This window comes from Amblyomma maculatum, chromosome 2 (assembly GCF_055883805.1).
Source record: "Amblyomma maculatum isolate TAMU_Amacu chromosome 2, ASM5588380v1, whole genome shotgun sequence".
NCBI classification, from domain to species: Eukaryota; Metazoa; Arthropoda; class Arachnida; order Ixodida; family Ixodidae; genus Amblyomma; species Amblyomma maculatum.
In genome coordinates, this window is record NC_139345.1 from 104699589 (window position 1) to 104771677 (window position 72089).

The 72089-nt window shown below is 47.3% G+C and overlaps 1 protein-coding gene across 1 annotated transcript; it reads right to left on the reverse strand.

Moving 5' to 3' along the window:
* Window positions 1-1709: 1709 nt before the first annotated feature.
* LOC146199467 (progranulin-like) lies at window positions 1710-10977 on the reverse strand. Its single transcript, XM_084594954.1, has 2 exons — window positions 10623-10977; window positions 1710-2244 (listed from the first exon to the last, which is right to left on the reverse strand). The coding sequence occupies exons 1-2, from the start codon at window positions 10714-10716 to the stop codon at window positions 1736-1738; spliced, it is 603 nt and encodes a 200-aa protein (XP_084451080.1). The 5' UTR covers window positions 10717-10977; the 3' UTR covers window positions 1710-1735.
* Window positions 10978-72089: the final 61112 nt, after the last annotated feature.

A 72089-nucleotide genomic window follows, 5' to 3' on the forward strand; every position in this document is an offset into this window, starting at 1 on the left:
AACGACGTATACTTCCTATAGTAAATTGCGACAACAAAAAAAGAACAGCAATTGGTAACTATGGGCCATGGTACGCATAGTTGCACTGATCAATAGAAATCAGCATTTTTGTATTTTACTATAACAAACAATCCAGAGGCATTAGAACTCTCGAGTCTATAATTCGGTCCAATGGTTAGCTTTTTACAGGCAACAACAAATACATTAACAGTGGACTGCTTTCTGCCACGTAGCCCTGTGAGGCTGAGATTGCTGCACACTTGGGTTGTAACTCGTCCGGCTGTAGTTACCCTCCCGATAACGGGATTTTCCACTACGCTTGGCACAGGCGTCGTTGATTCTGCCTCCATTCCAACCTGTTGTGCGGGGCTGATACGTCTGCACACAACTAAGCGCAGCTACCAATGCCGTCCATACCGCTACTGCGCTCGGTCACGACACGTCACCAGCGCGCCTGCAAACTCTGCCATCTCTCAGAGTGACATGACGTCGAACACCGGCGACCAACGTTTATATAAACGTTGCTGGCAACCAATCAGCGATCGGCCATGTTACCTGCCGCTATGCTATGTCACGTGGTCTCATGACGTCATACACTCCTTTTGACCGGAACAGCGCGCACTAAGACACAGACAAGAAGAGAGACACGACACACACGACACACACTCTCTTCTTGTCTGTGTCTTAGTGCGCGCTGTTCCGGTCAAAATGAGTTACCAACTTGCCCAAGCATCTGTTTTAACGAATGTCATACACTCCGTCAGTCAGCGCTCAGCCGTGTCACATTACCCTGTGATGTCAGTCTTCACCCATCAACGATTTTTATGACCAACCATGCAGTTTTATAGGTTGATTTTAACGCTATCTTATCAAAATCAGAGGCATCCATACATGTGTAGTTATAGACCACTCTCTTTCCTCACACATATTCGCTCTTCAGCTAGCACTCGATCCTCTTTTCATCGTACCATGCAGGCAGCTCGTTTATTAGTGGTCAGGGTAGACGGAAAGTGCCCCATTCGTTCGCTCTATTCTGGATTAACGGACGCTAACAGCCGCGCTGTAAATTTCTAATCCGCGACTGCACACAAGGGAAACTGGAAAATGTGCGAGCCACTGTGCAGCTATTCCGTGCATCTGCAGAAAGGCACGCTCTCAATCGCAAGCGAAAGTCAGCGCACGTGCAGAAAAAATCCCGGTGGCTTAGCTGTAGTTAAGCGTAGGAGATTGCGAAAGAAAGAGAGACGAGGTGTCTCCAATGCCGTGCTCCAATGGAAGACACCCCCTGTTAGGGTGCCTAAGGCTCCTCCATTTTTAGAAGAGCCTTAAGGGTAACTCGATGCGCGCGCCACCTGTTAGACCACAGCGCACCTAGTGGGAGAAGCGCGAAACGCCCGGCGTGGCTACAAGCCACGCTACGCTGAAGAGCCGACTTGGTAGCCCAGCTCTCGCGCTGTTGTGACGTCAGTAGTCACGTGGTGTAAAGCGTAATTACCGGACCACGCTACGCTGAAGGCTCGAAACCTGGTGTAGTATTGCTTTCGCAATAAAAGGGGTACAAACAGGCCGAAATACCATACGTCGGTTGCCTCTTGTAATTTGCTATTCGCAACACAGGCGATGACCTTATCTCAGGGACAGCTTCAATATGTCCTGAGGCGCATCAGCTATGGGTTCGATAAAACACACACTGCCCCCCCCCCCCCCCTTTTTCCTCCATTCTCTCCCGGATCAGTCAGGGCAGCACGTGACCGCGTTCAATCTTCATAGCTGGAACAGCCAACTGTTCGGTCTGCGCCAGAAGGCCAGCGTGTAGTACGTGGCCGCCGCCGACGGCACTCTTGCCCACGGGTGCGGTCTGGACGCAGTTGCCCGTGCCGCGTATGCAGGCGAACCCGCGGGGGCAGCAGTTGATCAGGTCGGTGCAGCACACGGCGTCCCTATCTGGACAGCAGCCGTAGATGTCCGAGCCCTGGCGGCAGCAGGTGCTGTTGCCTTGGAAACAGTACGTGTCCCCCGCGGGACACTTGACCATGAGCGCCTCGCCGCCGGACTCCGTCGGCGCTGGCGCGGTCGTCTTGTGCTCGGCTTTCGTGTTTACCGTTTTCGCCGGCGCACACAGGTTGGAAGCGTTGTCGCAGACGTAGTGCTCCGGGCAGCAGCTGTTCCGCTGGGAACAGCACACGGCGTTGGTCATGGTGCAGCAAGAATAGCGGCCGACGGGTAGCCGGCAGCACGTACCGTCTGAAAAAAAAAAAATAATAATAATTGCTTAGCCGAGGTTTTCAAGTCCCCACTGGTGTTTTTTATGGCATGATAAAATATCAGGCCCAGAAGGGAATGTGGCCCGCTCAGGAAAAGCCAGCCGCGTTATGTGGGCAAAACCAGTGGTAGAAAATGGGATGCCTCGCTCACGGATAAAGATAAAGCGAGGGATTCCACAAACCGGTGCTTTGCTACCTGACGTGCAGCAGTCTGCATTTTACCGCGCTAGCTCTATGGTTTCCATTCCGCCAAAAAAATTAGTTGGCGGAACTCTGATTAACTCTTGCTGGATTGCGATAGCAACGGTGGAAGCTTCTTTGGCTGCTACATTATTCCCCTATCACGCCCTATCAGTGTGAGGTGCTACATTATTGAGGACACTTAAGCTCATCCTTTAAGAGTATCACACATATTCATCTTTCTCGCGCAGGCACATAAGAGCAGCACATCACGAATCATCTCGTACTGACCATGCACATACAATTCAAACAGTTTTTGCCCGCACAAACAAGCATCAGAATTCCCCATTAGCCTTGGCTATAAAGGAGCGGAATGCTTTACTTGGCAGCATTGTGTCCATTAACGTAACATCATCTTTCCGCTCATCGTTACTAACATATCTTGAATCTAGAGCAGCATTGCAGTGTTTGAATTTGCCGACTTTGTATCAGTGTTTTACCTTATACATGTACATATTTATTGGTTTTTAGCATACTTTACCACGCCCACAATGCACAATATTGAGCTTATTTTGTAACTCACACTGTATTCTTTCATTATTGTTTTTCCTGTATTTGCATTATGTATGACATGAACTCATATGCATTTTATGTAGCCATTTTTCTTTATATGATCCCCCACCTACGTAATGCCCAGCTGGGCCCTTAGGGTACTTAAATAAATAAAATAAATGAGAAGGGTTCAATGCTGCTGAACCGAATGTGGAGCGAAAGCATTAGCTGCCGGTGACCGAGCGTTCTTCTTCTTCGCGGCTGTTCAAGGTCAAACGTTGCCCTTCCCGGGACGACGCGACGGGCCGAAACCTGGCGCAGTATATTGCTACCGCAATAAAAGCCGTTGTCTGTGCGGTCCTTGGTCCCGCTGGCAGGCAGTTGGAACCAGTATGCATTCGCCGATTTCGCTAGTTGGAAGGTGGCATGGCAGGGAACTGAATTCAACTGATTGGCGACAGGGTTGTGTGACGTCACGAGATGGAAAGTTATGGCCAAATTGGCAGGAGCTGCAAAGTTGGGCAGGCTTGAGGATATGGGAGTCGAAACTACAAGGACCCTTAGAACCCTGCAAGCCCGTTTGTGCAGCTAAGTTAAAGCAGGGCGGTCTATCTTTGTTGGGTGGTCTTTCACATAATGCCGTCGCCTTCGTAAACTCCCATCCGTATGCGCACTGGATCCAAAACCCACCGCTATCGCAATGCCCTTTTGAGGTCTGTTAAGCGCCTTTTATATTGAGCTAATACCGCTAAGGTCCCCAGTCACATCAAGCTCAAATTAAACAAAATCATGGAAGTTGTAGGGCTCGTGGCGCGCCGCGCATTTGAAGGCCGCGCCACTTCCCAATGCTCCCTGCGCGCGTGCCTGTTTCCCTCTCCCCGCTCGCGCGGGGATAACCGGTCCCGCGCGAGGGGGCTATAAAAGAAGGCACGCGCCGCCGTCGCGGTCTCTTCTTGGTCCCTGGCGCTTCCTGGTCCCTGGCTCGTCGCTCCCGCTTCCCTCCCGGCTCTCCACGGAAACGACCCGCAGCCACCCGGACGACAAGATCCCTGTGAGATAAAGAATGTTCGTTACACGGCCCACTGTGTGTTCTGTCGTGCGCATGCCTCGGGCAGAGGAATCGCCCACAACTGGCACCCAACTGGGGCTGAATTAGCACCCATGTGGACGATTTTTCTGCCAACGTGGCAGCGCACGACAACACGACGGGCCGGTCCTTTGTATGTTAGGCGCGACGCCATTTTGAGTTTAGGGCTATCGTGCGTACAGATGACACGGAGTGTAGTATAGTAGTGTTTGTACAGTGTTTTATTTTGTTTTGGGTCATGTGCGTGTTTGTTAGTGTCGGGCGGTTTGTGTTTTAATTTTTTTTGTGCATATGTTAGTTTTATGAAGTGTTTAGCCTTTGTGACTAGCCTCTTGATGCGGGCTAGGTGGTAGTCGTGCGCGTTTAGGCTCCCGACCGGCCTTAGTTGTTGAGTGAAATGCCTCCGAGAAAAGACGTGCCAGATAGGGCCGCCGCTTCGGACGCCAGTGCGTCCGGAAGTGAGGTAAAGGACGCGGTAGAGTCTGTGCAGTTTACCGATGCGGCCGCCTTGATGAGGCAGATGAACGAGGTGTTGTCTGTGTTCGCCCTTCAGCTCGGTTCGGTGGCTAGCGCCAACCAAGCCACAGCTGCGGCGGCAGTCCCGCGTCCACGGATAAATGTAGAGGTTCCCTCCTTCTCCGGTTATACGGACGTAAAGTCAGTCCACGAGTTCCTGCAAGAACTCGAGGATTATCAGACGGCACTGGGTTCCCCAGACGACGTGGTGCTAGCGCAGGTAATCCCCGTGGCACTTGTTGAGAGCGCGGCGCGGTGGAGACGCTGCCAGCCGGCCTTCCAGTCGATGGCAGACTTCACAGATCGCTTCCGCGCCGAGTTCTTGCCGCCCGATTACGAACGCCGGATGCTTGAGGAGCTAGCGTTGCGCACACAGCACCCAGAGGAGAGCCTCCTCGAGTATGTACGCGCAATGCAGGAGCTCTACAAGAGGGCAGATCCCACGGCAACCGATCTTGAACAGGTCGCGCGCGTGATGAGGCAATGCCATCCGCGCTTCAAGCCGTATTTGCGGGGACGTGGTTTTGCAAACCTCGAGGCCCTAGCACAGGAAGCGAAGGTAGTACAGGCGGATTTACTCGCTGAATTGCGCTACCAGCCACCCCCCAGGCCAGCCGAATCGCTAGAGCCGCAATGCGCCTGGGCCGGAGGCCATCACTCCGCGCCGCGCGCCAGGGGCGCAGACGTAATGATGGTAGGGCAGGAAAGGCCAGCGGAAGGCTCCGATATTCCTCGCGCTCTTGACCCGTACGCGTTCGAGCAGCGGCGTCGAGCTGGGCTCGCCAGCGACGTACGCACAGGCGCGGAGAGAGGGGAAAGACGTCCCCAACAGCTTCGTGGAACGCGGCATCCCCCGTCCGCGCGGCAGGTGAACGACCGGCTTTGCTGGAATTGCAACCAGCCGGGCCACGTGGCACGAGAGTGTCAAGCAAGGCGTATGCAGGGAAACGCGGACCGCCGGCGGCCATAATTGGTAACACCAGCCTGTCGCCGTCGGCGGGAGAATTTCGTGGTAGCCACGGCGGAAAATGGGAAATGTACTCCCACGCCGCGTCACCGGGCGCTGAGGCTTTTGTCCCCCTCGCCTGTAGAGCGCAAGGAATGTTGTCGCGCTCGAGCCCTTTTATGCTAGTGCGGTTAGCTGGTCAAAGCTACTCGGCACTCATTGACACGGGCTCAACTCTGTCACTGGTCGGTGATGATGTGTTCGAGGCCTGCCGTAGATGTAACATCCGTGTCAGGCCAGCAGAAACCCCTTTGAGCTTAGCAGCAGGGACGACAAAAGCGGAAGGAGCGGTGCGTCTGGTCCTGCGTTTTGACGGCAGGAAGCGGAGGCATCGCTTCGTCTATCTGCCCGGCTTAACCATACCAGTTATTCTGGGAAGAGATTTTCTTTCGAGCGAAGGCATTGTGCTTGACATGGGGGAGAACGGCTATCGCTACAGCCCCTTCACCCCCCTCATTCCCTTTGTTAGCGCACCCAAGCAGGAATGCGTCGCTGAGCGAGCGAGCGTTCACGCTTTTGTCGCAGAGGGCTCCCCCGCGACACTGAATGGTAGCCCATTAGAAGCAATTATCGCGTCCTTCTCGGGAACCGGTAGTCAGCGCCGAAGGCTCGTAGAAACTTTACTCCCGTTTTCGGATTGTTTCACAGAGAAACCAGGCAGGACCGACTTGCTTCAGCACGAGATCGAAACGGGTGATGCGCGCCCTTTCAGATGTAACCCGCGGCCGTTAAGCGCGCATAAGAGACAGCTTCTCGACAGCGCCCTTGACGAGATGATAGATACCGGCGCGGTGAGACCCTCACAAAGTCCCTGGGCGTCCCCAGTGGTTCTAGCGCCAAAGAAAGATGGTTCGGTCAGGCTGTGTGTTGATTATCGAAAGCTCAACTCACTGACGCCTACGGTTGCGTACCCTTTCCAGTCGATCGAGGCTGTGATGTACGCGTTAGGGAACGCAAGGTTCTTCACAGTCCTGGATGCAAGCAGAGGGTACCTGCAGATTGAGGTGGCGGAAGGTGACATTCAGAAAACCGCATTCACCTGTCACCGCGGGCTCTTCGAATTTACTCGACTCCCGTTTGGCTTGTCTAATGCACCGAGCACGTTCATGCGATTGATGGACATCGTGCTGGGCGATGCAAGGTTCAACTACGCGATGGCGTACCTCGACGACGTCGTGATATTCTCACAGTCGTTCGAAGAGCATCTCATTCACTTGAATTCCGTTCTTGAAAGAATGAGACGTGCGGGTATAACGATCAACCCAAAGAAAGTGCAGTTGGCATCGAAGAGAGTTAACCTCTTGGGATTTGTGGTTGATGATGGCACTTTGAGACCGAACGATGACAAACTGCAGGCAATTCTGAACTACCCCTGCCCGACGGACGTGAAAAGCTTGCAGAGGTTTTTGGGAATGGTTGCCTTCTACAGACAATTCATCCCTAGTTGTTCAGAGCTCGCTAGGCCGTTGAACCAGCTGTTGCGAAAAGGCTCGAAGTGGGTCTGGGGCAAGGAACAGAACGACGCTTTTGTTGCCTTGGCTCGCGCGATAGCGAACACCGCTAGTCTGCGCCTCCCCGACCTGAACAAGCCGTTTGTCTTGCAGACAGATGCTAGTGATGCCGGTGTAGGAGCTGTTTTGTTGCAGGAACACGAGGGCAAGCTGCGCCCTGTCGCGTTCGCTAGCCGCACGCTCACATCAGCGGAGCGGAATTACTCCGTGACCGAAAAGGAATGCCTGGCGATAATGTTCGCATTGTCAAAGTTCGACATGTACCTAGACGGAGCGGTTTTCACCGTGCAGACAGATCACCAGGCACTTTCGTGGTTAAAGAGGCTGAAAAACCCCGCAGGCAGACTCGCGAGATGGGCGCTGACGTTGCAACGTTACGCGTACGCCATTGAGTACCGCCGGGGCAGCATGAATAAGGTGGCCGATGCGTTATCGCGCGCACCGTTGAAGGCTGGCAGAAGCGCAGAAGAGGCGCAGACCAGCATTACTGGAAGCGGCGTCGCCGCTAGTGGAGAGGAGGAGAGGGCGGACGCGAGTGTCGCGCCCTGCGTAGTTAAAGAGAGAAAGGAGGTGGACAGAGTTGCCGCGCTGTGCTGCGAGAGAGAGAAGGCGCAGCAGCTGGTGGCGGCGACTACTCGCCTGCCAAGAAGCGAGGCAGAGAGAAATCTGTCATGGGGAGTAGCGGTCAGTAGGGAAGAGCTAATTGAGGCCCAGAAAGCAGACGGTCTATGCCAGCGGGTGCTGAAAGAGCTAGCGAGTAGTGCAGCTTGCACCGGGAACGCTGAGGGCAAGTACGACGCGTATCTGCTGGGCGATGACGGCTTACTGCTCCGCTACATCCCCCAATTTGACGAGGAAGAGGCGATTGCATCCCCCTTCCGAGTCGTGGTCCCGAGGAAGTTGCGGAAACGATTCCTCCAGTACTTCCATGACTCAGCGCTGGCAGGCCATGGCAGCGGCAGTAAGACTTACGATAAGTTATGCCGTGTCGCGACCTGGCCAGGTATGAGAAAGGATGTGCTGGGTTACGCCCGTACATGTCCTGTTTGCCAGGTAGCCAAGCCTCGGGCGGGGAAACCCGCTGGCATGATGAAGCCGGTAGTTAGCAACTATCCGTGGCAAGTGGTCGCGTGCGATATCATGGGACCCCTCCCTCGCTCCGCGCGCGGACACCAATACATCCTGGTAATAACGGACCACTATTCCAAGTGGGTTGAGGTTTTCCCCCTTAGGAAGCTTGTGTCAGAACGGATTTGGGAGAAACTGTTGGAGACATTCACTCGTTTCGGTTTCCCTTCCGACCTGATTACAGACAATGCCTCGTATTTCACAAGCAAAGTCTTTGTTGATTCCTGTCGGGCGCTTCAAATCCGCCACAGGAAAACGAGTCCCTACCACGCTCAGAGCAACATAACCGAGAGAGTGAATCGGAATGTTAAGAGTATGCTGGTCGCGACGACCGAGCAGCACAGAGATTGGGACGCACGGCTGTCCGAACTGGCTTTCGCCACTAGAACAACCGTGAACAGGTCGGTAGGTATGACACCTGCTTACTTGAATTTTGGGAAAGAGATCGCTTTTCCGCTAGAGAACGCCCTACTTGACGCGGCGGGGCCCGCGCCCCCTCCGCTTACACAGTACGCGGCAAAGCTCCGCGAGCGCCTTGAGGCAGCGCAGCGCGCGGCTCGTGAAAACCTCGATGTCGCGCGCATGGAGCAAGCGGATCAGTACAACAAAGGTCGTCGTCACGTCGTTTTCAACACGGGCGACTTGGTACTGAAAAGAACGCACCCGCTTAGTAACGCAGCGCGTGGTTTCGCCGCGTCGCTAGCGCACAAGTGGGTTGGACCGTTCGAAGTTACGGCACGGACTACGCCACTCACCTACCAACTGCGGTTGTTGGCGAGCGGTGAAACCGCTGGTCCGGTGCACGTCGCAGACTTGAAAGCTTACCACCTTCGCAAGGACGATAACTGCGAAGCGGGGGAAGCTCAAAACGATGCAGGTAGCAACCCGGTTCGCAACCGACGCTATAACCTAAGGCCAAGGTAGTGCACTACTTTGTCTAACGTCTTTGCTTCTTTCAGAATGCATTCTGATAAGATTTTGCAGCAGCCAGATGAACCACCGTCGCTGGGGCGGGAAACCGCACCCAGCGCATGGTTCAAGGAGGGGCCACTTAAACAGGGGGTACCCCCCTAGTTTGTAGTGGTTTGTGGCCCATCATTGTGACCAGCGCGGCCATGCTGGCCGTCTTCAACAAGTCTGGGTTGGAGCCCGCTGCCCAGGCCTGGAGTACGGTCCTCAGGAAGCCAGGTGTGCCTGGGGCGGAAACGCCTGCTGCAATGTGCATCCAGCACGGCGCCATGTGGAAAGGGGTCTCCAATGTAGAGCAGCAGCTCAGGGCCGCTGCCAGGCGTATCCGTGGCCGAGCCCAGCTGCGCTGTGACCCCGAGGATGTGGCCGCTGCCGGAGAGGGACCAGCTGAGATGGCATGGCATCCCGCCAGAGCCTGGCGACAAGGCTTCATATTTTACGCCGACCCGGGCTCGGACATGGACATGGCCCGGCTGTTGGCGGAGCCCGGGTCGGACGCTGAGGGGGGGGGAAGATGTAGGGCTCGTGGCGCGCCGCGCATTTGAAGGCCGCGCCACTTCCCAATGCTCCCTGCGCGCGTGCCTGTTTCCCTCTCCCCGCTCGCGCGGGGATAACCGGTCCCGCGCGAGGGGGCTATAAAAGAAGGCACGCGCCGCCGTCGCGGTCTCTTCTTGGTCCCTGGCGCTTCCTGGTCCCTGGCTCGTCGCTCCCGCTTCCCTCCCGGCTCTCCACGGAAACGACCCGCAGCCACCCGGACGACAAGATCCCTGTGAGATAAAGAATGTTCGTTACACGGCCCACTGTGTGTTCTGTCGTGCGCATGCCTCGGGCAGAGGAATCGCCCACAAAGTACAAGATGAACTAGGCAAAACCAGGGCTAGCTTTGCTAACGCGCGTTAATTCGTGATTATATCTAAGCTAAACCGCCCGTGATATTTGTTTCCCCTCGCTATTTACACCAGCACGAAAACCAAATTATTCGCGGCAAGAACCATTTAAAACCACCCTGCTTACTTTCAGGTCTTTGCCATAACACGGGAAAAAATTGTTCGTCACGAAAAGGTAGTTGAAAGGGGGATAACACGGGGAGAATAAACAATAACTGCAATTATATGGCGCAGCGTATAGTCACAAGTGTACCGGTACGAGCGGGATTCCTCTTTTATCGTCCGCTATGCACTCTAAACAACCACGCATTGTTAAAGTCACGTAGTGGCATCGCACAGTGAAAACCATGTAGGCGCCGTTTAAGGTGACAGCCACAAGTGCAACTCGATCCTTTGTAATTTGCGTAACTTCACTGAAAATCACGGTCAGCGCCACAACGGCTTTATAGAGTTCCAAACCCTGGTAGAGCTCACGTATTCGGCTGCCCTAGGTCTTAATTTTTAAGAAAAAACGAAACTTACTTTCGACGCAAAGGCTTCCGTCGGGGCATCTCTTATAACGAGCGGCCAGCGTTCCTGCACCGAAGATCAGCAAAACACCGAGGTGAAGCAGCATTTCTACTCTCAGAAAGCAAACAGCAGCAGTTTCGAACGGCAACCGTCAGCAGCGTCGCGTGGTTCACGTGCATACACGATGCTCATCTTTCTCTTTCTCGTGGTGCTCTGATGGATGAGGGGCAGTACGCGCTAAGTCTGGAAGCTGCTCCGTTGGACTCCTTGAGGCATGGTACACGCTGTCTAGCAAATGAGACGCCATCGATAGTCGTCGTGCCAGCTAGACACTTTTTAATGTGTAAGCATTGTATGGCCGGCTTTGTAGGCGGGCTTCGCTTGGGCATAACCTTGTCGGCGCTGTAAAAGAGGAAATAGTCGATATACAAAAAAAATAATAATGGTACCATCGAATAGAGCGCCAAGGAAAGGTGTGCAACTGACAAAATGGTACATGTGGATTATTTAGTTAAATAATTACCGCCAATTAGGTCAATCAGATGTCGAAATAGCCGGGAGGGGTAATGCCGACGTCCAAAAGGGGTCACGTGGCACTCAACTTCTGGTGACGTAATTTGATGGCGGAAAATTTGAAATGTTTGAACGTGAACGACCGGGAAAGGTCATCATTTGCGTGCGCAAATGGGTGGGAATGGTTAGAAAGTGTGTAAAGAGAGGTAGTCAACCAACTGCAGTCTGAAAAATTTCGAGAGCACTGCAGAACCTACAGCGCAGAAATACAAAAGCCTGAGCACTGCTGCTGCACACGGCACATCGCGCGCCCCTTGTCGAGCACAACCAGAGGTCCGTTGAACGCATCAAAGTTAACCGATGTTCTATATTTGGTTTACAGTAAAGGGATTGACGATCTTTTATGCGGCATGTCTGATTGGGGCCCACAATATCTTTAATTACGGTTTGCAACCTTGCAGCAAGGATTTTCATTAATATTTTATAACCTGCATAATAATGCACTAAGGCCGTCAGGGCCTGGCGACTTTCCATTGTTCAAGTCGTCAATAACCTTTGCGACTTCGCTTACAGTAATAGAGTGCTCAAGGCGCAGCTTAGTCTCTTCATTTACTTACGGTAATTGGAAAAGAAATTCTTTCTTAACCTTCTTCAAGCCAACCATATGGGCTGAAAAAGGTTTCTGTTAAAAGCAGTAATGGTTGTTAATATTTCCGCATAATCGCAAGTATTTTTCATATTATAATCGATCTTAAAGATGTTATTTTGACAAGCATATCTTTTCTCTTTGCTAAGAGCCCTTTTTGTGCGTGCTTCACCAATAAAGATTTTCTCCGCTCTCGATCGTACAATAGCACCCTAAAAACGGTCTTTGTCCAACGTTTTTAACTGGGATTTTACGGCACATATGTCTTCGCTGTATGAGCCAGGGGCTTGGCATTCCTCTTTCATTCGCGCTGGGAGATTATTTTGTTGTTGTTGCGACTGTAGGAAGAAGGAAAAGAAAATGCACGGACCTGCTACTAGCTCTGTAACTGAGCCACCTCTGTTGCCTCGTGAGAAGAGAGGAGAAAATAGAGAATACAGAAAGAAAAAGAAAAAGCCTGAGGCAGAGAGAAAGATGCGCGTATAGCAACAGCTGTCGTCCGCCACTGAAGCGGTGGCGGGTGCAATTTGACGGCCTACTACAGGTACAACCACCGGTGGCAGGCGAGCTCCCACCGCAAATGGCGGGGGCCTACAAGTACTCTTTAGCTGTAGGCAATTTCATCAGCTCTTTAAATTGCTTTGATCCTTATACCTTCTTTAAACCTTCCCCAATTCTGTTTCGGCATGTGATTATTTTTCAAAGCACCATTTACTAAGCTTGTAAAAACTTCATCGTCCAACAGCTGGTCTTTAATTTCCAATGATACCAACTAGAATCTATTTGTTTTTGCTTTTTCTTCCCAATCGCGACTGAAACAAAGCAGTGATCACTAAAAGACACGGGAGTCACATCAGGAATCATGAAACGCAAGTCATAATTATTCTTGTCTACCATGAGAATGATAGTAGCGATGACAATGACGCTACAATTAATGATGAGAATGATGACATTAGCAATGATAATGACGATGCATTTAGTTGATAATGATATGAGAGCAAACGTGAAGCACCGTGTGCACCAGCAACGCTCAGGCTTTCGCATTTCTGCAGCGTAGATTCCACAGCGCTATCGAAATTTTTATAATTATTATTAGGTTCAAGCATTGCTTAAACCCCCCAATATTATTTACTTTTCTAATTGCGACGTCGCGTGACGTCTTGCAACGCAACCTCATTATGCACATATTCAAAATTTGGCCGACCAATCGTGGAGAGGGTGATGATATAGAATCGTTTTCTGATTGAATAGAATCATTTTATTATTCCATCCCTGGTCATACTTTCTGGTCCCACGAAGCATGAGGAAATAAGTGCTATCACATTAAAACAACGCCATGGTTTGAGTCCTCTAAGGTCGTGGGTGCTTTCAGATTTCTAAGCGCAACCCTGTAATTTTTTTTATGCAAACGACTAAGAACGCAACTTAAAGCTCTCATTCGCGTCGTTTCTGTGGCACAATATAGTATAGTATAGTATAGTATAGTATAGTATAGTATAGTATAGTATAGTATATTATGGTATAGTATAGTATAGTATACTATAGTATAGTATAGCATAGTATAGCATAGTATAGTATAGTATAGTATAGTATAGTATAGTATAGTATAGTATAGTATAGTATAGTAAAGTATAGTATATTATGGTATAGTATAGTATACTATAGTATAGTATAGCATAGTATAGTATAGTATAGTATAGCATAGTATAGTATAGTATAGTATAGTATAGTATAGTATAGTATAGTATAGTATAGTATAGTATAGTTTAGTATAGTATAGTATAGTATAGTAAAGTATAGTATATTATGGTATAGTATAGTATAGTATAGTATAGTATAGTATAGTAAAGTATAGTATATTATGGTATAGTATAGTATAGTATAGTATAGTATAGTATAGTAAAGTATAGTATAGTATAGTATAGTACAGTATAGTATAGTAAAGTATAGTATAGTATAGTATAGTACAGTATAGTATAGTACAGTATAGTATAGTATAGTATAGTATAGTATAGTATAGTATAGTACAGTATAGTATAGTATAGTATAGTATAGTGTAGTATAGTATAGTATAGTATAGTATAGTATAGCATATAGTATAGAGCAGAATAGATGCATATTTTTTTCTGTCATAGGTTGACCATTTGCGCACAGGTCGTAAAATGCAGGGATGAAGACCCAGCAGTGTTGAGTAAGCGTTATGATCAGAGTGTTGCTTTATTTATAGATTTAGCGTCTGGGTACAGCATTATTGATGTTGGACAAGATAAGGATGCCACTATTCATTTTACTCATTTTCATTGTTCCTGAAGCGCTCGGCTTGTCAGGATTTACGTTTCACTAGACGGGTTAGGCACTATTCTTGGTTACTGGGCATGGCTCATATTCTTCAGCGATCACTGCATGATGTCTGTCCAGATAGAAAAGTACAATCGGCACGTATAATTCACCCTCGTTGGGAGATGTGGAAAATGATAGCTGTCTTCTGTCAGATGGAATCTTTCAGCGTACTGTATCTGCTTGCTTGAGAGGCACATGGTCACGCATTGATCTCTCCGCTTTTCAAAAGGGGGATTTATTTAAACAAGCGACAATGAATTTGACCGTTGAAGCTTCAGCAAGGACTGCATTCCTGAACAGGCATCACCTTCTTGAGATAGGGGCGTACGTTATTTGAGTCGAGATAATTCGCCCTGGTGCATAATACAGAAGAAATCAATAACGTTAACGTCAACAGTTTGCAAATGAGCGCGATAAGGGGCCCCTAACAAGATCTAGATCTAATAGGTTTCTTCAGACGAACAACCCTCTCGACGGGCCCTGAATGATGAAAAGGAGATTACTCTTGCCAAGGAAATATCTAATATTCAATATGGTGGTTTCACCTATAGTGACGTACCGGAAATTATAGATTCTTTCTTCGGCTATTATCGAAAACTCTTTGGGAGTTGTGCTTGCCAAAACGGGGGACGAGATTTCAGTCGCTTGCTCGAAGCTTTTACTAAACTTGGCGATGAGCAGCGTGCCGTAGTAGAGGGACCTATTATTTTGAACGAGGTCAAATCTGCAATTTCTGAGTTGCAGGATCAGAAATCTCAGGCCGGATAACATAACTAGCGAGTTTTGCAAAACATTTAAGTCTTTCCTTGCATCTATGTTGCTGGAAATTTTTCAAGCATCTTATGATGCTAGCTTTTTGCCTGCCGCTTTCTACTCTGGACATATCCATGCCAAAAAGGAAAAGCAGTAATCGCTTGAAGACTCTTGAAGGATATCGTCTAATTACCCTCTGCAACGCAGATTACAAACTTTTCGCTAATATTCTTTGTGGCCGTATTTAGCTGGTAGTTACAGACTTAATATAGGAATGCACCAGGTCTGCGGCGTTAGAGGCTGCAGTATAGAAACACATGTCATATTGCACGTTCGGTACTGGAGACAGTATCAGATGAGACTGTCCAACTACCTTACAAATGCGTTTGATAAAGTCCGTCGTGATTTCTTGTTCGCGATCTTGCAGTGTGCAAATATTGAATATATTTTGCTGTACTATAAGGTGTCCTATACAAGGCTAATTGTTAACCAAGAGCTAACCAGATCGATTTCTCTGAAATCATCTGCTCGCAAAGGGTGCCCATTGTCTCCTTTTCTGTTCGCCCTATATCTTGAACCACGTTGTCTCAGAATTATTAACATTGCTACTATTCGAGGTTTCTCGCTGGCTATAATTTAAATTAAGGTTTTGGTTTATACTGATGACGTCACTTTTTTTTGTTCTGACAAAAAAAAAAAAAGTGTACTCGAGGCTTTGCATTTACCTGAACCGTTTTGCGCGGTATCAGGTGCGGCTCTCAATTTAGACAAATCCAAAAGCTTCTGGTTGGGTATAAAGGGGTACGAAGCATAGTCTTTAGGGGGGCAGAAGCTGGAATTGTGGCCCCCTACACTACCTAGGCGTTACTCTGCACCAGGTTCGCAATAGTGGGGCATATTGGGATTCAGAAATCGTAGCTATTAGACTACAAACTCAGACGTGGATGGGTCGAGAACTTTAGGTGTTTGCTGGCGCGCAAATATGCAAAACATTCTTGTTTGCAAATATAGTCTAAGTCCTGCAAGCTCTACATTGTGCGATAAAAAAAGGTGCAGATAATACAGAGAATATTCGCAACTTTCGTATGGTGTTCTCAGTGAGAACCCATGCGTCATGATAAACTGTTTCTTCCAACAGCGTTAAGCGGATTAGGCCTTATTCACTTGTTCGTACACAAGCTAGTTCCGCGTTTTTTTCTTTTTCAAATTTATTTAAATTTATTTGAAAAACCATCCCTTTTTAGTATATGTGCTTATTAAGCGTGTTAGTTCTCACTTGCCTTACCTATTTGCACTGACTGGACAGGTGCATGAAATGACTCTGTGGGGAGTCCTACACCTTCAATTTTCTCACTGCGCGCTTTTCTTTACCTGTATAGCCTACCCAGAAGGCAGATGCCGAGGTTTTTGCTGAGTCTTTGTTCCTCATGCCTTTATATCGGCAACCTTATCAGGAGTTTCTTGACACTAGCGTTTTAAAGTGTGTTAAGCGCGAGCGCATTCAGTCTACAAAAACGTTCTTTTTTTAAATTGCGCACATCAACGCTCCCCCAAGCAGATGTTTGTGCCATGGCTGGTGAATTGCCGCCGGTGCAACACGCCAGAGACCATTGTTCACTGCTGTATTCAGTGCAGTCATGCTGTGTTTTTCTCGGACATATTGCAGCGGACGCTATAGTATTCATTTTTCTTTTTTACTCGTTCGTGGTGTGCCTTATGATTTGTTTATGTTGATGAGGCTATTTAGTTTATGGAAAAGCCGAATAATGGACTATCATGCTGAACCACCTCGATTATCGAAGTCTTTGTTCCGAGAGCAGTGCGCTTTGGCGTGAGGAGTATGTGCTGCCCTGGAAGAGCCGCAGTTGTCTGCCGCATTTCGATGCTTGTGTGTGTTATTGTGGGGAATTACTAGATTATAGCGGGCTTGCATTATGCAGCCCAGGTATTTGAAGCATGACTTGTTTATATTCCTCAGAAGTTATTTCATGCAATAAAGAAAAAAGTCTGATGCGCAGTGGATTAGCGCAGAATTTTTGATCACGAAAGGGAGCAGTTTCGAGCAGTTTAGCAGTTCTGCTAAATTTTTTTCTCACTCTTATTTCTTATCCTAAAGCACGCAACGATTTACAGCATTCCCTGGCTATGCGTTAGCTTTGACATTGCATTCTAAGATTGTTTGGTTCTAAGAAAGCCGTTAAATATACTGTGCGATGGCTCGCGAGGCATGTTGCGGGGCTGTAGCGCTGAAAGAAGGCGTTTAACAGCATTAAAATATTTTATGCAGATACAGACAGCAGCCGCAATCGCCGTTTAAAGTGCTGCCAGACGAGGAGCTCTTGCGTGTATGCATCGAGCGTATATACAACAGCTCAGGGAGCAATACGCATTACCACACAGCTGAAGCGCTCATTGAATTCATAGATTCATATATGGCTGGGCAACTTGCCCGTGTTATACAAGTGTACAGTTATACAGAAATACGAGGAGTAGGGGAAAGGGCAAAAAAAAAAAATGACAGCGCGGATGAATAATTATTGCCATCGCACCGACCTGCACATGTGTCACCACGGCTATGTTTTGCAGGCATATGTTAAGCAAGATTTTACTGTATCAGCTCTCGCTTCCCCTATACAGACAACCAGCATCTTCTGCTGTACGTATAGAGTGATGATCCCGCAAACTTGAGGTTTTTTCGACACTGGCGTGTTGTGGCACACCTCGACAATTTTATCGCCACCGATTTTGTATGATGGTCTCCCCGTCGTGCCCATTTTGGGCTGGTTATGAATATATCGATCACTTTCTGTTGTCTTACCGCTCCTACCGCTCTTCTCGGGGGTGTCTGTTAGAAATCTACTTCCAACAGCTCGGCACATGTCGGTCTACCGATGCGCCGGCTTAACTACGAGCTTCTATGTACAGGCACAACTATGGAAAACAGGAACGTACACTATAACAAGATGAAGATTTAGCCACCGACAAAAACAAAACAAAAAACAAACAAAAGGAAATTAGGTTTCGAGTTAAAAAAAAAGGGGCTTATATGGCTTCTAGTATCCTTGCTAATCATTTTACGAACCTATGATGAGATGAAGTGCGCCTTGATTCCTGTTCAGTGTGTATGGCATTGTCTGGTTAAGTACGTCGCTTTAACCGAGAACTACCTTGTTGGACTTTTGCAATAGGGTCTAACGAATTCCTAATGCGCGTCGCAGTTTGCCAAATGGGAGCCAAAACTTTGTGTAAATAGCCAGACACTATACTCACTCCTTCTGATACGGAATGAGCTGTGAAAGAATCAATCGCTTCTCAAGAGCAAAGTTTCAGATTTGAAAGGAAATGTAACCGAAATCAAGAAGGAGCAAAAAGGTCTCCAGTCACTTGGCCAATATGGCGGAGACAGTGATGGAAGTACCGCAGCGGAGGCCAGAACAAGAAAGCTTTCTCGCGGCGCTTGTGCATGGCTCGGAGTTGACGGTGGTTTATATACGATTACATGCATTGCCAGAGTTCTTACATGCTGTGCGAAATATCCTTAAGCAAGTGATTTCCATCATTGCCATTTTTCATAACTAGATAAAAGCTATTCCAATTGAAGATGACCACAGTGAAGTGTCTGGCTTCACTTGGCTAAGCGACGGCAATGTATATGCGTGCATTCGGTTTCTTGCACAGCCTTGTGTTTAAAAGTAAACTTTCATTTACTTTCTGGCCTATACGGTCCTTTCACACCACTTTCACGCCGTTGGTTTATTTATTTATTTATTTATTTTGCGGCGATAGTACTTTATATTGCAACCATTACTTTGAACTCGACCATTTTACTTCACCAGAGACTATCCCCGCTAACAGACACGCAAATAAAAACAAACTATACCCGATTTTAGCGCACAAGGATGACAAATATGTAGGCAAACACTTTTGTGCTTTCTTCAATTTCGGCCAAATGTTCACCAGATAAAAAACCGAGATGCACAAACTATCACCACAGTCTATTTTAACTTTGCGTAGTGTTGTCTAGAAACACGTCAAGGTATAATGAAATGAGCTATAACATACCTTATATTTTTGAGTCATAACTCTCTATCTGCACCCTATTCTTTCTCTTTTCTTAATTCCCGGCACACGTTTTCTCGTATATTTGTTCGTCATTTGTGGTAGCTCGAAAGGCACATGCAGTGCACGTATAACTGTTCGTGTTCCGATGCTCTCGTCTATCGTAATCAACGCTATAAGTGCCTCTTCCGAGCATTGTTGCATCTTCTGCGACGTTTACTCTTCTTTTTTTTACAAAGAAGGATGAGCTGTGCATACAATTCATCCATATTTTTTATATCAGTGCAAGCTGCAGTTAACAACGGCAAATGAAAAAAGAAAAGTTTTGGAATGACCTAAGTGGCTGCGTCTTCTCGTGGTCATTGCACATAACATGCGGACTGGCTGTAATGGTGCAACTTCTCTCCTATAGCAACTTTTCCTGTGAGAAATACACTGCACGGCGACACTTTGTCAACAATTGTCATATCTGCCTTCACCATCAACTTTCAAAGCCTAGTTTCATCATTTCCCTCTCTTTTTCATTTCCTCTAGAGCAGACACAGCTGGGCTTCCACGCACGCCCTTGCGTATTAATTCTGCCTCGTATAATCTGTATCTTGTATTTTGCGTCAGGTACTAATCAACACTTCCCTTTCTTGCGAACGCGTGTGACTTTAGGAGCAAATGCACTCCCACATATGAACAGATCCTCGCGGCTGTACGGAGCTGGAAGGGCAGGGACAATTATAATAATAAAAATAAAACTGTGAGCCCGACACGGTTTTAGTTTTCATGCACGCGCTGCCTCTGCGGGCGCGCTAGCTTCAAGTAGCGACGCGTGGCGGTCGACCGATGCATTAATCACGGGATTTGCCGCTGCAGTCACGAGCTGCCGCCTCTGCATCGGCGCAGGAGGCGGCACGATAGGCGGGAGCAGACGACGCGGTCCAGCTTCTGCCTCTCCCCTTCCGCGCAACGGAGCGGCAGAAACACTGTGGCTGTGGCATTCGCGAGGTCGCTAACGGCGTTGACGGTCATACGTGTTTTGCTGCAAATTTCCATAGTTTACTAAAAAATGTGTGTGCCTATTAACGGGCGTTGCCAAGCATCGCGGAATGCGGTCATTTTCGCATCTAGTTCGTTTTTTTTTTTCTTACTAAAACTGACAGTGATGTTTGCAACTAGCAGTCGGGCTCAGAACATATCTGCTGATATTGGGTGCTGGGTTAAATTAGAGCGAAGCTGAGCTCAAGCAACTACCGAAGTGCAGTCGACCTCGTGCCCAAAGGGCTGATTTGCCGCGACTCATTTCACCTGCTCCTGCGACATCTAGGCTGATTATGAGTTGGTTGCAAATTAATATCGGTATTCGATCCCCACTGCTGTGAATAAACTTTGAACTTCTTACTCGCGGCAGTTGGAAACAGGAACATTGGGAACAGCGAACTGACATTTGGGAGTTTTCAAGTGTCTATATACTTGTGCAGCGCTGAATATAAGCCCAGACAAATGAGCGATGTAAATAACTATCGTAAAAAACTTGTTGCCGACTCCACTCCGCTAGTTTTTTAAGTCGGGACTCACGTTCGTACTCAACAGCCTAAACATTTAACTTCTTCGGCATTCTCCAGGGCCCAGGACCCGTGAGGGTTTTCTCCTGCCGCTCCAATTGAGCATTTAGCCCCGCGGATCCAAACCTCGTGGCGCCGCCGCAGATACCGCGGCTGGGTTCCCGCACTAATCCCCCTCTACTCAGCGCACAGTTCGTGGCCGGGGCCGGGCTTGCGATTAGGACCTAGATTAGAGAGGTGGGTTGCAAGATAAATTGTCCCTAAATTCTGGGGGAGAGCCAACCGCCAGTCAACGTGATGGCTTAATTCATTTGCCGCTTTTATTTCGTCGCGTGTTACGGATTACTGGCGCACGAGGGCGCCACTTCCAAAGAATGAGAGAGATTACGGCGCATTTTATTAGGGCCCCTTCGTTGCTCCGGACTCCCAGGTCAGCCTGCGCATGTGCTTTTGGATCGCCCCATAGTGGAAAACTGCCGTGTCCCATTTGCTTGCTTTCTGTTGCACGGCTTTAGAGAACGACGATATACAACAAATGGCTGCCCGCTGAACCCTTTGGGAATGGCTGTGCAGGGGCTAGCTTTTGCTACCCTCGTTACGTATTATAACCGTGGGAAAATTGTACACCGGAGAGTCGAGGCTATGAAAGCGATCGGGTCAAGTTGCACCGGCTGCCAGGGCGGTAATAAAATGAAGCTGCTCTGCAGACCTTACCACCACCAGGTCACAATGACGCGGCGTGGCTTGCTGCAGTTGAGACACGTATAAGCAATTAGAAGCATCGCACTCCATGTATGGTGCCATTGTTTTCGATTGCTGAACTACTGTGCACCGAGCGCCCCTTTGCTAGCGAAGAGTTGTCGTGGCAAGGGACTGGAGATGCGGCTGTTGGAACGAACAAGAGAGACGGCACGTACACAGTGAGCAGCGATGCTCCAGTGGAGGGACCTACTTTTTCCTACAGTGTAATGAATAATTTAAAGGTTCTTATGTGCTGCTGGTTCCAAATGGCAAAACAACTGTGAGGCTTACCATAGAGGTGGTCATCGATTAATTTCGGCCTCTGAAATTTCAATACGAACATGTGTGTGCATTTCGCCTTCACCGAAATGTAACCACTGCGGCTAGGATTGAACCCGCGTGACCTCATGTGTGGCGGCAGTACACCATATTGGCACGCAGCCGTCATTGATTTGTTTTCCGTGTGTTCTTTTTGGCTTTATTGCACTAACGGAGCAGAAATAAGCGCGTGCAAGCCGACTATTTGCTAGAACAAAGGAAACAATAGACTACACACATATTTTTTAGCCCTATCCGGTACGGCTATATTTTTATGATATAAACGTTTGCCGCTAAGCGCAGTCATACTTTGCTTCCAGGACAAACATTATCACCTGGGTGAACTTGCGCGAACAAAGGAGAGAATGTCACTTTGACCATGAACTAGGCACTTCTATAGGGCATTTTTTTTTTTAATTTTAAGGGAATAACTGAGATCACTAATTATAACCCTATATCTACAATTATTGACCACAGGTATAGGACCGCCAGAAATCGGCGGCAGGATAACTGCGCAGTTATACATTAAATTTTATATTGAAGTCTGTTCAACCTTCTGTTTGCTCATTAGTGGCTCGTTTTACGTTTGTAGAATATGTATATATTGCCTTTATGTCGTAGTGCGTTATCGAAGGAATAAACAGTATATCTCATGACCTGTATTCGCTGCTCAGTGAGAAATCGTAGATTCCATGATGCACCGCAGTGATCCTGCAATGGGGGCGACCGGTATCGAAATATCAAAACTGTGTGCCTTGGTGACTGTCGTCGCCGAAACATGAACCATGACGTCTTACCGGTGTAAAATTCGGCCCAAAGGTACACGCTTGAGAAATGTTTTTTTATACAGAACTTGCAAATATGCGCACTGTGTAAATATGTACTGTCAAGGCGCAAAAATGAAATATTTCATGAATAATGTGAAGGTGTAATTTCTGTCAACGTTAAGCGATGTCATCAGGCGTACGCCTCATGTCAGTGCCGTCAAATCAAATCAGTGAATCAGATTTAGTCCGATGCTTTGAGGCGCAGCCGACATTCCAAATCTTAGGCACCGAGAGGAGGCAAGCGACTCTCGGCCTGCTGTGTAGTATTCCCTGGCCCCCTTTTTTTTTTGTGAAACATTTGTGCATATGAAGTCCTTCGCATAGCTCTTGAAGTTCTTCACTGGCGCATACAAAGCTCGCGACGCCTTTCGACGTTCTAGAGTGTACTGCACACAGTAAATGAAAATCGTGAGTTAAAAAAAAAAAATTGAGCGAATGAGCACCATATTTTTTTTTGTAAACCTAACTATACAGGAAAATCACACGAAAGCTCTACTCAAGAGTCAACTTCTCCTTCTTCGACGCTTAATACAAGTTATTCGACGCTCACAAAGCGCAAAGATTCTCGTGAAAAAATATTTTTGGTAGGGTGCGCAATCAGTCATGTACTGCTTGTGTACTTCTTCATCCAATCGGAACTTATTTCCCCCCTCAGTCCTTCGTTGAAAGTGAAAGTGAAAGTTTGAAAGTGTGGCAGACACTAGAAGTCAGATCTTGCGACTGATGATGACGTGGTAACAGCTAGAAATGGAGGTCATCCTTGGTCGCAGCTGTTGACAGGGCAGTGTGAGGCCAAGCATTTTTATGTTGCAAAATGAAACCTATGCACAATAATCCACGCCGCTCTTTTTATTGGAGGTCTATAGCACGGCTCCTCGGCCGCTTTTAATAAGATGCACTATATGGTGACTGTGTTTTACTCGGATGTGCAGGGCTACGGAATATTGCCCATTTGGCCCCAAGTAAGGTTATGCACAACATTCCCTACAGGTGGCTGAGTTCGAAACATTTAGATTTCGAAAATGAAGAGACTCGTCATTTTACGCTCGTTTCTCTGTTTTCGATATGTGGAGACTAGAAAATATTGCCTGCCACTAACTGCTCTGTTATGGACAGCATAGCCTTCCATAGTCCAAAGCACTGCACAAATTCTTCACCGACGTCAATACATTTCTCTTTCAGCGCTATCTGCTGTAAACTGCCCACCTCGCTCGTTACTTTCTGAAACGGAGTACGTCATGCATAATAAATGTGCAGAATGATGTACAGCTTCGTCCATAGTCAGTAAGCAATTTTCCTTTATTTACGCTGTTAAAGATGCAACACTGTCTTGCGCACCACTTATTGTACTGTAACTGGAGTGGTGCATATATCGTTCACAGATGTCGCAGCGTTTGCTAATTTTTCTATTCTTCTCCTAGAGACGTTGCTACGCGAAAAATGCGTTACAATATATAGCTTTAATGCTACGATAAATGTCAATAGGCTCTGCACTCCCATTAGTTAAATATCAAATAGCAGAACTGTTTCCTTGGACATTTATACGGAGTGGAGCTGCCATCGCTACGTTTACAGTGACGGCATTTCTTAATGCGCTCTTCTGCCACCCCCGGACATTTCTTACTTTACTAACGACAACGCAGTCAGCATTACAAATTTACGGTTTTCATTTGACTGACTGACAGCAGGGATCAAGCCAGATCTTTTAAGTCTTACAGCCTGCAGTTTCCTCAACGTGTTGGGTTATCGCAGAAAACCGAATACATTTGATGGACATAACCACAGTAAAAATAAATAAATAAAAGTCTTACTCCTTACCCCGTCTTTTCCATCAATGACCGCAAGATGTCATTTCGATCGCTTCAGTGCATAATTATTCCGTGCTATTCGTACTCCCCTGCAAAGCCCCGACTTTTTGGCTTCGTGTATAACAAGAAAATGACTCGTGAAGTCCACATCGTGCATTTACTATGACTTCACCCCATACAAACCGGCAACTGGCACCGTCATATTTAGTCAATCCCCATCGTTACATTAGACGCACGCACGCACGCACGCACGCACTTCACCCCATACAAACCGGCAACTGGCACCGTCATCTTTAGTCAATCCCCATCGTTACATTAGACGCACGCACGCACGCACTTCACCCCATACAAACCGGCAACTGGCACCGTCATCTTTAGTCAACCCCCACCGTTACATTAGACGCACGCACGCACGCACTTCACCCCATACAAACCGGCAACTGGCACCGTCATCTTTAGTCAATCCCCATCGTTACATTAGACGCACGCACGCACGCACGCACTTCACCCCATACAAACCGGCAACTGGCACCGTCATCTTTAGTCAATCCCCATCGTTACATTAGACGCACGCACGCACTTCACCCCATACAAACCGGCAACTGGCACCGTCATCTTTAGTCAATCCCCATCGTTACATTAGACGCACGCACGCACTTCACTCCATACAAACCGGCAACTGGCACCGCCATCTTTAGTCAATCCCCATCGTTACATTAGACGCACGCACGCACGCACTTCACCCCATTCAAACCGGCAACTGGCACCGTCATCTTTAGTCAATCCCCATCGTTACATTAGACGCACGCACGCACGCACACACACACACACACACACACACGCACGCACATGCACACGCACACACACACACGCACGCACGCACACACACACACACACACACACACACACACACACACACACACACACACACACACACACACACACACACACACACACACACACACACACACACACACACACACACACACACACGAATTACCATAATGTAATGAATGCGTGCGTTAGTATTACGTCTTCTGCTTGTCTTCACTTACTTCTACTATTCTGTTCATATCTTCTTTTACACTTTGCCGCGTATTGCTGCTTTCATCAAAAGCTTCTTGGTCTGCTCTGCTTTTCTTTACGCTGAGTCATTCTTTGCCATTTTCCTTTTATTTGAGTCATACTAAGGTCATTTCAATTGCCGCGGTGTTATTAGTTCTTAGTCATTCCTTGCCGTTATCAAAACTAGAGTCAATTTTATTGTCATTTCCATGCCAGCCAGTTTTTCCCGTCTCAGCCTCTCCCTCTTCGCACTTACAAAACGGAGGGGGGGGGGGGGGGGGTCTAAGGCCTCGTTGGGCCTTTAGCCTTACGCAACCCGCATGATTTATTTGTGTTGCTTCCTGCAAATAAAGCTAATTTCAATTTTCACTTTGCCCCCACCGGCCGTGGCAGGTAGTGGCCACGACGTAAGGTGCGCCACCACCACCATTTTCTGTCGATGATTCTTGTTTACGACACCTTTACGACACCAGTTTTTTGTAACCACTGACCAAGACGAATTTCAGTGTGTTAGAATCGGGGTGTCATCACATCAAATTTTCAGCACCGTTAGAGACGAAATTTTCTAATTGGTTGAATCAGTGATACATCATAGAGGACACGTGACCACAAGGGACATATCGCAGAGCACCACCCGCCGAAGCCAAAAAATGCCCCCCCCCCCTTCCCCCGGTCCCTCCTTAATATTTGGGCCCTATATTCAAATACATATGGGTGTCGGGTGAGGGGCTGATGAATGCATCAACGAAACTGACACAAATACACAAAGAAAATGCAGCTTAAAATTCGAATGCTGTTTTATCCATCTTGGCCTTAATGGTTTTTCGTCTACTATGTAGTTTCTGCGGAAGCTGGATAGGTTTCTCTTTGTAGCCGCATGACAATGCTTAGGTGGCTGCTATCTTCTTTATTAGACGGTAATGCACCAATTAATCCCGGGACAAGAACCTCTTTCGAAGACGCTGCAGAAGTGTTCCCAGCTATCGTTTCAGAGGCGATGAAGTCAAAAGGTTTAGATATTTGCTGGCGAATCAAAAAGAGCTGGATTGTACGCAACCACTTGCGATAATTCAGGGCGTTGCTTATAGATTCTCTCTGTACAAAACGTTTATAGTATAGATCAGTAAACTAAATTCAGTCTGTGCATCTTGCGGCTAACCGCAGCGGCTTTGGAGTCTGGCCACCGAGGAAGGATAAAATTTGACCTGTACAATATAAACTGTATAAATTGCATACAGCACAACAGACTAGCAATCGCTCGAGGCACTGATAGCAAGCTAACAGAATAGGGTTCCTCTCTACGGGGATGTTCCACCTTTTCCTTTCGGGATTTGCACGCGCATAACATATCTGTTGCAGTACTGCATATTGTTTTATTTCCGAGCCACCTCAAATAGCTGGAATTCGCGGAAATCCGCCAGCATGACTCGGTCGAAAAAGCATTCAAGCTCATAATCACAATTGGGGAACTCATTCAAGTTGTTTCACCGCATCCACGTGCCTCTCGCATTCCTAGAGTGCAGCCGGTACGATAGAGACCAACGCGCACCCGCCGCGTCTCTCCCGTACTACGAACTCCAGACGAGGCGGCCAACCGGGCGATTCGCAAATCGTTGAACCAATTGTGAAAAGCCGAAAGAAGATAGAATGGAAAGAAAAGGAGGTTTGAGGAAGCGACAAAAGGAATTGGAGGCGCGAACACCCAGAAATACCCTTGCCATCTGGATATGTTTTACCGAAAAAAAAAAAAAAAAACTTCTATTTTTCTTTGCCTGACCTGGCCTCTCTTCGCGATTGTCGAGAGAGAGAGTGGATAGCGGATGGGGGTGAGAGAAAAAAAGGTCCCCTTTGTGCATTCCACTTGGTTCCCATTGTAAGCGCCCCTTTGTTGTCTTCGGGAGCAAAACGATGCGTTTACCTCGCCTCTCGGACTTTCATTCTCACAGAGTATCTTTTTTTTCTCTCCTTGTCTTATTTGTCATTTTCTTGCGATTCCTTCCGTCAGCTTTAACATCCCCACTCTCGCATGTTGCGCGTCTGCGTTTTGTCCACGCCGAGAGAGAGATAGCTTCCCGTTTTCGTCGCACGCAGAACCGCACCGTAACAAAAAAAAAAAAAAAAAAAAAAAAAAAAAGAAAAAGAAAGAAAAAAGTAAGATAAAGTACGAGCCACTTTCGCTCTTTACCTCAGCCGCTTCGTTTCAATTAGCGCGTCCGTGAACAGTCCGCAACCTTTCCCTTCCCATTTTCCCTCTTGTGCGTCGCGCTCAGTGCATTGAAACGCGCTTTTCTTTTCCCAGCCGATTCATCGCGCCTTGGCTGTTTTTGGCCCCTTTGTCAAAGTTTCCGGGAAGAGATTTGTTCCTTTTCTTCCCGCACTGTCCTCTTTTATGCCTGTTTCGCCCGTTCAACCGCGCGCTTTGAACGCGAACGTATATAAGCTTGCCTCAGAGGTGAGGAGCGAAGAGCAGCACGCAACCTGAACAGGGAGTATGAAAAAAAAGAGGGAAAAACCGCCGAATGCGGGAAAAGGGAGCAGACACACTGCAGCGTCTTCCTCGTTCTCCAGCGCACCACCAGCAGCAGCAGCAGCAGAGACAGCGCGCCGGCGCCGCTTCCCGAGCAGAACAGGCCGGGGCAAAGAGAAACGTGCGCACCGCGTGAATGGCCCAAGAGAATGGCGAAGAAGCCAAGATTGAATCGAGCACTCTGATAGCGACGAATGAACGAGGCCACCGCTGCCGCGACAAAATGGCGTTTATTCGCTTCTTGTCGGCTTGCACGCACACACCGACTCACCCTTGTATACCTTAGGGAAGAAAGGTTACAGCGCAAAAAGGCACGAACACAGTCTGGAGGACGCACATCGTAATAGCAAGGAAAAAAAAGGAGAGGTCAGGAAAGGAGAATAGGGGTGTGCTTTAGGCGGGGCAGTGCGCTTTGAGACAAAAATAGGGAAACGTATCTCGAGGGATCAAGAATAAGGAAGCGGTATCGGGAAAAGGGCACGAAGTTGGGCAGAGCCAAGAACAAGAAGGGTTGGCGCCGTGGGACGGCGGTATAGCGGGACGGGATGACGTCGCGCCACCGGGAGAGGGTTTCCCTTTTCTTTTTAATTCCTCCCCTTGCCTCGCTTCCGGATTCGTCTACTTTCTCTGTGTAACCCTTCTTGCGCTTTGCGGAACAAGCGAGAGTGGCAGGCGAATTGAAACAGCGAGATTCATTTTCATTCAATTTCGGCCCGAGAAAAGCCAAAAGACTCTTCCTTTCTCTGTTCCTTATCAGCTGCCCTTTCTCGCTGCTTTTCGTTCCCGGTTTTTTCTTCGATTCTTTGGTTTCTATTCCTGTTATTTTTCTCATTCCAAGCATTTCTTCTTGGGTGTCTGGTCACCGCTGGTGCTGAGCTTGTACACTTCCGCACCGAGCACCGTGAAGAGAGACACGACGGTGCACAAACAGAGAGTCCGCTCGCGTGCTTCAGCTGACAAAAGTAAAGGGGGGAAAAAGGGGGAGAAAGGAAATGTCAAACAGAGTGGAGGCTGACGATGAAAAAAAGATTTCTCTCTTTTAGGGGGACACAATAGGATCGCACAAAGGGCGGAAGAATGGCGCGCTTGCAAGGATCGAATGCTGCAAGAGGACGGAAAATGGGGCGAAATAAGCGAGGTGCGAGGGGGTTGCCATGCGATGCGAGTGTAGCAGCGAAAAGGGTTTCTTTTTTTTTTTCTACACAAAGTATGCACCGGCGGCTGAGCGGACGACAGGACACGGGAGAGAAATAGGTGCTGAACGCAAAAAGAAAAAAAAAAAGAAAGAGGAAGAGAATTCGTACACAAGATGAAGGCACCAAGGCCAAACGCAGGGGACGAACGCAGAAAGGGACACGAAAGCGGCTGCGTTTAGGCAGGTCTCATGCGGATGCAGTACATTCTTTTTATACTTCACTCCAGTTTATTATACGCCTTTTATAGTCGTCGGCATGAATCCGCTCCTTACCACCAGCAGCTATAGAACGATTGCTGCAAGGTGTGAAGCTGGCCAGGGAGGAAGGGTGTCCGTGTTTAGGGGGCAAGGGGAGAGAGGAATAGAGCAAAAATGACGGAACTGATGCCAAAAATGCAGCGGCCTGAAAGCGCGAAACAAACCAGCTGAAGAACAACGCAAATGGCGGCCTCAAGAAAAAAATGAAATACATCACAGAACCAAAATAACGATTGGACTCTATGTGGATAATGTGGTTATATATGTGTGTATATATATAATTCTGCACACACACCACTGTACAAGCTTCAAAAGAGAGGAAATTTGGTTGAGAAAAGAAAAGGACTGCATTTCTTTCAAAGCGGCGCGCGTGGCTCTCCGTTTTTCCTGGGGAGAGGGGTGTTCCTGCGCGCTTTCTTCTCCACTGCCCCGACAGCAGCCGGTGTGGAAATGAAGCGAATTCATCAGCTGCTGGCTGCCGCCCTCTAAGGGGACAAACTGGAAAGAAAGGCGAGTAAGGAAAGACGCGGGAGTTTCGTGTGCGCAGTCTATATGTCTCATTGACGATGCGGATTGCTCTGTGCGCGCTGGTTTATCTAGAGACAGCGAGGCGGGCCGCCGCCGTGTTATACTTTTTCCGCCCGCCAGTCTTCCTTTTCAAGACTAGGAGAGGGGGAGAGGCAAAGAGGTAGCGGTCGTGCGGCGCTGCCTTTTTCTTTTTTTTTCTTTGCCCCGTGCTATACCGGCTCTCGTGAAAGTATTTTCGCGACTGGAAATAAAAGGGGCGTTATGTCTGGTTGGAGAGCGCTTGGCGACCTTCCGTTGTCTCTTTGGAAGCTGATTTTCGCGAACAATGAGTGGTCTTCTTCGAAGAACCGGAGCCTTAACTCGCCGCTATAAGCTTTCGTTTTTTTTTTTTCTATCTATCCGATTTTCTCCCCTTATTGTTGTCGTCCCTGGTGCACAAATTCTCTTCTTCACAACGAACGCGCTGCCATCTGTATTGAGCGCGTGGACTTTCTTCCGTGGCTTCGCGCCGCCGGCTCTTTGGAAAAGGGGGGGGGGGGGGGGGGGGGGCATTGTCTCGAAAACGTAATCTCGTTTTGTTCCTTCCCAATAGAAAGTACGGACGAGGACGGACAAAGGACAAAAAAAAAAAAAAGGAAGATAAGAAGGTTTTCGAATAAATTGCCTGGTCCCCCCTTGAATTCTCCCCTTTTCTTTGTATTCGGACGCCTGCGTTGAACAGTTGACATTGTCGACATTGAAGCATACGCTAAAAGAAAGCAGTAAGTCAGTGAGCCCTACTGTTCCTCAGTGCTCTATTCTTTCGGATTAAGGACAATTACGTTGCTTGTATTTTTTGTTCAATACAGAAACGTCTGAAATGACAACTAGGTCGGGCAGTCCTCACTTGCTGGTTGCATCATCGAGATTGTGTGTTCCATGTCTTTAGTGCACAAAAAACTTCTTCATAGTGTTTTTTTTTTTTTTGAATGAAACTTAAATGTTTGCTGTTTTAACGATATGGCGTCAGACCTATCAGTTCTGCAGAAACATTGGCTCGGCTTTAGCTCTGCGATGCCACTGAAGAATTGAGTAAGAAAAGATGTCGGCACGGCCCGCTTTCAGAGGTGTCCGCAATCGTCGCTACAGAATTGGGTCGACTGGGATGTTTTGCAATCATTTCCGGCTTCAAGTTGTTATGAATTTTCGCAAATGTGTTGTTCGTTCTATAGGAAGTGCAAAGTGGCAACGTAGCGCGCTATTATGGGGTAGCGTCTGATAATTTTTTTTTTAAATCCCAGTATTTATAAACTAAAAGCAAATGAGCAAGGATTTGCAGATTTACCTAAAATATTAGAACATTATATGGGCGAGTTGGTTTAGGCTCAGGTTTGAAAAAGAAAAAAAAAGAACAGCGCATAAAGGACTTATATATAAGGACCAGAAGAAAGGTAGACAGGGCTCGTCCTGTGTCTACATGGGTGTAGGTAAAAACGTCCCCGGAAAAGACGTCCCCAGAAGAAACGACCCCTGAAGAAGCAGCAATTAAGAAAAATCGTCCCCAAGGCAAAAATTGGAACTAAAAATGATTTCTTCGGGAACTCACATTAAAAAGAAAAAAAAAAAAGTAAACATTTTATGCCATTCTTTCCTTGATTTGAGTTAAATTTAATCATTATTTGGAACCTGTGTCCTCTGGGCGCCCGAGTTGTTTATAAGAATCATGGTGAAAGGTCCATCTGGCTCTTTACCCATTGCGTGGTTCCGAGCTCCGCAGCTCGTTAAGTGATAATTAAGACAGGTCTAATCAGCTTGGTAATACTGCCCACTGAGAAAGGTACAAGCGGATCGGCGCGTGGTAGTTGAGTCTCCGGGAACCGCCCAAAGCAGACGTCACTACCCCCCAGACCTTCTGGTGACGAGGTTTAACCGTTCCTCTGATTATGGTGTATAATGGTGACGACGGTGTAAGCAGGGCAAGGATTAACCGGTCGTGCACCATGCCCACCTTAAAACATCGCTCCAAGCTTTTAGTCTGGTAAAGCCGGTGGTCAGCTCGCTTTTCCCCCGCAAAAAAGCGAAGACGAGGCGCTGTCACCATATTACCGCTGTTATCATTTTGCTCTGTTTTGTTATGAATGCCCGCATCAGTTCGATGTTCGCGGTCACCTCCAAGCCGACAACTAAAACCGCTGTAATAAAGTTTAAATACATCAGTCATCATTGCAGCTTGCCACGGGGAAACGCAGGACTTCATACCCCGTTCGGGGAGATTTTTTCCTACTTCGCAAAAAGGGACATTTTTTCCGGGGACGTTCCTTCTGGTGAAATTTTTTCAGGGGACATTTACTCCGGGGACTTTTTTTCCGGGGACATTTTTACCGGATCCCGTGTCTACCTTTCTTTTCATAGTTTTTTTGCGCTCTTTTTTTCTTCAACCATAAATCAATAACCTAAAGTATTCCGCTGGAGTTGTATCTGATGGCACATGTGCAAGTGAAGAAACTTGCATGTACTATAAAGACTGCTTACACAAATCGCAAAATCAGGCAAGTAGCCAGGAATTTTATTCAGGAGAGGTGAGGGGGTATTAGAAGGAGATTTCCAACAATAGCCTTTCCAGGGCCACGCAAACCGAAAGCTGAGGGGGTAGGGCAAGATTAGCTCGATTTTTAGAGAGATGTGCCTGACCTAAATACTAGTCTCTTGTGAACGAACATATCTGAGGTTAATCAGAAGAAGATGATACTAGCGCCCTTGAAAGTCGACACTGTTAGTATAAACGTTTAAAAGACGTGCAACGTATGCATGCATCCACTTTTAAAGGTCTGTTCTATAGCTATTTGAGCGTTGCCAAATCACTTTCAGCGGAAAGTTTAAAAGTGAAACGATAACTTCTTACACACGCATATTTGCCAGCGGGGGAGTTCATACGCTTGGAACCTGCAGCCAGGGAAAAAGGTCCACTATTCGCGCTTTCATGAACAAAGGAGCACCGACAACTTCATTTGTCTGCAAAGAGCATGACTGCAAGAGTAAGCCACTTTTCACAAAAGCAGAAAAAGTTCTTTCTCACAAAAGACGAGCTCCAGCCACCTCGTCTTTGCTTCTGGAAACCACGAGAAGGCGAAAATGCGTTAAATAAATAAATAAATAAATAAATAAATAAATAAATAAATAAATAAATAAATAAATAAATAAATAAATAAATAAATAAATAAATAAATAAATAAATAAATAAATAAATAAATAAAATTAGCGCTCTGTACACTTTGTCTTTTTTCTGTTAGGATTCTGTTTACTTCAAGAAGGTACTTTTTACTTCAAAGCATTCTTTTCAGGATCAGGTACAATGCTTGTCGTTTTTTTTTCTTTTTTTTTTATACCGTGCTCAGAATTCAGGCTGGTAGAGGTTCTGCTGTGGCAGACACGTCAAACCAGACCTTGTGCCCCCCCCCCCCCCCCCCCAAAAAAAAAAAAAAAAAAAAAAGAGAAAACACAGAGCCTGGGAAAGGGCCTCATGAGAATTTCCTTCTGTACAAGTTTGGCGCTGCTTGCGGCTTCTCGTTATCAATTCTGTCTTAAGTTTCTCAAGTTCCGCCAGGGGCCGTTCCTTGATGAAACATATCTTGTCTCAAACAAGACCCATCTTTGCATAGCCTTGCAAACTGACTGCTTTCCTCCTGAAAAGAATGTACAGAAAGAAAGAAAATCATATACTAGGCTGAGCGGAATCGTTGCGTAAAAAGTACCGAGTCCGTTAATTTATAGTTGGGGCCAAACCGCGCGAGTGCGAAGTGCTCCTCTTTGTTAAATCTAGGATGTTTCATTCAACACGAAGGAAGCAACGAGCTCCTTCTCAGCCTTTGTAAAACGTACAATAAACTTAGCGCTGAAACAACTCTAGGGAAATATGCATTCAACACAAAGCGAATGCGCGGAGCCATTATTCAACGGACGCATTTGCGTCGTCTGAGACAATGGATGAGCGAACGTTATTTTTTACTTAATCGCAGTTGTTATCACTTCCAGATCCTGATAACAATAATAAAACGCTTCAAAACACGCTATTGTTATAAAAAAAATAAAAGAAAACTTGAGACTAATAAACTTGAATAACAAATGGCACAGAGACCGGTGATTAAGTTCCTTGCTCGACGTCTTACCCTTTCCAAATAAAGCAAGTGGAGTTCTTTATTGTGCGTCGAAAGAAAAAAAAAACGGATTTTTTGCCCAGCTTCACAGATCTATCTAGAGCTGCACGAGTTTATATCTTTCCTGCGCCATCCCTCCAATATCCCCCCCCCCTCCCCCCGTTTCTTTTTTCGGTGATAAAATAGTGATAAAAAAAGACAACAGTATTTTGTTTTCTTCTCAAGGAAAATATTAAAAGTAAAAAAATTTGTGCCACACCCTAGGATCGTGTATGTCACGGCTGACTAATTTCCATTGTTGTCTTCCCTAATGATCTTCAGCAATGCTGTGACGCCGCCTTACTTCAACGAGATCATTAACGGACGATGATGCAGTTTTAAGAGAGTATATACGACAAGAATTTTTTTTTTTTCTGGCGCATACAACCACAAAGAACGGGTTGTTAAATAGTAGTTTGTGACAAATATTCGTTGCTTCGCCCATCAGGATTGCGTCGTCAAAAAAGGACAAAATAAGAGAGAGAGAGAGAGAGAGAGAGAGAGAGAGAGAGAGCATGAGTGTGCGCTTAGTCAGCGTCTTTAAATCTCAGAAAGAAACCACTTGTGCCGTTGTTATTATTGTTCGTCTTGTGGTGTCTACTCAAAAGAAAGGCCCATTTTGAAAATAGTTCGTTACACGCGCATGTGAAAAAAGTGTCCCTACACCTATTCCCGCACTGTTAGAAAAAGTAACCGATAAATTACACTATTTGATACGAAGACAAAGAGTTGGTGGGGACGACAGAGTGAGGCAAGAGTATTTCATTTTAGACAGGACAGAAAATTTCAAGCCCCAAATTTTCGGATACGATGATATGTCGAAAAAGCGAGTTGATATCGATCCAAAACTGTGTACAAAACGCAGTTTCTAAAAATAAAGGAACACGCATTACTGGCAATTGTGAATATGCCTTTTTCTTTTGTTTCTCGTGTCCCTTTTTCTTTCTTTTTTTCGCGCTGTTTTTATGATTGCGCGTTGCGTTAAACGGCGTTAACAATTTCGTTATTAGAAGGCTGTCTCGAAATTTTAACTTCACTGAACGGCGCGAGTCTCCTGCGTTTCCGGTCAGTGCTTCAGTTATACAGCAAAATGAACCACATACTGGCCTGAAAACTAGCCATGGCATATGGTGCTCTTTTTTAAGAGACTGGCAGTCATGAAAAGTACTTCAGAGCAGAAATTTGCTGCATGGAAGTAGTGTAAAATTCGGCACTACCTGAAAACTATCATCGTCCCTATTAATATTAATTATAGGGCTCCTTCATCACAATACTTGACAAGTTGCAGTACCATATGAATGGGACGTTACGGCGTCTTTTAACAAACGTCTTAGCATTAAGCACATGCATCCATGCAATACCAACGCCGGTAATGGCGCGGTAGCTCCGGCATCGATGGTGTCTCTCTATTCTCGTATATAGTGTGAAAGAAGGCCAGGTCGAGACGGCAAAGTCGTTACGGCAAGGCAAGGCATGCCGTGTCAGCGTTTAATCCGATGGAGAACCCAGGCGTGTGCCGGAGCTGACGCCGCGGGACGATGACGATGGTATGTACAAAAGAAAGATCATGATATGTACAAATGAAAGAAGATCCGTGGAGGGCTCACACAATCTGCCCGGGGGGTCGGAAGCGGCCGCCCTGGCCGCTCCTAACCAACCGGTGCACCGCGGCGCACAAACGGCTTCAAGCGAGACATAAACAATTTCAGTTCCACTGTGGCGTCGGTGGGCTGGGGGATCAACAGGTGTGACTTGGTAGTTCACTGGGGAAGTTTGGTTGATGACCTTGTAGGGACCAGGTTAGCGGCGCTGAAATTTATCACTAAGACCAGGGGTGCGCAGTGGTGTATAAAGCAGTACAATGTCACCAGGATGAAAAGAGACCACACGATGCGTCGAATCGTAGCGACTCTTGCGGTCTTCCTGGCCCGCTTCTGTGTTGAGGCGGGCAAGATAACGGCATCTGGCCACACGGGATAAGAACTGGGCTGGTACTGATGGGGAGTAGTCGGGCGTAGAGAAGAAGGAAGTGTCGAGAATTGTAGTGGGAGGACTGCCGAAAACGAGGAAAAATGGAGAGTAACCAGTAGTCCGCTGTACTGCAGTATTATAGGCGAATGTGACGAATGGTAGAATAGTGTCCCAATATAGATGATCAGGTGTGATGTACATGGAAATCATATCCGATAGAGTGCGATGAAATCGCTCAGAGACCGTTAGTCTGGGGATGGTAGCTTGAGGTTATCTTATGGAGTGTAGATGACGCATAAAGAACCTCGGCAACGACTGTCGATAAGAAGGCCGTTCCGCGGTCAGTTAGGAGCACCCGAGGGGCGCCATTACGTAATACAATTGATCGCAAAAAGAAATTAGCCACCTCTTCAGCGGAACCAGTCAGTACAGGGGTTGTCTCAGCGTAGCGTGTAGGTGGTCGACAGCTGTTATAATCCAATGGTTACCCCCATCGGAGATAGGTGACCATACAAGTCGATGCCGACTACGTCGAATGGCGTGGCGGGACAGGAAAGGGGCTGTAGGAGGCCAGCGGGGGAAGAAGTCGGCCGCTTGCGACGTTGGCACAGATGGCAGGAAGCAACGTATTTAGCTACGGTGGTAGATAGGCCAGGCCAAAAGAATCGTCTTTTCACGCGGTCGTATGTTTTGTCAAAAGCAAGATGACCTGCAGTAGCGCAATCGTGGAAAGCCGCTAGTATACGTGGGCGAAGCACACGCGGTACGACTGGGAGCCAGCGAGTTCCATCCGGGTAATTAATACACGTAGCGGCGTAGTATGCCATCTTCACGCTTGAAATTGCGAAGCTGTCGGTGAAGCCTAGGCATTGGGCGGGCTCGAAGCGCCGATAAGGCGGTCGATGATGGGCCGGCAGTAGGCATCAGCTAATTGCTGCGAGCGGAGAGCGTGTTTGTTCTCAGAGTCTTCAAAAGAAACTGTTGTAATATGCGTCGGGGGAAGCGATGGTCGGCTGTGGTCAGAGGTGGAAATGCATTGCGAAGAAAAACATCAGGCTAATTCCGAAAGTGGGCAGCGAGAAAGAGCGTCGGCGTCTTGGTGTTGGCGACCCGATTTATAAACGACGTCGAAATGGTATTCTTGCAGATGTAGAATCCAACGGCCAAGTCGGCCTGTCAAATTTTTCAGTGAAGACAACCAGCAAAGAGCATGGTGATTGGTCACATCTGTGAAGTGCCGACCATATAGTGTTACGTTTCTCCACCGAGAAGTGGGACAACTGACGCGGCCACCGCATAGCAACAGGCAGAACCGCGAGCGGATCGGCCATTTCGACGCCGTTCATCGGCCGCGCAACGCTTCCTCCCGCCGACCAGTCTCAGCGTGTTCCTGTGCGTGCGTGTGTGTGCACAAGCTGGCCAAGCCTGGAGATCGAGGGAAAGTGCGTCGCCCTCTCCTGTCTGCAGGAAGTGGAGGAGATGAGGTCGGAACACCTGCGATTGAGTCATTCGTCGTGAACCAACATGTTTGGCTCTCCCTTTCCTGTGAGGGTTTACCCTTTCCCTGTGAACTGGAAAAACTATAAAAAGCAGCGGCCGACTCCGCTGAGAGAGAGACTACTTTGACGCGCCGTTGGCACGACGCTAGACACCAGCTGTGTGAGAGTGTCTGTAATCTCTCCGGGTCAGCTTCACTGCCCGTTTCTTCATGATGTTGCAGTAAAGGTTGTTTCGTTAAAAGACGCCTCGTCTTTGCTGGCACCTTTGATGCCGTCCGCCGTCCACGGAGCCGCCAGGCCAACGCTACCGAGAGGCCGCGCGCCGCAGCGGTACGCTACCCCGGCGCTCGCGACACCCAAACCTAACAACTGGTAGGCATCGGTGGGATGACGACGACCAAGCCGTAACCGTGGTTGGAGGGACGAGCCAGGCGATACCATCGTCCAACAACTGGTGAACAGCGGAAAGCGGAGAGACGAGGACGACCAAGCAGTGACCGTGGTCGGTGAAACGAGCCAGGCCTGACCGAAGTGCAACATCTGGTGGGAAGAGCGGAGATGTCCGAGGCGTGACTCGTGAATCAAAGCAGCTCAGCGGAAAAGGCGGGAGCAGTGCAACGAGCCCTGTGTGATGACTGGTTGCCTGCAGCGGAACGACTGCGTTGGATTCTTGGCTGCGAGGTTTGGTGAGTGCGGGACTTTCTTCTACTGAGTTTTGCCAGGCTTTTGTTAAGTAGAGAACAGAGCTGGTAATTGTGTTGTCGTTGTTGCTGGGTTAATTGCAGCAAGGCAATAGTGGGCAGTAGAGAAGGCAGCACTCGGAACAGCCATGAATTTGGATTTGAAGTCGTTGCGCAAACCGAAATTGCTGGAGCTTGCGGAGGAGTTGGGTCTGAATTTGTCAGGCAAACTCAAAAAACCAGAAGTGTTAAAGGCTATTCTTGCGTTGGAAGCTGAAGATGACGAGCTTTTGGAATGCCTTGAGATCATTGACGAACGTCAAGAGATTCGTGAACGTAGAGAACGTCACGAGAAAGTGGAACGTGAACGTAGAGAACGTCACGAGAAAGAGATGCGTGAACGTAGGGAACGTTTCGAGAAAGAGGACGCCCGCGTAAGGAAACTGATGCAGCTGGAGATTTCAGCACATCGAATGAGCGTGGAAAAGCTTGACGCTTTCAGTGCCATTCAGCGTAACGGTTCAATACCGCGAGATGGTCCGCCACCGTTCCTCATTGCCGAGGATGTGGCCGAGTATTTGGCAGACTTCGAGAATGTCTGCAGAAGTAAACGTTTCGAGCGAGATAGTTGGGCGCAGGTGTTGGTAGCTCTTCTCTCCGCTGAAGCGTCGGAAGAAATCAAGCGATTGGTTGGCGACCGCTTGAAAAATTACGATGAACTAAAAGAGTCATTGCTGATACGATATCAGATAACGCCTCAGGATCTTCGGAAGAGATATGAGAGCGAGAAACATTGTAACGAGGCATACTTTGATTTGGCCTATCAGTTGAAAGCCGCTGTAAGCGAATGGCTAGACAGTGCGGAAGTTCCGGAGCAAATCGAACTTGCACCGGACTGTGAGAAACAGCTTGGGGAAGCGGCCGAGCAATGTGACCGCAGTAGCGAGCCGACCGAGCCTCTAACAGAAGAGCATCGTGTTACCTTGGTCGAGCCACTAGCTGAGACGGTTAGCACAGGCTTAATCGGCGAGAAGTCCGAAGTGACGCCGTTAAGCGAGGTGAACTGCATGCCGACCCAAGTAGCTGTAGGAGATACAGTTCCATCACATGAGAGTGGGGAACTGGTAATAGCTGAACCGCCTCTCAGTGCAGAAGCTTGTGTAGAGCGTGGCGGAGAAGGAAACCAGCTAGGAAATGACAGAATTTCGGTTTCCGAAATCAGCTTCATCGTAGAGCAGGGCACGCAGAAAAACGAAGTGCCGATCAGGGAAACTGCGCAGCCCGCGAGTTGTGATCAGCCAGGGCAGACCGACGAGGAGTGTGCGTCCGCTGTAGAGAGCGAGACTTGCGAAGGCGACAGCGAGCGACCAGAGCACAGTCAGAATCGTTCGTGCCCTGATACCACGCTAGGTTGTATTCGCGAAAGCAACCCCAGTGCGAACACGGACGTGGCATACATGACCCTCACGCAATCCGAAGCGCCCCAGCTGTCGAAGGAGCTTGATCGTGCGCCGGTTAACGCTGAGCGATGCGGCTCATCAGAGGACCCGTGTAACGTGAGTGGCGAGCCGCCAGAGGAAATGCCTAGCTTGAGGGCTGGCATGAGCGGTTGTTCGGATTTGAATGAAAGTGAGTCAAGCGATGCAGCCGCGGCGCCGCCAGAGGAAATGCCTAGCTTGGGGACTGGCATTAGCGGTTGTTGTTCGAACTTGACAGAAAGTGAGTCATGCGCTGCTGGCCGCGAATCAGACGCGGCGCCGCACTTTGACCACTTTGACGACACCGGTACCCTACTAGCTCCGGTTACCGCTAGAACGTTGACCGCTAGCTTGCCAGAGCTCGCGCCGAAAGAAAGTGGAACTAGAGTATTCAAGTGCTGCCACCGAAAAACGCGGAAAGGCAGACGCGAGAAAGAATGCTGCCATCGTAAGGAGAGCAAACTCAAACGATTGCAGAAAGAAAGCAGAAGGCTAGTATTCCCGCGCTGCCGACGAAAAACGCGGAAAGGCAGGCGCGAGAAAGAACGCTGCCATCGTAAGGAGAGCAAACTGAAACGATTGCAAAAAGAAAGCAGAAAGCATGTGTTTCAGTGCTGCCGTAGAAAAAAGCGGAAAGGCAGGCGCGAGAAAGAATGGAGCAAGTGTAAGCTATCGCGAAAGAGAAAGCGACTATCCCAAAGGCACAAATGCGCCCGTGCCCAGAAAATGCGTGACTGGTGCGCCAAGCGTAAGGAGAGGGATAGGTTGTTTAGCAAAGCTAGTGACTTATGCTCATGCGTTTCTTTGCACAGAAACAGGAAGGTACGGTTGTTCCGTGAAACGGACAGCCGAAGCTTTAGTGAAAAGGGTGATCTCAACGGTAATGCCGATGGCTTAAGTCGAAGCCCTTAACGTGAGAAGAAGCCTCAATTTTCACTTGGTGTTTTTTTTCCTGACATAGGATTTTGAACATATTGCATTGCATTATTTTTGTTTGAAGTGCTGTTTTGAAAATGCGATTTTCAAATTTGTGGACGCGTTCCAAGTGCTGCTAAGCTGCCCTTTAATGTAGATGGGGGCATAAGAGGGAAATAGTCTGGCAAAACTTAGTGAAGTTTGTGCCGTGCTTGCTGGCTGAACGGTTGAGTCTTTAGCGTGGTTGTGACGTTGTGGGTTGCCAGAAATCCCTCCTGAAGACAAGTTGCAGAGTGCCTTGGAAACCCGGACTTGCCAAGGACTTCTTCAGGCTGTTTGAGCTCAGGAGAAGCTGAGTTGGACGACCCCAGCTAGCAGCAACATCCCGATCCCTCCGGACAGCGGATGCAGTCCCCTGCCCTTCGGGATCTCCCTTCCCCGGCGGGGCAGTCTGTTACGTTTCTCCACCGAGAAGTGGGACAACTGACGCGGCCACCGCATAGCAACAGGCAGAACCGCGAGCGGATCGGCCATTTCGACGCCGTTCATCGGCCGCGCAACGCTTCCTCCCGCCGACCAGTCTCAGCGTGTTCCTGTGCGTGCGTGTGTGTGCACAAGCTGGCCAAGCCTGGAGATCGAGGGAAAGTGCGTCGCCCTCTCCTGTCTGCAGGAAGTGGAGGAGATGAGGTCGGAACACCTGCGATTGAGTCATTCGTCGTGAACCAACATGTTTGGCTCTCCCTTTCCTGTGAGGGTTTACCCTTTCCCTGTGAACTGGAAAAACTATAAAAAGCAGCGGCCGACTCCGCTGAGAGAGAGACTACTTTGACGCGCCGTTGGCACGACGCTAGACACCAGCTGTGTGAGAGTGTCTGTAATCTCTCCGGGTCAGCTTCACTGCCCGTTTCTTCATGATGTTGCAGTAAAGGTTGTTTCGTTAAAAGACGCCTCGTCTTTGCTGGCACCTTTGATGCCGTCCGCCGTCCACGGAGCCGCCAGGCCAACGCTACCGAGAGGCCGCGCGCCGCAGCGGTACGCTACCCCGGCGCTCGCGACACCCAAACCTAACAATAGGTAAGGGCGAAACTTTTGAACAGCCCAGACGACGGCAAGACATTCCTGCTCTGTAATGGTGTAGTTTTTCTCAGCTGGAGTCATGGGGCAATCACTTTGTCACGCGAAGTTGCATCGTACTGCAGAAGGACAGCGCCAAGACCGTGATCACTGGCATCAGTGTGCAGGATGGTAGGAGCACTGTCGCTGAAGTGGCCAAGAACGTGATCTGATGCACGGCCGCTCAATGGAAGCGCACTAGGTGCGGCCTGCTACGTCGCCCGAAACCGGCGGGAGGCGCCTACTTCCCGTCGCCACCGCCGCGGCGCTACCGTTCGGGGACAGCCGCGCTCGGAGAGCTGCGCCTGGCTGCGCTTTCAGGGAGGCGTCGGCGTGGTAGAAGCCTTTTATTTTAATGATATAAGAGCTCCGCTTCACACAATTTGGCAACACGAATTAGTAAATACAGTCATGTCTAGTGTGACCATGTCAGCACTTAGCGCTTGCTCGGCAACGATGTATACTGGAGTGTACACCGAAAAACCTAATGCGACGGTGGGTCAAGGCCACTCGATGGAGAGCTCGCATTACTGTGATGGTGCATTCGGATCAAGTTGTTTGTCACACGAAAATGTCACCCGGCTGTGAACAATTCGAAGCTGTTCAGCTGCCATGGTGGCCTAATGCATAAACACTTCACTATGTCGCGAATTCTGTGTGTAATTTTCATACCATTTACTCATTCCTGCATACAGCTTTTATACACAAATTGATGTCAACCTGTTCTAAGCTGACAGCGCTATCCGATAAAAATATATTGTCCTACTGTGAGCAACCTTTGTGAAAATGCGACATGTAACCAATCTTTCTAACTCATTCTGACAAATATTACATTGGAAATATGAAGATGTTTATTAAGTTAAATCTACATGATAACCTGGGATCTTCGACTCAGTTGAGACCTTAAGCTTTTTACGCCAGAAGGCTATCCGTCATGGCTTCCCGCATTTTGCATGACCGAACTAAGCGCGCTTCATAGAGCCGGTCTGCCTCAAGGTGCTACGTATATGCGCCGAAAGTTTTTATTACCATTTTTATTGGCTGCTCGCAAACCCGTACAATTTTTACTGCTAGGTAATTTTCAATGGAAGAACGCATATCGAGTGTTCCTGTTGTGAAACTCTTAGCTGCGATCATAACAATGTTCACGCTTCAGAGCGCAACTGCACGAGATTCAGCGAGCAGTCGAGTACGCTTATTAAATGGCCACACAAAAAAAGGAAGAAAATTACCAATCGCATATGGGAAACCTTTCATGAGAGAGGTTTATGCCATAGCCATAAATGTCGCTCGACTGTTGAGTTGACATTTTCAGCCCAGCTCGCTATCAGTGGGTGCCGCAACTTAACAATATCTTGCATAGCGCCTCAGCATGGCCACGATCATTGTTCTCATAGATTAGCTGCAGGTACTGGGTATAGTGAGAAAACAATGATGAAATCAAAAGTTTACACAGCTTGCTACTTCGCCGGACCTCTTCAGACTTCATCATCCTGTTAATGAAGGTGCTCGTAAGGTGACAAAGCTTGATTACTTCCTTTGCGGGGTACATCAAGCCTCCACTGTCTTTGGTTTTCATCAACCTGTAACTGGTCCAGTTGACTCACATTTCCTGCAACAGGCTTTTGCACGACTGACATGTCGCTTCAAAACCATACCAAATATCGCATAAATTAAGCAACAACCTGGTAGTGATAAACAAAACTTAGGGTTCTTAAATCTCCTTGCAAAGCCTCGTTAGAGTACCCGCTCTTTGCTCCCTGCTTATTCACCGTATCTCGTAATTGCTGCCTCTGTCGCATATCATTAGAATACATCCTTAAGCTGCCGCATTATATGAAATAACACCCTATAACACATAGCTATATAAAGCCCTTCTTTACCGAAGCCGTACGAACGTGCCCTATAGGAGTATAGTGTGCCTGACTTGGGATCTAATGGTCCCACTTTCAATAATTCCCATTTCACCCTTACCTCTTATTGACTCTGTCTGGTTTGGCAGCTCCTGCCACATTGAACATGTCATGTGTTCTCATTGCGCCAAAGGTTTCTGGCCATATCACCAACTAAAGTGCCTCTTACAAGGGAGGTATTTTTCCGACTTTCCGATGACACAGAGTGGGCGCCGGATTTTCATTGGAACGGGGCTTTTCACTTTATCGCGTCGGCCCCAGTCTCAAGAATATAAACAAATGTTGTATGCACAGGCTCCTTTGCTTGCAAGGCCACTCAGACTAGCGCGGCAAAATTTAGAACAAATTGTATGCTTATATAAAAAAAACGCTTCGTACCGTTTTTTTATATGTCCTCTCAACATAAGATGCGAGAAAAGCTTCTGGTACTACCTCATCGTGTTCATCTGCTTCACAACACATCGGTAAAAATGCTAGTTCACTGGCCAGCTCCCTGGTAACTAAATAGGTTAAACAGTGTGACGGGAACACAGGAAAAGAGGACGACACAACTAGCGCGGTTGTACCGTCCTCTTCTCCTGTGTTCCCGTCACGTTGTTTGCACTGTTAACCTATAATTAATCCCCAACAAGTCCAATCTGCTGTCCCTTGCAGCAAATTCAATGGCAGCTGATAGATCATTATGCTTCAGCATCTGGACCTTTTAACCTCAGCGCCGCTTTCATTTCAGAGGAAGCGAGTGCATTTCCACGCCTCGCTACTGCCTTTGTCTGAAGCGAGCTCAGCAGATAAAATTTGAGGGTCTCTTAGATGTCTCTTAAGCGGAGGACGACGAAAACCTACCCTTGTCCTATCATTTGCCTCTCATCGTTTGCTACAGTTCGTCATTTCAAGATAGCTTGATATATTGGTGGTTTCCCAGTCATGATGAGTCTGCCTGCGTAGTCACTGTAGCCCTTACCACTCATAACTAAGCAGGTTACTCATTGAGAATCAGCAGTGGTCATAACATGTCATCCTTTCACATATTGGTCATTTCGTAGTCATTAGCAGTAATGATGAGTTATGCCTAGCTATTATAGTCCTTACCACACATCGGTAAGCACTTGTACTCATTTCTAATCAGTTGCGGTGATTATATGTCATAGTTTGATATACTGGTCATTACAAATCAATTTAGTCATTATTACACATTATTAGTCATTAGCATTAGTAATTACCTCTATCAATGTCTATTTACAACTTTTATTGATTACCTATCACCATCAATCATTTTCATTCTTAATCTCCCTCCTTGCACGTCCTCTTTTGCGACTGACACACCAGTGCACAGGTGCGACGCACAGATTACAGCCACAGCTTCTGCGCACAGATTTTCGCTCCATGAGCCTAGAACAGCTTTCGCCTAAAAAACAAACGCATCCCGTCTCAACGTTAACGTGATTGCACACGCGCACACAAAACGTTTGCGTTTACCACGCAGACACGAGGCGAACGCGTCCAGAAAGGAAGCAAACCGCGCAATGAGAGCCGGCGACCCTGGTCATCGTTGACCCTGGCGGCGAGGTGTCCCCGAACAGTGGCGCCCTCATCAGAAATAGCGGGCGCAACTGTAAACTCCACAAGGACGCGCTTGCCCATTGACGGCGGCGCGATGCAGCAGGCCGCACCCAGTGCGCTTCCATCGAGCGGCCGTGTCTGATGTGAGGGCGCGCTTTAGGTCGTTAAAAGCAGTGTTGCACTGTTCAGTCACACGAAAGGGCTGCGCGCTTTTATGTAATTCATGAAGTGGAGCTGCAATAGTTGCAAAATGCCTTATAAATCGCCGGAAATAGGACGCCAGGCCGAGGAAACTGCGCAAATCTGCAGTCCGTTGCGAACGACGAAAGTTCAAGACCACGATTATTTTTTTCAGGGTCTGGACGAATGCCGTCATGGCTAACCAGATGTCCCAATATTTTAATTTCCTTCTCTGCAAAGTGGCACATCTTGGTGTTGAGCTGAAGGCCCGCTGTAGCAAGACACGTGAGGACTTCATCAGGCAAGTGAGATGATATGTAAAAGTTGACAAAAAGATAACAATGTCATGCAAGTAGCATAAACAGGTTCTCCATTTTAGGCCAATAAGTACAGTATCGATCATTCTTTCAAATGTTACCGGTGCGTTACAAAGGCCGAAGGGCATAACATTAAACTCGTAAAGTCCGTCGGGAGTTGCGAAAGCGGTTTTTTCTTTGTCGTCCTTGTACATAGGTATTTGCCAATAACCTGAGCGGAGGTCCAAGGTCGATAAATATTCGGCGTCTTGGAGAGAGTCAAGAGCGTCATCAATACGTGGCATCGGGTAGACATCCTTGCGGGTAATTTTGTTGAGTGCGCGATAATCAACACAAAATCGTACCGATCCGCTCTTTTTTTTTAACTAATACTACTGGGGAGGACCATGGGCTTGTTAATGGACGAATAATATCGCGACGGAGCATGCCATTGACATTTTCTTCAGTTACTTTTCGTTCCGAGAGAAAACCCGATAAGGTCGTCGGCGTACGATTGAGTTACCTTTAGTAAAGATGCGGTGGTGTGCAACACTATTCCGTCCCAGTGGTGGGGAAGTGGCATCTAAAATGGCTTGGTGGGCTTGAAGCAATTGCAGCAATTCTTGGCGTTGGTGCGGCATGCGGTTCGGATTGATTGTCTTCGACAGCATGGAAAGAGAGACGTCTGATGAATCACGTTGCTGACGTAGCGGGGCAGTGAGCACCATCATATACATAGCGTGAGCATCCACTATGCATGACAGGGAAGTTCCTTTAGTCACCACGAGGGATTCACGGGAAGTGTTCGTGGCAGCTACTATCGTTGAGCTGCTGCGGAATCATACAAGACTTGATGGAAATGCGATTCCATGAGCAAGATGACGATTAGATAGTGCGATGAGTACATCCCCGTCAGTGATGTGTTCAGAAACAACGGTAAGAAGTGTTTCGTACTGTGTAGGCAATGCAGTATCAGCTGCGGCAATGAGGGAATGATGTCGTTCAGAAATGTCAGATGAAAAATCACTGTCTGTCATATGGATGACACGGTCGCCACAAGAAATTAACGCTGAAGCGATTGACAAAAAATCCCATCCAAAAATCATCAGATGCGCACACGGTGAAAGCACAGCAAACTGCATGTGGTGGCGGACGCCATCTATAACAACTCGAACTGTACACTTTGCTGAAGGGTGCAGAGGGACGCCATTTGCTCCACGAAGTTCAGGTCCATCATATGGTGTCGTTACTTTCCGCAAACGGTGGCACAAATCAGCGTGAATAACAGAAAGTGCAGCCCATGTGTCAATCAAAGCTTCGACCGGTAATCCTTCAATAAAACGGAAATCATATTATACGGGCGATGAGGAGGACTTCTTGTAAGTTCGCAAAGTGCAGTTTCACCTCCGGAAACTGCATCACTTCGTTTTCCGAATGACGGACAGGGAGAGTTGTTTCTGGTCGAAGTGGAGAAACAGAGCGGCGGTATGGGGAAGGGGACCGGCGTCGGGATACATGAGCGCCACTTGGTTCAGACACAGCCGGTCTCGAGGGAGAGCGCGCTCTCCCTCGTTTGGTTATGAGCATGTTTAAGTCGAAGACTTGGTGACTGTCATGCTGAAAGCACTCGGCACGCTGTGGTATGCAGCACCATGCACATTACGCCACATAAGGCGTAATGTGGACTCTCTTGTGGACCCTCTTTCGTGTAGGTACACTTTGCTGTCTGCTTAATCACTAACTCTTAATTTATGCCTGTGTTATCCATGGAACATAGTCATTGTCATACACCAGTAAGTGTACCATATATAACACATCATGGGAATGAGCACCCGACTGATATCAATCCCTGCTTTAAAACTATAGGACATACGAACATGCTTTTGTTGCTTATATGTATATCGTGTCTAGTTCGGGATCCAAGGGTTGCGGGTTTAATTCTCATCTTCACATCTCTGAAGAGGTACCGACCATGTCATGGGGGTGCCGTGACGTCACTCAGCCCGCCGACCAATCCCACATGTCATAGGCAAGCCTGTCGTTTTCCGCCCACAACTCCGGCAACTACGCCGCCTTCCATTCAACGGGAGCCTACCCCATTAAAGTAAATGAAAAGTGCAGCAGAAAATAACTTACCGTCTTAACCTCGCATTACTCTACACTCAGCTCTTACCCGCTTTCATAATAATTACTAAGTACTTGGCGCTAATCAAACTCAAATCCTCGTGCGCATAAAACTCTCGAGACAATGACCCGCTTGGTACGGGCGGGGTCTTCTAGCGTGAACGGCAATTTAAAGTCAACTGCTGGATAGACAAGGGACTCGACTCCGGCCCGCTAGCGTAACCTACACCCCATGCACTGCAGATGCAGGGTGGCATCGAGCTGCTCTCTCTTTTAAGTCTAGTCCGTGCCGGGAGTAGGACGCGACAGATGCACGCCTGCGAGGCAACCCGTGTGAAACCGACTTCCCGACGAAAGAATGGGCGCGCCATTTGCATCCAGATGGGCATCGCTTATGTGAACGCTCTTTACAAAGGGTTTAGAGGACGGCAGCAGACCCCTTCCACCTCTCCCCTTTTCTGGCGCTTAGTATTATTTACTTGCGCACTTTTTGTGGAAGGTGCAGAGGAGCAGTCAAGTGCTCTCAGGATGCCGTTTAAGACACTGCAGGTCGACGAGAAGACGACAAAAGGCTCAATTTGTTGATTTCTGGGGGAAAAAAAAAGGGTGTACAGAAAAAAGCCTTTTCTTGCCGCTTGCATTTACTTTTTGTTTCTTTCTTTTCATCCCATGCCTTTTTTTTTTTTTCCACCGTTTTTTTTTCGTCTAACTTGCGATTCTCTTTCATCTGTAGAATTTGGCCATTCAGGGCGAAAAGCCGGCCAGGGTTCAGAAGGATCGACTGATGGGCGAGTAAGTGCGTAACTTTCTGAATTAAAGCGTGCGAATGGCAGACAAGAGAGTCAGACAGGCAAGAATAAGACGCTAAGGAAATGGAGAATCTTTATCCGTCTTGTGGATCATCCGTGCAATTCGTTTGCGAAAAATAAAATGGCCCTGATGTTGCAATTTGGTTTGGTTTGGTTTGGTTTGTGGGGTTTAACGTCCCAAAGCGACTCAGGCTATGAGAGACGCCGTAGTGGAGGACTCCGGAAATTTCGACCACCTGGGGTTCTTTAACGTGCACTGACATCGCACAGCACACGGGCGCCTTGCTTTTCGCCTCCATCGAAAAGCGGCCGCCGGTTGGATACTAGAACGTAAACCGAGATTATGAGACTGCCTAAGTTACTCGTTGTCATTAAAAAGAAACCCTTGGGGGTGTCACTATGTGACTGTAGGAGAGGAATGCTCTCAATGTTGGCTTTTAAGAACTTTAGCTGGGAATTTCAAATAATATGGATGATGCATGTAAGCATACGAGTTGTCATCTATGGTGGTATATATTCAGCCTTGAAGAGTGACCAGCCACGTAGCCTAAAAACTAAAGGTGCTGCGATTGCTTGGTCTGGTAAGAACAGCAACGGACTGCCAAATATACGGCAGCGCCGAGAAACCGTGGCCATCGGTTTACGATCGCGCACAGTCAGAGCTCCGAATAACCTCTATCGTCATTTCCCCCGCGGGCCCATATCACAGATAGCGTATACAACTAACTACTTTAAGTATCGGAAAAACCTCGTGATTAAAGAGCTGCGCCTCACCTAAGTCACCTTACTTACCCCCTAACTGCCCATCTAGCGCCAACACACCACATACTGAAGGGCCATCCAAATGAACCCATTCCGCTTTGACTGACACTGAGAACGTTCCCAAGTAAACTTGATTCACCACCGCTGCAAGTGCCGCGAGGGCTATCGTACTTACCGGGAGTTTTGAAATATGAAATCTTCCTCAATAACCGTCGCTAATTCCCGATAAATTTTGTGCTATATCTTGGGCGGAAGGCTCATTCTACAGACTCCCCAACTTTGAACTTCTCAGGAAGTTCTGGTCTTTCATCGACGGTAGACGTCAAATCTGTTGGTGCTGGATGAAATGACTTTTTTATCACCTCTAAGTTTTGAACTCTTGATTTTTATATGCCTTTTTTTTTGCTGTTGTCTCATTTAGGCCCATTTTTTAACCTGCACCAGTACACTAGTGTAGCAAACACCAATGAGAGGTACTGGAGTTTTGCTACACTGGTACAACTGGTGCAGGATAAAAAAAATGGCCCTATTGTTCACAAATATTTAAAAGGAGCATCTTGCCAACAACCGATGATGCAGTTGTGCATCGCGCACTTGCAAGTTATATCCAGAAAATAGTTACGTTTCTTTTAGGTAGAAACGAATCTGGCTGCACAGTATGAACTGCATATAGGAACGAACCTATAGCTCTTTAGGACGTTCTGTCGAAACGTTCGCTTGCGGTCTTTCGTTCCAGCGCATTGTTCATTTTGTACTGACAAGAATTTTGTCCTTTTAGGCCTCTGAGTGGCAGCGCAGATTTTGGCAGACAAACCATTTGTTCATGTCTCGCTTTTACCTATTTCGAAAGATATGAAGGGCAATAATCGCCAACGTACACACATAAGCTATCACTTAGGAGGATCACTATGCGTTATTTACGTTAATTTCTATACGTTATATTTACGTTAAGGTTCTATAAGTTAGGCCCGACGCAAGACACGTACTACACGTTATGATTTTAAGAGTGCACAAAAACCATTCCTGTTAATTATATTCGTACTTGCTTCTGTTCAATTACCGGTACTGTGCTTCTCTGAGAGAATGATATTGTTACGGTATGCAGTATGGAGACGATGAAGACGTGCTGGTATAGTGTGGTGAACAATGACGACGCTGAAGCTAGGCGGGATTCGTCCTGGAAGTGCATCCTTGACAAGTATTGCCGTTCCCCGAAAACTGCATCAACAAAAGCGCCGGGTACGTCACTAAAAATAAAACACAACAAAATCAAGCCAATAAAGCCCCACGCTTTATTCGAGCATACAGAGTCAGTACACGAAGTGAAATGCACTATTAATATATGAAATGCAATATTAATAAAATATTTTTCTGGATTATAATTACGTACAGTAGAGAGAGCTTAATACGTCATTTCCGTCCGTCACGCCATCTCTGGTACGTTGAATAAGTTAACTTGGATATCGGCGTGGTGTGATTCCGTTTTCTCAACGGTAGGGGCCCGAATCTTCTTTTTCCTCACTGGTTGTCTCTCTTGTTGCTGAGAGGTGTCTCTGAACGCAACCTAAAGGTAACACACTCTCACTGAAGGGAGGAATTGATTACGGTGAAGGTAATTACATAGTGTAACCTTTGTCATACCGTCACCGCCTTGCTGTATTCACGGCTGGTTTTGAGGCTATTAAGAATCAAAAACATCACATTATGTACCTAAAGGGGAACACACCACAGGAAAAATGTTAGTAAGTTTATTTGAATGTTGTGAATTTAAAAATAAAAACTTCTAAGAATTGTACTCACAGGATTCGAACACATGTTCTAGTGCTGAGATAAGTGTTTTAATCCATTGCGCAACAGATGTTTTTTTTTTTTTTTTTTTTTTGTATTCCCTGTTAACAATGAAAAATACAGTAGGGCAAAAGTCTCAGAGTATAATACCACAAAAACGCGCTAGTAAAATGCAAGGCTTCACAAAGTTTCATCCATTCAGGTTTCTCACTTTGGGCGTTATAGATGGCGTTCAGGTGGCTTACACTTTCAATGACATACTCCCTCGCGGAGCGAGCATTCACGTCCGCGTGTCTCACAACCATTCTCGTTTTTCAAGTCGTATCGCACACCCTCTCGATTAAGGACAGACAGGAACCGTATACCATATGGTGTAATTGGCATGTCCTTGGCAAGCATCGGGAATTGTGGGCTTTAAATTCGCTCTTATTCATTTTGATTCAAGGTACTAAAGATGGCGCGACAGACGCACCTGGCATGATCAGCGGATTACTGCAAGTAATTTTAATCCAACAAACAATACCCGTCCCGACAGAGAACTTTTGCGGTTTCCTCCATATACTTCTCGGTGAGGTTCTGGGTACTGAACTTGTCCCAGCAAACCCCAGCAAGCAATATTTACGTCCACTTTCATCTCGGTTGGCGAATTATTACTTAGTGCAGGAAAAAAGGAGGGAGTGAATTAACGCTGGTAAATAAAGTAAGTTTTGTGTAAAGCCATGGCCACACTCATGTATAAAAAAAGAAAACTGATCCAATTTTGTGACGATTTTTGTTTCTCGGTCTCGGCTGAGCTGCTCATGTGACGGACGATCTCTCTCAACTTCAAAAATAAGCTGAAGTTTGCCGCAGTCTCGTGGACATAACCAATTGCAAAACAGTTCAGAAAGGATAAGCATGAAGAGTAATTTAAGTCCACTCCTACCGGCTATAATTCACAAAACACTGGGAGAGAGCTTTCCAAAGAAGACGAGCGGAGAATGGCGTCCGTCGATTGCGCCCAACTCTATATACGGCGCGTCTCGATCGCGCGTGCTTCGCGCGAGTTTCGCATTCATATAACGCCTTTTCGCGCTAGTGGCACTTTACATATATACCGACTGACTTCGCACAGAGCAGAGAGGGCCCGCCGAATGCAGCGCGCCGTTCGTTGACGAACGTTTGAATTCCAGGCGAATGGCGTGCGGGGAACTGAAAAGAAGCTTTCCTCGGAGTCGTTTTCTAATCTAGTAAATGGCGAGTGCGGGCCGTTCTCCTTCAGCTCAATTATGCCTCCGCCCCCCTCCATCCTGTCTTTTCCCGCACGCTTTCGCTTTATCTTCCAGCGTGCCTTGAGAGGATCCCGCTTGACTCAGCGTCCTCCGTGCTGTACAGTCCCGGGAGCAGTTCTATGGTCCACGCTTCTTTTAAAAGGGCGCACCAGACGGTCGAGTTCAGGTGTAGATATATATGCAAATGAACGATGCGGGCAAACTGTGCTGCCAAGTCGTTCCAGCACAATCGGAGAATGGCGCCCCGCGCGGTGAACGGGGAGAAAGGCACATAGGGAAGACGAGTAGGGAATCGTCTCTTCGTTCTCCCCGCTGTCGAGTCACTTCGCGGGAGAAAGGGACACTTGCGCGATGGCAAAACCTATTTCGCAAAGAGAGGAAAAATGTTTGTCTTCTAGAATAAAAACACTCTCGTTTGTATTTGATGTTATTGGTTTATGTTCAGCGTTTACGTTCTGCTTGTCATGCTATGTTCTATAGCCAAGAGAACAATTGCGATAGTATTGCTCATATTCAGTATCCGGTTCAACCTGTGCTGCGCTGTAAAAAAAAAAAATATACCAATTCGCAATAGTACTTTTAATATATGTTCTGATTTCCTTTCTTCCTTTATGTTTTCCTGTTACGCTAGGTTTGACAACGCATGCGAACACTAGTGTATTACTGCATGCCCTATTGTTTTTACTGCACCCCATTAGTGCTCTGCATTCAATTGCAGGGTTCGCTATATAACCCTTGGCAATAATACCAACACTCACACTGGCGTATGATATTGTATTGTCGGATGCGACCTTTCACGCGAAGTTTCAAAGGCCTCGTTACTCAGAAAATTCGGCTTTAGCGTCGGCGTTGTTTGCGCAAAATATCGGGCATGGCGTTGGCAGGTGGTAGCTGGCAGCTGACATGGCCGAGCACCGATTCTTCGATGGTTTGTGCTACTTAACGAGACCACATAATAACTGGAAGTTGTGAGGAGCTGCCAAATCTGGTTGCTCAATTGAGCTGGTGAAGGTGGAATAAGAATAAATCTTCCAGTGATCTTGAATGGCGAGTACATGGGCGCAAAGCGTCATACCCTTAAATATGGAGTTAAGTGCCCCCCCCCCCCCCCCCTCCTCAAATTTTTTTTTCGTTTTCACAAGCCGGATAACCAAATATTACAATAAAGCATCCAGCCTTTACACCAGGGCGCAATGACGGCCAGCCATTTTAATTTGCACCAAATAGCGCCAACGGTCTCTACCGAAATCACACACTTCCACACTTATTCCTCCGAATTTCCAAAATGGCCATGGAGCCTCTATCTATTGACGTCTTCATCCTCGAAAACTGAAACTATATTTCAAAGAGGCACTTCGATAACGCCAGCTCAAATGGCTCTCTTTATTACGCTGTCATTTATGACGGTCAGAAAGCATATTTTCGGCTTAACCCTAGTTTTCTCGCCCCACTTGCTAATCTCCGTGGGACAGATAACGCTTTCCCGCCGCGTTAACCCTTTCGTCGGCGAGGCTCCACTCCTGCTCGCACTACTGCCTCACAGTCAGTAAAGCAGGAGCGGCTGTGCAACATTCACGCCTAAATTAAGAGATTGGTTCTCGCTCTGAATGTGTAGCATGTATAAAATATAACCAAGCTTGATGCCAGTAGCAGAGGCTCGTCTAGTGCGGGTGCGGGCCCTAAACGAACAGTTGGCCAAGTTGTTCCCGGGAGAGGCGTTGGAACTCGTTTTCCACAGACGACCACCTTACATGCAACAACCCGCTCCGCGAAAATCCGCGTTTTATGACGGTCCGACTGGCGCGAGCAGATTTCCGAGCTGCGCGCGGAAAGCGCGCGCGGGAAAACGGGTTGAACTTTTATGAGCCCTAAGCGCCGCTAACCCTTCCTGGCCTGTAAATACGCTTGGAAACTGCGGGCGCCACGCGTCGGGCATCCCAGTCGCAGTACATAATGCCTACGCGTTTCCCCTCTCTCTGCCCGTTACCGAGTGGTGATCCGGAGCTACTGGCTGCTTGCTTCATTGGATAGTTTATATGGTTAATTTGCTTGAACTGGAGAGAGGATTGCTTGCTGCGTGGATTGCCAGGCGACGATGAAAAAAAGAAAGAAACAGAAAGCAAGACAAAGAGGTCTGTCACGATGCTGGGGAGACTTCGAAGGAATTCTTAACAGATGCTAATCTGTCCCCTGTACCCCGTGTCGCCCCACGCGACCCTATGCAGATATAAACCCGATCCCGAAAAGGCCGGGTCTCACGATATCCAAAGTAGGCAATGTACTGGATTGGGCGCATGCGGAACGGAGCTTATGCGAGACAGTTTTATGAGTTCCGAAAAGGTTGTAAATTCAGCTTCTTGAAGTGTTCACATCGCGACAAGCGTATGTTTGCTGGGTAGATCAGCGGGCAAAAGATAAACTAAATGACGCCGTCGAGTTTTGTAGGTTTATTGTGAATAAGGGGCGGGAAAGTTCTCAGCGTCATAGGCAGTGCTTATCACCTAAATAATAGCCTCTGATAACAAGAAAGAAGAAATTAACTCACCGGATTCTTGAAGCGTTTTCAAAAGTTAAGTTGAGGAAGGCTGAGGTTTAACTGGATCGCCGTATAGCCTTACATGAATCAAATGACGAAAATCGCGACATCATTAGGAATTGATCGTTGAACGCATTAGATTATGTCCAAAATCGTGGCTTCAAAATGCGGCGTGTTCCTATTTTTGCTTTTATTATTTTCTTACTTTTAATCCGTGCTTGAGAAAGAGCCCAACTACATATTTATTTCACTTTCTGGCCACTTCTCGGCACACCGCACTGGCGTGACGCCTTACTTATTCAATTACTCTTTTCTTCCGATAGCGAGCAGCCTGTTCACGCTGCTTTCTATATCGCATCATCTTTTCTTTTCGGAAATCGCAATGATGCGAAAAATAAACGCTATGTCAGGATAAATGGCGTTAATTCATCGGGGGTGTGATATGCCACTCCGTGAGAAAACGTAATGTCAGGACCAGTGGCAGAGTCCTTGCCTTGGTGTAACTTTAAGTGAATGACGTTCGCTGAAAAAAGAACTCTAATGCTGCAAATAAAGTGATAACTTGAAGTTGGTGACCATACTTCAGGCCATCAAGTTGTGGAAGTAATATCTTCATTTTTCCGTTTAAGGTGATGAGCTGGCTACATCGTAGATAATTTATTTTCCCGTTGCTTCTGCACAATTTCGGAAATAGCTGTACCTAAAGCATTCTTCTAAAATTCTAGAGCTGTCGCCTCTTCGTCAAATCCGCACGCGAAGTCTTTCACGATAAGTAAACTATTTATGAGTTGCTATTTACTGTGTTTAACCACAGCCAAAAAGATTGGCGATACGAAATCATTTTGTAACTTTTGTATCGAAAGTAGGTACAACGATTCTGACGCTTATGCTCTCAGCCAAGACAAGCAATTCTTCGAGGCTGATTACAAGCCATTGTGTGCTTCATTTGAATTTAGATAGCAGTGAGGATTACGCTTACATCGAATCTAGGAGTGAGCGCGTACGGTAGGCACGTTACGATCATCAAACTTGTGGTCTGGAGTAGTCTATAGATAATAGATACGCTCCACTATTGCGAAGTGTAGATCAGCTGCTTAAATATTAATAAAAAACGTTTACTACCAATGAGGAAAGCAACACAGCATCGCTAAGTTCCTTTCCCTTCTGAGCGCCTTGTTATTGGTCCAAGAAAGCCACAATTTTACGCCCTCGTAAAAGTTATTTTGGAACCATCGAGGCTGCAGGCAAAGAACTGTTCTCACTTGAATCTAACCCTCAGAAGCCGTGTACAGCCGACGAGCCTGTGCCATTGTGCTGTTCGTGAGCAGAAAGTAAAGTCGAAACGACTCCGGGAAACCATTCAATATAAGGCGCGCACGTATCCCTTTGGACACTCCTTTTTAGTGACTTCTGAAATCCGTTCTCCTCTGTGAACGCCACCTGATATCAGCAGTGGACGCAGACATCTTGGCGCGGATTTCTTTAGAGTAAAAAAAAAAAAAAAATGTGTCAGTAAAAGAGGAGAAGAAAAGAAAGCATATGCTACTACAAATGCACGACAGGCGAAAATGGAGAGAACTCGAGACCATAGATAGGGGTGGACCAAATCGCAACAACCCCGTAGTTTTACGATCTCCCCGAAGCTTCTTTAAACTGCGCACGAATATACACAGAAGGAAAACAAACACCGGGTTGCTCAGGTTTGCTACCTCACACTGCTGCGAGCGCAGCGGGGTTCAGCCTTATAAACGTGGAAGGTCTGTAATCTTGGGCGGGATTTCGGCTGAAAGCGCTGCTAACGACTTGAATGGAACAAAGTTGTCGCAGTTCCTTTGCAGGCCGTTTAAACGCTAAAGCCGTTTCAAGTTGAGGCTTGTGCTTTTCTATAACGTCTAGCTCTCCTTTAGGCCAGACAATTCAAGAAATACCGGTGGTGACCACGGAGTGAGGCAATCGTGCGGGCGCGCCGTTTCTTTTCAAAACCGCCTTCGTCCCTCATTGTAAGGACCGTCTCCATAAACTGCCGCAGGAACGTCGCCCTACATACCCCAGCGCTTTCCGTTGACTTCACAGTAAGCGTCTCCTTTTGTCGAACTTTTGATAGAGATGAAGGAAGGTGGGGCGAATATAACGGGTCGGATACAAGCGGCCGCGCTTGCGCGGGAAACATAATTGTCTCCGACAGTGGACCCTCTCAATAAAGGTAGTGCAAACGGCTCCTGGGACAGGGAACAGATAAGCGGCGGTTCTGAGGCGTGAAACACGTGGGCTGCTATCTCTAAACGACTATATGGCATTGCTGGCTGGGCTGTCGTCTTTATTCCGCCGCTGCCCAATTTCTGAAGACACTTCCCTTGTTCCTTATACCAGCCGTTGTTCACATATAGGAAACCCAGCCTTGTACGTCCTTATCGTCCTTTCTAGACTCGCTGTCGTAAATTTTCTTGCATGCAACCTTTACAATACGCTAGGTTAGTTTTATGTTATTGCTTTTCAGAGGAAGAAATGGGAAAACGTGGGATGGATACGAAAAAAAAAAAAGAGAAACTTCCTTTTGTTGTCATTTCTAGTACTGAACGGAACTTGACTTAGAAACGATATGGTCATGAAAGAAACAAGAATATTAAAATGCGTAGGCAGTCTGCAGCTCGAACTGCCACATTTCAAAGCACTGTTTCAGGAACATGCGCGAAGAATTACAAAACGGAGAGCCATGAATGACTGCTGCCTGTGAGGTAGCAGACAGTTCTGTTTCTGCTCCTGTTTCTCCATATTTCCACCTTCCGTCACCGGCAAACAAACTCCATAGTATTTTTGGTTTACTTTCTTTTGCAACGACACATTTACTTGAAGGGTCAGTGTCAGAGTCGTTGCTGCTGTTGAATTTTGTTGAGGATAGAAGGGACCGCCGAGTTGAGATGGTACGCCCAACTGACGTGGCTGCATAAGGAGAAGTATTGGTTAAAATGCGGCCACAAGTTACGTTAACGTGGGGTGCTGTTGGTGCAGGAAGCATAAAGGAATACATTTATTAGTTTGTAGCTGTCGCAAGGCAATGGTTTGATCTCGCATGAGCCGTTTTGGTAAGGGTGGATACATTTGGCGGTCCAAACGGCGATGACGACACAGGTTACGTACGTCCAGCGCGATTTGGAGATTATCACGTTCGTTCCGGCGAAACGGACCAATATTTTTTTTTTATTTGGCGTCACTGTCGCTTAGTAGAGGAATCTTTCTGCTAAGAAGGTGCCTTGGTTGTTGGATTATCGCGAAATGTACCATGTTCGAGCAGTTTAATCTAAGTAGATCAGCCCTGTAGTGATAACCTTCAAATCGCGCAAGATTGCACTGGTTGGGTGCTGGCTCCGGCGTGGGATCTTGACCTTGATCTGCCACGGTTTCTGGTGTCCCGGTGGGGTTCCTAGGAAGAGACGGCCGGGGGTTCATACCGTTATGAAATATGTTGGTGCAAGATCTGAGAATTCTTGCCGCCTAGGAAGATACGTAGGTCCTTGACATAGTTCAGACATACTGCCTGTGAGTCTGCGATGACATACGGGCTGTTAGCCGTGGGGCTGGAAATGCACAATGGTTAGCGCTATATGGCTGTTTCCTATGGCTTCTAAGGTGGCGGTGGGTGATGGATATAGCCAAATCGTATCTAGTGTTTGATAAAATTTTGTTCATATTGATAGCTTTGTGGTCGGGGGAGTATGCTGCGTCAATGTAGCTGATTCAGGGCGCTTATGGAACCGCCATACAATCCAAGCATCAAAATCTAGTGCTTTGAATTGACCGTAGCTGGGCGCTTATCCGAGTGTTACGCCACCTTCTAATAATCAGACGAACTACCCAACTCCGCAAACCGGAAGTGACACTGTCACCAATAGCTGGATCGCGTATGGCTGCTTTTTGCGTACGTACAAAAAAGATCAAAACAGTGGACAGCGTACACGATACTGGGGAGTAGGACGGATTAGACCGATATATTTTATTTTTGGTTCGGAAGGACATTTCGTTTTTTCGTCTTGCTGCGCGAGAGCGAAATACAGAAAAGGAGTAGCGCGCGTCTGATTGTGAGTGAAGGGCTTAAGAGGAGCGGTCAAGGTAGAATGCCTGGTCAGACATGCTGCAGTGGGCGCCACGAAGCAGCACACTCTAAGGCAGCCCCAGACCATTCGTTCGACGCACGCATGAAGAGGCGAACTAGTCAAGAAGGTGCTGCATGCATGAAGCAGCGCCACAGATTCGCTCTTGTTGAAGGTTGGAATGGCTACAGGGGCGCTTCTAGATATGTTTCTAGGAAAAGAACTAGGAAACTAACTAGTAAGTATGCTAGTAACAAGGACGGAGAAATAAAGAGCATTAAGCAACAGGTGAAAAACACAGAAGGTAAAAATTGGGTAAATTCGATGGAAAAGAAACAGAGTGTGGAATTATACCGAAAGTGGAAAATGCAGATCAGGAAGGAAGATTTCTTTGATAACTCAAGAGGCAGTGCCCTACTTTTTGAAGCTAGATCAGGGTGCCTTAGAACACGCAGCTAAAAAAAGAAATTTAACAATGGAGATGACGCATGTACCGTATGTGGAAACTCCGGTGAAACAATTGACCATATTATACTCGAATGTAATGGTATCTATCCGGAAGTAGGTGCAGGCGCAATCACTGTTCCTGAAGCTCTGGGCTTTAGAGATAACAGTGGCCAGGTGAATAAACCGGCGGTGGAAACTAGCAAAAAACGACTGGAAGTTGGTGGCTTAAAAGCAGAGAAGTGAGATAATGTTAGTAATGTAGGAACAAAATTTAATAAATAGAATGGTGGTTTAGTTAATCATTATAAATCAATAATTAAGATATAGGGAGAAAAATGAGCATGATAGCTACTGCTACCACTCCGTTTCAAAGGGGACGCTCCTATATTCCATCCATCCATCCATCCTAAGCAAATCAAGTGTATACAAGAAACCTAAAGCCAGTGTATACACGACACTAGTCCTGATTCGGTATAGTTTGCGGAGAGCGGATGTAAGCTTTAATTGTGGAAAGGGAAGAGTAAGATAATCGAAGAGGAGTTTATTATTCATGTTCCTCTTCCTCCTCCCTACAGGCCACTCCCGTTGAAAAACAGGAAACACATGTTGTTGAGCATGCTCAACCAAACACATGTTTGGTTGAGCATGGGGGCTCGGGAGGAGGTGAAGTCGATCTGGATGGCGAAGCAATATGAAGGTGGCGCTCAGTTCTGCTCAAGCATGATGTTCCTCTGCATGGTCCGCATACACAGGAACACTACTCAAGCAATTTCGATGGTTTGATAACTGCACGAAAGCAAGTTTTGGCCAGATAGTCTCATGTATACTCTCTACGGTTCGTCGGCAAATTACGGTATCAAAAAACGACAAGACAGGGACGATGGTTAAGACTACCACCTGTACTCAAAAACTAAAGGAGAAGACGCTTCATGTAATATAGATTAATGTTTTTTTTTTTTCATCAGCATTTTTGTCATTCTCTATGTTGTGGGGGTTTCTAACGGGGCTTGTGCTCTTCTCTGAGCCAAACTCCTCGCCGCTAGTTCGGGCTGCATACGTGGCCGTGAAGAACGACACACCGAGGCACAGCCAGCAGGCCAAGCTGTTTGTTGGGAGCTGCCAACGTTATTTTCGGTCTCGTACACTCTTAATCTGGTTCCACATAGGTTCCAGTCATAACTGGAACTTTTAAAAATGTTTCGCTTATAAGTGGAACATTTTTTAAAGTTCCACTTAGTACGTGGAACTAGGTTAAGAGTGTAGCAGCATCAGTGCGTTCCGGCGTCGCGGCGTCGTATCTCTCCGCTGACGAGGCTGCCCGCCGAGGTGAGAGGGGAGGGGGAAGGAGGGGCCGCACGCTGGGCTGTGCTAGTTCTTTCAACCCCTCCTCTCAGCAATAGTTCGGGGGGAAGGAGGCCATGAGGGAAGATGAGAGCTCCCGGAAAGAGAGAGAGAGAGAGAGAGAGAGAGAGAGAGATAGATAGAGAGAGAGAGAGAGAGAGAGAGAGAGAGAGAGAGAGAGAGAGAGAGAGAGAGAGAGAGAGAGAGAGAGAGAGAGAGAGAGGGTGTTCGCCGCGTCGTGCGAACGAGGGGAATGTTGAATCCCCACAATGTGTAATGTCCAGCTCGTTTATGGAGCCTTGAAAATTCAGTTTTCTTTTTCGCCAGGTTAAGTGAAGGATCTCTGGGATGATCATAATAGAAATGATTTCCGAAGTTCTTGAATAATCTGGTCTTTTGAAGTGGCCGATAAGTTTTGGCGTTGAAAAATTTGCTGTGGAACATTCTAGTGCACGTATGTAACGGCTGCCGCAGAAACGTTTCTCAGTGTTGTTGCGTCCTGAAAAATTAAGAACCTTGAAATAACAAACAAACAAACAAACAAACAAACAAACAAACAAACAAACAAACAAACAAACAAATAATAACGGCGAACTACCAGCGTTGCCATAAGTGCGCAATCTCTCGCGTAAAAAAAGCAGAGCCGACATCAAGACGAGCAGCTTTACGCAGCAAAATCGAGTAGAGTGGCTTTGAGCAGTAAAGAGAGCGAAAACGTTTTCGCAATTGGACGCGTAAACGCACTGGCGAAGAACACCGTGCCATTTTCCGCCGCCACATCACATCGATCAGGACAGGCTGCATTGCGCTTCAAATGAAGCCACGTATCGAGCTTATTGATAAGCTTTTTGATAGCGTTTTATTGTGCTGTGGAAAATGGACAAAGACAGCGTCTTCAGGAGAAAAAAAGTAGAAAGACAGAGGCGAGGCAGAAGGTCGGATTTGGAGGTGGCGAAGAAGATGGAAATAGGAGGCGGAGCTTAAAACGCGCAACCGTAGTACAAACGTTGGAAGGCGCGATATCATTTCACACTGTACACATCCTCGCATACCACGCAGGAAGTGGCGGTTTTCTCTTTCTGGAAATGTAGTGAATGCACAACATAGGCTGCACAGCTCTGCGTACAATACAGCAAGCAAGCAAGACGCGTACGGGCTTTCTCTTTGTACGCATGAGCTAGACCGAGTCGTTTACCGGTGCAAGCCGAACACAATGGCCCATAAACTCAAACTGCGCTTCTTTTTCTTCTTTTTCCTCTGGACTGGGGTGCCGCAGTCTCTGCAGTCTCCCGAAAAGAGACAGAGGAACACTATAGTAGCGCGCGGAAGTTTCTCGCGTCGTTTCTAAATTGCGCTTCTTTCGGCGCGCGTCTCTTTGTGCGCGTGAGAGAAATGGCTGGCGCGAGGCGGCCGCCAGCGACGAGAGATAAGGCATAGTGGTGTATAGTGCGGCTCTGTGTGTGACTGGTTCGGCTGTTGCCGGCGCTGAGGGCGCAGAAAGGGAAAGTAAAGAGGCAGCAGTGGTGGTGGATGGCCACGGTTGGTCCCCGCTCTGTGTTCAAAGATCTGGGGGGCGCGCGCTCACGCATTGTGCCGAGAATGACTTGTATGGAAGGCATAATGTGGTCTCGGTTGAACTATCTCTCGTCGTCGTCGTCTCGAGAGAGAGAGAGACACCGCCGCGGCGCGAGATTTCTTTTGTGTCGCTGAGCGTCCGCCGCGAAAACTGCTCGCTGACGGGCCGTGCGGCGAAGAAGAACAGTCGTCGTCGGAGCGCTCACACCAGTCACTCGTTGGGGGGTGTACAAGTGCGGAATATATCGCGCTTTTTCCCTTGCTCGGCGCCGCCTCTGTCTCTGTCGCTGCCGCTTGTGTCTGTGTGACTGTGTGTATGCTGGGAGCTTTTGTGCTAAGCTGTGGGTGTCTCTCTCTGTTCACTGCAGAACTGCGCTCGAGAAAAACTGGTGGTACGAGCGCCGCTTCCTTACGCCGCTTCCGCTTCGTCCGAGGCGTAAAAAGAGGCGGGAGTGAGTTAGTTTCCGCTGCGATGCCTGCCCGTGTGTCTCTTCGACCGACTGTTGCTGCTGGTGCCGCGCGGCTTCGTGCGAGATATCTGGTGAAAACGGAAGAACAACAGCGGTGCGCTTTGCCAGAGGCGAGGGTGTAATAAACTAGTCCTTTTGCGGGCGGCGGTCACCAGGGAGAAAGCGCGAATTTTGACACGAGTGAATAAAGAGGGCTATTTTGGTTATACAGTTAGAAAAAAAAAAAACAAAAAAAACTGGAGTTGTTTTCACAGTGTTGGCTATTCGTTTCACCTTTTTGGTTTGAGTGTTAAGGTAATTATTCCTGCACTGTAGTTCGTCCCCTTTTTTTCTTGGCGATGCCATAAGCAATTCAAATATTAATGTCGTGTTTGCAATTATGAATTGCGAACACTTAGCCCCAGTGTCGATAAATTTATTGCAAATTGGAAGAAAATGCGTACGTGGTGTCATTGTACTACTGTGTCCGATTTCATTTCCTTCAGATCATACCCTGATGTGATGTAGTTGATGCTTGTGTGGTGTAACCTTCATAGTATGTAATTTTTGTGCTCGCTCCTGCTTAGAGTCATGTGACTCTGCAGTATTGTTAATAAGTAAGTAAATAAATAAATAAATAATATGACTTTTATTATTATTTATTCTTATCTCTCCTTGTATACACTGTGCCTCGTTTTCTTGCTTTGTGTCTTTTTGTACTGTTACTATTTATTTGTCTGAATTTTTCGAGCTCAGTATTGTTGTCTGCGATTTAATTCTCCTGGTTACCTGATCTAGCTCTGATCTTGTTTCTCCTGTTCACGTTTTGCATTCTTACGCACCAGTATGTTGTATTTGCGCTATATTTCACGCAATTTTTTCTTCACCACTAAGTACGCTTAAGCGCTGGCTTGTCTTAGGTACCAAAAAAGCACTCACTCACTCACTCACTCACTCACTCACTCACTCACTCACTCACTCACTCACTCACTCACTCACTCACTCACTCACTCACTCACTCACTCACTCACTCACTCACTCACTCACTCACTCACTCACTCACTCACTCACTCACTCACTCACTCACTCACTCACTCACTCACTCACTCACTCACTCACTCACTCACTCACTCACTCACTCACTCACTCACTGATATTGATTGACTGATTATCTTCTTCGGGCATTCTTGCATTCGTTTCAACTTTCTCTTATCATATTTTTCCCTGAAAAAAAAAAAAAAAACGTTGAGACGGGCGCTTGCGTGTTCTCGGTAGTCGAAAGCTGCAGATTTGTAATCTCCCGGTGTTTCGCTCCCCTGTCTTGAATTTCTTCTGTCTTCTATTTCTTTACATTTCAGCCTTTCATCTTTCACTTCCGGCGCTGGACATCTCGAGCGCTGAGCGAACCTCCCGAAACGAAACTGCTGTCTTCCTTACCTCTTCACGTCAGCAAACATACGCACATACACACGCTGAACCAACCTTTTCTGCGTGAATTCATCTGACAGAATGGAAGATCTGGCGGCACCAAAGGATATAGCTTCGGGAGCCTGACAAACACACGTACTGCCGGTGCCGTGTAGCACAAAGAGAAACAGCAACAGCAGCAGGAGCTGAGAAAGTTCCGACGGAGCTCCCCTGCCTAGACCTCCGTATTGCTATCTACTCTGTCCATATTCCACGCAGAGCACGAGTGCCATAGAGGCCAAGAAGCTGTCGTCTCCGCCAAAGCCCTGAGTACATAAATATATCCACCACAACCGATCCTTCCATCGCGAGCCTGTAAACTGCCTTTCTTGCTCTCGTCTTTCCTCAATAAGGTGTCGTGTTCCAAAAACAACAAACAGAGGCCAGATGGAGCTGTCACGCTGAGGAGAGGGTTGAGTCTCCACCGAACTAATATAAACATGGCCTGAGGCCTATGCTGGCCGGCCACTCACGGGGGTGATGTTGCTTGCCTACGTTCCGACCGCACATATTGGCCGTCGAAGGCGCGTCAGTATGCAGATGCGCGTTCGTGTCGTCTACGCATGGCACTGATGAAGGTGTGCACGTTCGAGGAGTGCTTTCACTGCGGCAGAGTGCATAGTTATGAGCGATCGTCAGAGAGACGAGTGAGATATAGGAGAATTTAAAGAAAGCAGGAAAGGGAGGCGACGGGGATGAATAACACATGCTGTGAGGAGCGGGAGGTATTGAGTACTGAAAGGAAAAATAAAAAATGTTTTTAGTAGCTGTACCTCCTATGAAGGAAGACATAATAAAAAGTATTCTTAGTAGTTTTTCAAGGTGTGAAGAAAGGCTTTGGTGTCATTTTGGCCGCTGCCGTGAAGAAAGAACACTTGTGGGCTCGAGATCATAAGGCTAAGTGCAAGTGGAAGCGGTCAAAAGGTTATGGTGGCATCGACAGCCTGAAAGACTTGCTGTTCTTTAGTTCAGGGTTGGAGAGCTTATAAAAGTTATGCAGTCACCTCTTTGGAGCTCTGGCATCATTCAAGCTGCAAACAGAAACCACCAAAATTTTCCTTTGCACAGAACATTCGTTTCCTGCTATAAAAGCGTTGGCTTCTCCTTCAACCAACTCTTACTCAGGCGAAACAGCCTTTACAGAAGATGCACTAGTCCCACCAGCCGAGTTGATGGGCAATGCTACTGCTGTCTGCATAACATCTTTACAAATGTATTTTCTTGTTTCAGACGAAGTAGTTGAGAAAACATGCAGTAAAGAAACAGCGGAATGAGATATTTTGCGCTGTTTCCGACTTGTTTTTTGAGAAACCTAACAGAGCGAGTAATTAAGCAGATATAACGCATTTCTGTGTTCAAACCACCGACCTTATTATGCAGGTGCGTTATTGCATTAATGATACCCAAATTCTGAATATTTATCGAAGCCTTCTTTATCTTCTCGATAAAGTTATCAGCTATACCATCACTTATGTTCTCACTTAAAAAGAACGCTCTCTTGCTGCGATTGCCAGCGTTAAAAAGGCTGACGGGAAGTCTAAGCAAGAGTTGATGCGATAGCCTTGCCGTATGTAAATCCTTGTCGGGAGGTTTGTTTCTGAAGCGTCTACAGGGGATCTTTTAGAATTAATTGAAGTCCTACCCACTTGATGGGGCGGAACCGGAAATATTCTTACCTTCAGGCGATTTGGAACACTGGGAATAAATTACAGGCCACGTGGTGTGGCTCATAAGCTAACGACTTGGGTTCTAAACATTTAAACAGACTGTACAGTTTGCATTATGATTAAGTACTGATTTTAATTAGTTGATAATTATAATATTCGCTATTGGAACTAATTATTAGGGTAAGTACAGGTGTCACATCATAGTAATGCTTGACCCTAATGATACGAGCAAATGCGGTGAATGTGGCCCCCCTGTAGCACTGCCTTTTCAATCCATGATTTTTTTGTTTTCATCTTTTTTCTTTACAGGCAGGGAAAGGCGTAGTATCTGTCACCATTTCCTCGGACACTTGAATCGCACCGTAACCGAAGAGTAGAAGGTAGGAGTGAAAGTGGAAAGAGAGAAAGACAGAGCAACTTCGACCACCGTACTACCTTTGACATGCAATGCTGTGGACACGTAGGTCACCGCCGCTTGCGGCGGGGGCTAGGCTGCCACAAAATTTTTATCTGTTGTAGGCCGTCATTGCACTCGCCACCGTTTCGGGGGTGGACGACGGCCGTTGTTGTGGCGCGCGCCTTTCTTTCCCTCTTCCTTTTCTTTTTTCTCTACTTTCTCTTCTGTCTGCGCCCCGCCGGGGTGGTGCAGTGGTAAGACGCCCGACTGTGCCGGAGTACCCGGGTTCGAACCCGACCTCGGCGGCTGCGTTTCGATGGAGGAGAAACGAAGAGGCGTCGTGTGCTGTGCGATGTCAGCGCACGTTAAAGATCCCCAGGTTGTCGAAATTACTCCGTAGCCCTCCACTACGGCTCCTCTTTCTCTCTTTCCACTTTCACTCCCATCTTCCTCCCTTCCCTTACGGCGCGGTTGCGGTGTCCACGGAAAACAAGTGAGACAGTTACCGCGCCTTTCCCTTCCTATAAAATAAATAAATCTCTCTTCTGTCAGCACAAGGCAGCGGAGGTGGCTCAGCTACAGAGCCAGTAGCAGGCCCGTGTATTTTCTTTTCCTTCTTCCTACAGCCACAACAACAACAACGACAACAACAACATCGCACCGCCCACGGACGCCTCTTTGTTTTACCTCCACCGAAACGAAGTAGCCGGAGGTAACATTACTGCGATAGCGAGGAGGAGAAGGAGGAGCAGAAGAAAAAGAAGACTGGCAACTCACGCTCTCGCTTCATACTCTTAAGGGATGAGCTTAAGTATCCCCAATATTGTAGCAACTTACACTGATAGAAGCTTGATAAGGAAATAATGTAGCAGGCAAAAGAAGCTTCCGCCGTTGCTATTGCAATTCAACTAAGGTTAACCAGAGGTAAACCACAAGTAATTTATGGTTTACAGGAAGGGGGAGGCGCCAAATCTGCCGCACTTTTTTTTCCGTGGACACCTGACCCGCACCGTAAGGGAAGGGAGGAAGGTGGAAGTGAAAGCGGAAAGATAGAAAGACGTGCCGCAGTTGAGGCCTACGGAGTAATTTAAACAACCCCGGGATCTTTAGCGCGCACGGATGCACTGACTGACGGACGGCTCTCCGTTCCGCCTCTATCGAAACGCATGCCGCCAGCGCTCGGGTTAGAACACGGGTACTCCGGTACAGCGGTCGGACATCTTAACCATTGCGCCACCGTGGCGGGTATATATTTTTTGCAAGATAAATTTTTTTGAAATGGAAGGTGCAGTGTACATTTGGGTGCACACCTCAATATGGCGGAAACCTACAATTAATCAGGTTAAGGTGATGTCGCATTCTTGAAGATAACCACTAATCAGGACAAGATTACGTTTTGACATTTTTTCTTTAACAATTGGTTCATAGGAAGAGAAAGGCGCAATATCTGCCCCACTTGTTTCCGTGGTCACCCGACCAGCATTATAAGGAAATGGAGGAAGGTGGGAGTGAAAATGGAAAGAAAGAGCAGCCATAGTGGAGGCCTACGCAGCAAGTTCGACCACCTGGGGATCTTTAACGTGCACTGGCATCGGAGGTGGTGAAGGGTGGCAGTTCCTGGCCCTACGGGGCTGGGACGGTAGGTCAACGCCGCTTGCGGCGTGGGCTAGCCAGCCACTGATTTTTATCTGTTGTAGGCCGTCATTGCAACCGCCACCGCTTCAGTGGTGGCGGATGACGGCTGTTGCGGCGCGCGTCTTTTTCTCCCTCTTCTTTTTTTCCTTTCTTGTCTATTTTCTCTTCTGTCCGCAAGAGGCAGCAGAGTTGGCTCAGCTACAGAGCCAGTAGCAGGCCTGTACATTTTCTTTTCTTTCTTCCTACAGCCACAACAACTACAACTGGCATCGCACAGTACACGCACGCCTCTTCTTTCAGCGTTTATCGAAATGTAGCCGCCGGCGGTCGGCATTTTTTAAAGGTAGGTATTGGGAAAATCATTAATAATAATAATAATAATAATAATAATAATAATAATAATAATAATAATAATAATAATAATAATAATAATAATAATAATAATAATAATAATGATGATGATGATGATGATGATAACAATAATAATAATAATGTAATTGGTTCACATGATGGGTAAGGCGCAGTATAGCTAACACACTTGTTTCTGTGGACACCTGCCCCATGCCAAAAGGGAAAGGAGGAAGGTGGGAGTGGGGAAATAAGATGGGGATAGAAACAGGTGCCGTAGTGGAGTGCTCCGGAGTAATTTCGTTCACCTGGGGATCTTTAACAAGCGCTGATATCGCACAGAGGTGGCTCAGCTACAGAGCCAGTAGCAGGCCCATGCATTTTCTTTTCCTTCTTCCTACAGACAACAACAACAACGATATCGCACAGCGGAGGACGGAGGGTAGCTGCTTCTGGCGTGACGGGGCTGGGAATGGCAGGTCTCCGCCGATTGCGCGGGGGGGGGGGGGGGGGGGGGCTAGCTTGTCACCGGTAGTTGTATCTGTTGTAAGCCGTCATTGCACCCGCCACTGCTCCGGCGGACGACGGCTGTGGCGAGGCACGTCTTTCTCTCTCCCTCTTCTTTTTCTTCCTTTCTTTTCTATTTTGTCCTCTGTCCGCACGAGGCAGCTGAGATGGCTCAGCTGTTAGTAGCACGCCTGTGCATTTCCTTTTACTTCTTTCTACAGTCGCAACAACAACAACTATATCGCACAGCACAATGGCGCCCCTTCGCTTCGCCTCCATCAAAACGCAGCTAAGTGGACACCACATAATAGTGGACACCTACATTTAATAAGGTGGAGGTCATACCATATTTTTGAAGCTCAATTATAAACTGGTTTGCAGGAAAGGAAAGCTGTGATTGAATAAAACTTTATTTTCCATCGATTTAGGAGGCCCCCTGCTCTTCGCTCTTGGCATGCAGGCCCGAGGAACGGGTGCCGGGATCTCCGCGATTAATGACTCGCGAATGTACATTGGTTCTTCGCGGCCTCAGCCGCCAGGCGGACGGCTCGTTGCTGGTCAGCGGGGACCCCGCTTCGCAGCAGGGTCTCCCGGGCTTCTATACTTTTAATGTCCCTATAGTGCCTGAAGATCTAGGGCATTCCCAAAGTATGTGGTCGAGGGTCCTCAGCTCGCTTCTTAGGTTTTACATTTATCATCTTTTTTCTAATCTGTCTGGGTGTGAAACAACCAGGCAGGGTTTGGGATGTTTATGGCTTGTAATGGCGCCAGGCTACGGCCTCTTTATTATTTAAGCTAGGCTCCGGTGGTGGCATTAGACGTCTTCGTAATTTATCATTTTTGACAATTTCATTATAGGTTTGCAAACGTTCGTCCATCTCCTGGCAGTCGAGTGGCTCCGCGTTTGCCAGGAAGTAGAGATCTCGGGCTAAAGCATAGGCCGCCTCGTCGCCGCGGACGGGCGTGTGCTGGGATACAAATTAGAGTGATTTTGCTACCCATTTTAGCTGTCTAGGATATATATATATATAGCACAGCACAGCCTATATATATATATATATATATATATATATATATATATATATATATAGGCAGGCTCTCCCAAGAAACCGCCCGTATTCTATCCACTTTTGCAACGGAACTGTGAGTTCAGCTAGTTGGTGCATCATTTTTTAAAAATACACAGCGCAACAAACAATAGGACAAGCGAGTAGACGGGAACAGCGCTGTTCCCGTCTACTCGCTTGTCCTATGTTTGTTGCGCTATGTATTTAAAAAAAAAAAAAAACTATCCACTTTTGCTGTGCACACCTGAACCGCGTCATAAGGAAAGGAAAGAAGGTGGGGAGCGCCGCCTGCTCCTGGCGGCGCATGTGTGAGCAACAGGCATGTCACGTGGTTATGAAGCATGCCGAACAATCTATGAAAAGCAGTAGTAAAGTTTTGTTTTAAAAGCCGAAATCAAATGTCATCTGCTAGTTCGTCTAGACGCGAGGCGCCCCCGTAATCGCCGCTCGTCGGGTCGGATTGATGTAAACCCGGTAGGGTCGAGTACACTAAACTCAACCTCTCAACTTGACCATCTCGTTCGGATCAATGTAAAGAGGGCTACTGTGCCTGCGCTTACCATATCATAGAAAAGCTTTTTTGAATTCAAATCAAGTGTCAAAAGGACAGACTTATCCCTTCGTCTTTGTTAGATGGCCGAGATCTTTTGTGACGTGGCGGCTGGGAAAGCTCGGCTGACGATGTTATTCTGCTCTTCCAGGTGGTGGCTACGTTTAACATCCCCCCCCTTCACTTCATGACTCCTTACTATCCACTAAACTTGCGGACTGGTCGTGTACACACATCACATGTGCTGCGCCTGCCTCCCCTCCTTTACCGATGCACATGTTTTCTCCGACCATCCTTCGGGCCGTTTGCGTCATAAAAAGCGGTGCGTGCTTCACTTTGTGGTCGCGCATAGACACTGGATGGGAGGGCTTTTTGCCCTGCAGTGCGTGTATCAAGGTTGTTGTTGTTTTTGTTGATGATGATATAGGGTACTCAGTCTCATACGCCATTCGAATATTTCCTGCGCAAAATATAGTAGGCCACACTGAAAATGAGCAGAAACACCTTCTCACAAATAATTAGGCATCACGTACTACCCAAAACGAAACTTTCTTATTTTGTTGTTCAGACATTTACTATTCTTTACACTGCCTATATTTCTAAGCACATACTTTTGCCATACTTTTACCAGTTCTATACCAGTACATACTTTTATCAATCGGAGAAATACCTCTCCGTTAGAACTTCGTGGCAGCCTGCGCCCCTAGTGACGCGCAGCTCCAGATATCGCCTTTCGGAGTTTCGTATTGATAACCTAGCTTTCCGCCCTTCAGCTTTCCAAACAGTGGAAATCCAAGAGTGGCATATCAGTGCTCTAAGTTCCTAATTTGTACAATTTGGTCCTTTTTCCACTACTGTTTAGCCAACATTATGATAACTGTTATTGTGGTGCGCAAGGTGATTTTCACTGCTGGCAGCCTATCGCGAATGCCTGACGAAATTTATGCAGTGTTTCAGCATACCGAGTAGCATTTCCTGCCTATATTCACGGAAATCAGCCATTATCAGACCTTCCGTGTTACCAAACACCATGCCTAGATCTCGGTCAGCTGACAGTACAGTATCTGTTCATCGTCGGGGACGAGTATATTGAGTGCTGTAACAGTAGATTATGCCGTTTTGTTTCAGGCTTGAACTAGTGAAACGGAGTATATATGCACCTACGTTAAATAAGCGGCAGTTTTATAGCGTATAGAGTTTGGAAAAAGGCTGCAGGCATATCTAATCGCTTAACATTATCTGCATCGGTTTTTACTGCTAAAACCCCCTGTGTTCTGCGCCACAAAATGGCGCCCGTTAGGTCACTTCATTACCTCTTACAGGGGGATTAAGGTCCCAATGCGAGATCGTCTATGAAGGACACGGTAGCGAAGGGCTAGTTTATTTCAATCGCCTGGGGTTCTTTAAGTTGACAGCTTTCATCACCAATTACAATTAAGAGCAGGAAACGATCTGCTTTTAGATATGTTTGGCTAAATTCTGAAGCGAAAAATTTGTGTTTTACTTTCTGGCCCTTGATGAATGAGCGCGTAATACAGCGCACAGAGTTTCCAGCAGCCGAGTTTCTCAGTGACATTTTAATTACAGTCTCCGCATATTTAACCATTTTCGATGTTTTATCTATTGTTACTCTCTATATATTCACTGCTTAGGGCATTATCGGCCTCCTCGATGGCTTCCGTCTCGGCTATTCGATGGTGTACATGTGAAGGCTGCATTGAAGTGCTCGTTTCGCCATTTTTA

Coding starts and splice junctions, on each gene's coding strand:
- LOC146199467 (XM_084594954.1), bottom strand. CDS start 10,716: ATGCTGCTTCACCTCGGTGTTTTGCTGATCTTCGGTGCAGGAACGCTG. Junction 2,245..10,622: donor CGGAAGCCTTTGCGTCGAAA/GTAAGTTTCGTT, acceptor TTTTTTTTTCAG/ACGGTACGTGCTGCCGGCTA.